Below are 72,089 nucleotides of genomic sequence, written 5' to 3'. Positions count from 1 at the left end.
GATGATGCATCTTTGCGGGCATGAATAGCGTAAGCTCTAGCAGGTACTCTGGCCTCAGATCTCATTGTAGAATCTTTCATTTTGCCATGATTACCACTTGCATTTCCCGTATTTCTTAGCAGCATCCATCGAGTAGTTATATTGCTTGATCTTGAATTCTAAGATTTATCTTTTTCATTTAACTCAAGATAATCTCGGATAAAATGATCTCGCGAACCATAACTGTAACAAGCTCTATTATTATTTTTCATCTAACAATCTCTAAAATGCGTCTTCTATACTGTTGATACTTAGGTTTCACATCTTTCACATTGCTAACACTCGATACTGATGTAGTTTGAGCCTTAAGGCTGGTGTATTGCTTTCCACGATCTCTATTGGAATATCCCACTGAAGCTGTAGCACCTCAAACCTAGCTAAAATGTTATGGTCGAATCTAGCGATGCCACATGAAATGGGGTTTGAAATCGAGATTGATAAGATAAAACCGTTCCAATTAATTAGCTTTTATTTAATTCGGAAAAACATGAACTTATTGATTTGCCTTAAAACATGTCTTTTAAGTATAAGCTTTTAAAACCAATTATCTACGAAACAAAAAATCTTAGTTTTTAGAAAAAAATCATGTTTTGGTGAGTTGCAGTTTAAAAATCCATAAAAACAGTATAAAATCCCAATTTAAAGCAAACAGTCCAAAGTCCTAACATTACAATAATAAATACCCAAAGATAATATAAAATCAAAAGCTGTAATAAAGCAGTTCAGTAGTGGTGGTCACCGTCGAGCCCTCCGCTACACCGATCCGCCTAAGTCTGGTGATTACCTGTACAGATTAAACAAAAAAATAGGTGAGTTTTCGCAAACTCAATGTGTAATCACAAAAAAATACATACAGATACACATCAGAAAATAATCAATTACAGTCTGGGGCCTGAGCCCATTATAGATTTAGTTTGGGCCTTGGCCTATTCAGATACAGTCACAGATATAATTTAGGGCCTTGGCCCATCTCAGATGCAATATGCAATAGCAGAAAATCAGAATCCTACCCACCAACCTCTACACACCATCTTCGTCCATCCTTACACACCATGTAGGGATTAAATCAACCCACCCATCCCTACACACCATGCTGTACCGAAATGTGGCACATAATAAAAAATTTGCAGTAGAGAGTGTCGTAAAGAGAAACTGTATCAGTAATAACATCTGGTGATGACACATCTTTGTGGGCGCGAATAGCGTAAGCTCTAGCAGGTACTCTGGCCTCAGATCTCATTGTAGAATCTTTCGTTTTGCCACGATTACCACTTGCATTTCCTGTATTTCTTAGCAGCATCCATCGAGTAGCTATATTGCTTGATCTTGAATTCTAAGATTTATCTTTTTCATTTAACTCAAGATAATCTCAGATAAAATAATCTCGCGAACCATAACTGTAAAAAGCTCTATTATTATTTTTCATTCAACAATCTCTAAAATGCGTCTTCTACACTGTTGATACTCAGGTTTCACATCTTTCACATTGCTAACACCCGATACTGATGTGGTTTGAGCCTTAAGGCTGGTGTATTGCTTTCCACGATCTCTATTGGAATATCCCACTGAAGCTGTAGCACCTCAAACCTGGCTTAAATGTTATGGTCGAATCTAGCGATGCCACATGAAATGGGGTTTGAAATCGAGATTGACAAGATAGAACCGTTCCAATTAATTAGCTTTTATTTAATTCGGAAAAACATGAACTTATTGATTTGCCTTAAAACATGTCTTTTAAGTATAAGCTTTTAAAACCAATTATCTACGAAACAAAAAATCTTAGTTTTTAGAAAAAATCGTGTTTTGGTGAGTTGCAGTTTAAAAATCCATAAAAACAGTATAAAATTTCAATTTAAAGCAAACAGTCCAAATTCCCAACATTACAATAATAAATACCCAAAGATAATATAAAATCAAAAGCGGTAATAAAGCAGTTCAGTAGTGGTGGTCACCATCGAGCCCTCCGCTGCACCGATCCGCCTAAGTCTGGTGATTACCTCTACAGATTAAACAAAAAAATAGGTGAGTTTTCGTAAACCCAATTTGTAATCACAAAAAAATACATACAGATACACATAAAAAAAATCAATTACAGTCTGGGGCCTGAGCCCATTATAGATTTAGTTTGGGCCTTAGCCTATTCAGATACAGTCACAGATATAATTTAGGGCCTTGGCCCATTTCAGATGCAATATGCAATAGCCGAAAATTAGAATCCTACCCACCAACCTCTACACACCATCTTCGTCCATCCTTACACACCATGTAGGGATTAAATCAACCCACCCATCCCTACACACCATGTTGTACCGAAATATAGCACATAATAAAAAATTTCCAGTAGAGCTGCCAGATAACAGGCTTAATAGCCTTTCAGACACTTCCTCCAGATAAAAATAAATCACCCTGATGCACTACAACATACAAAAAATGTCATGCTGTTATGCAATTATAGCACATACATTCAGATATCATAATTCATGCTCGGTACAGAAATCAGATAGACAGATCACACATATAAGGGTCTAAGTAGGGCTTACCGATAATTCAGTAGGTCCACAATCGACTTGGGCGACCCGTGCAACCTTAGACAACTTTTCAAAAAAAATAGGCTTATACGCCTGTGTGGCCCACACGGCCCAAATTAGCCTTGCCGTGCGATTCGTTTTTAATGTAACTCATGCTAGCTAAATATTCATATATATTTTCACTATTTACTTATATGTTCATTCAAAGTTGTCTACTTGAGTCATTGTCACTAAATTATTTATATCCTGAGCTACAGAATTCCAAATTAAGATCCGCTTGATGTTTTTGAAACTAGACTCAAATCCCTTTCTACATAAAATTTTCAGAATTTACAGTTTATCAAATAAGTACAGTAAAATCTTCAAATTTATCCCTATTCTGCTATTTGACTACTTCAACCTCTCCTTACTAAAAATTATTTATCTCTTAGTATGGAATTTGGATGATGTTTCCGTTTGTTTTTATTGAAAATAGACTCATTAAGGATTTAAACATATAAATTTAAGCTCCTAATTATTTTTTTACAATTTTTATGATTTTCCAAAGTCAGAATAGGGGAACCCAAAATCATTCTGACATTGTCTCACAAAATTTATTATATCTCATAATTTACAATTCCATTGCTTACACTATTTCTTCCATGAAAAACTAGACTCAATACTTTAATTTCATATTTTATTCAACCTTTAACTCAATTTTCACTATTTTTAATGATTTTTTAAAGTCAGACAATTGTTGCTATCCAAAACTATTTTAGTGCAAAATATTGATTTCCAAGTTTATAACACCCTTGTTTCTTGCATAAAAGTTTATAACACCCTTGTTTCTTGCATAACTTTCTCTTATTTCTCTTATTTCTCAATAGCAAGCATTTTCAGCTTTTCACTGAATCCCGTTTTCTGGGTTTCAAGTACACATTTGGTATCGATTCGCTGTGCAGAGTAATCTGAGCCTTCATAAACCTATATTTGACAAATATATCCCTTAATTAATCACTTGATTCGTCAATCAAACCAAATATCACCAACATAAAACTCGAGAAACTAAACCAACGATGATTCAAAAACTTACCCTGACTAATCCGATAACCAGTCCTCTCCACACACTAGAATATCTGCTTAAAACCTTTGAACAGCACCTAAACGAGAGTAAAACAAACCCTTTGTTAAATTCCTAATCAAAATACGATAACTAAGGGAAAAATTCCACTTATCAAAATAGATGAAGTCGAAATTTTCACCCAAAGAGATGACTCGCAAAAAAATACAGAAACGAAAAGAGTAGGGAAAAGAAAAGAGAATTTCAGCTATAGAGCAAGAGAAGAACTGATCAAGAAAACGAAAAGAGAGGGGAAAGAGAATAAATAAGATTCGGCCAACAAAAACCAAAAGTGAACAAGAAGGGAGAAGAAACGGCAAAGAAACAAAAGTCTAACATCAGAAAATTTGTGGGGAAAAAAGAAAATAAAAAACTGATAAGAAGAAAATCTTATTTTGATAACTTCTCCCCAATTATCTCCTAAAAACACTCCCTATTAACCCACTAAAACACAACTACCCAGCAATCCAGTTTAATTTGAACTCTACCATGCCACACGCCTCAAATAAAAATTAATATCCCTGCTTGCGATGGGACTCGAACATAGGACCTCCTACACACTAACACTCCGCTTAACCACCATATCAGCAAGCCTATTCTAATATATTTTTACCAACAATCAAATAAAAGCCTACTGAATAAGAGTAAGGCCTAATTCATTCAAAATACCAAAATTTTCCCAAGTGAAGGCTTGAACTTAGGACCTCCCAAACACTCTTAGAACACATAACCACTGCTGACAGATATTTGTGTCATAATTTCACAATAAGAAATTAGAAATTTTGGGGTGTTACAATTCTACCCCCTAAAAGAAAATTTCACCATCGAAATTTACCTGATCAGAAGAGGTGAGGGTACTGCTAACACATCACATCTTTAGGCTCCCACGTGGCCTCCTCGGTACAGTGATTACGCCACAGAACCTTTACCAGAGGAATAGGCTTTCTCCTCAGAACCTTTACGTCTCGATCCAGAATCTGAACCGGCTCCTCCTCAAAGGTCAAATCTAGCCTAACCTCAATCTCATCCACTGGAACAACATGTGTAGGACCAGAGCGGTAGCGCCTCAACATAGAGACGTGAAACACGTCATAAATTTGATCCAACTCTAGAGGCAGTTCGAACTGATAAGCGACTGATCCCACTCCCTTCAGAATCATGTATGATCCAATAAACCTAGGGCTCAACTTGCCCTTACGACCAAACCTCAAAATCTTATTCTATGGTAAGACCTTGAGGAACACGAAGTCCCTTACGGAATACTCAATCTCTTGATGCTTTAGATTTGCATAGGATTTTTGTCTGTCAGATGCCGCTTTTAGACGATCCCGAATCAGTCTAACCTTATCCTCAGTCTCTGATACTAACTTAGGACCCAAAACACATTGCTCACCCAACTCAATCCAATATAAAGAAGTGCGACACTTACGACCATACAGTGTCCTGCAAGGTGCCATCTGGATGCTAGACTAAAAACTGTTATTATAGGAGAACTCCACTAGTGGCAAATAATCCTCCTAACTGCCTCAGAAATCAATAGCACAACTCCTGAATCTGAGTCTTAAGCTCGACAAGCACCTTCGGTGCCATTCGATAGGGAGCGATGGATATTATAGCTATACTTAGAAGTAGCTCAATCCCAAATTCCAACTCGCTATTAGGAGGCAACCTCGATAGCTCCTTAGAAAAGACGTCTGAAAAATCCTTTACCGTTTTGACATCCTTAACTGTAGAATCCCCAGAATTTGAAACACTTACGTAAGCCAAAAATGCCTCACATCCCTTATGAACCATTTTCTTTGCCACCAGTGCAGAGATCACATTAGATAATTAATTCCAGTGTTCTTCAATCATGACTACCTCCTTATCCTCCTTAGTTCTTAGTACGACCCTCTTAGTCGCACAGTCCAAGCTAACACGATGCTTGACCAACCAATCCATCCCCAAAATCAGGTTGAACTCCCCAAATTGAAGCTCTATCAAATCAGCCATGAAGATTGCCCCTTTGTACCTCTAAAAAAACGTCCCTATACAGTTTGTTAACTCTAACAGATTGCCCTAACAGGCTCAGTACCGTAACCTCTCAACTGAAATCCCCAAGTTTCCAGATATGTTGCTAGCTATGTATGAGTGAGTAGACCCTATGTCTATCAAGGTAATATACAGTACATCAAGAATAAAGAACGTACCCGTGATAACGTCTGAAGCATCTCCATCCTCTCGGCGTTGAGCAGTACAAACTAGAGCCAACTGCCTCGCCTTAGCCTGTCCAATCCTCTACCCGGTACTCACTACTCATGACCCATACCATTACCACCTCTGACCTACCCACAGCCCCTCGGTGGCTGCTGCACTACCTTTTATGGTTGTGTCATACCAGTACCCAGAGCTTGCATCTGATCGGCCCTTAGCGGACACTTCCTAATACGGTACTCTAATGACCCACACCGCAAGCATGCCCCAGTCTTTCTCTAACACTCGCTCTAATAGCGTTTACCATAATCAGTACATGGCTGTAGTCCAGTAACAGTAACAGGGGGCTCAGCTCTAACCAGCCCATCAGCTTTGTCATTTTTCTTAGGCCTCTGTACAAAACTCGAAAGCTCTGAATCCTTCATGTTCTTACCCCTCTCGCGGTCACAGTTCTGGCGCTCAGCGTGCTTAACCTCATCGGTGATTTTCGTCTTCTCCACCAGTGCAGAAAAATCATGCTCCCTCTGCGGAGCTATCAGGACTCTTAAATTATTTCTAAGTCCATCCTCAAAACGAATACATCGCTCATACTCAGAGGCCACCATAACTCGCAAATAGCAGTTTAACCGTAGGAACTCGGCCTCATACTCAGACATTGATCAATCTCCCTGAGTCAGATTCAAGAATTCTCTCCTAAGGGCATCCACAGAGCTCCCCTACATATTTACCCTGAAAGGCGGTCTTAAACAACTCTCAGGTTAGACGTTTGAGCTGAGTGCCCTCCTTAACAGTAAGCCACCACTGATAAGCCTCATCCCTCAACAGTGAGACTGCACCCTTTAACTTCTACTCTAAGGTACAGTCTAAGTTTTCTATGATCCTCTCCATAGCTTCAATCCAGTACTTGGCTACATTAGGGGCAACTCTAGTGACACCCCTAAAGAGCTTAGCTCCATTGGACCGGAGTCATTCCGTAACTGACCCTCAGCCCTCAGATCCAGTATTGGGTCCAACGACCATCTTTAAAATCCTTAGCATAGCCTAGGACAATACGTCATCCCCAACAATACGATCTTGAGACCCAGTCTCAGTAGCAGGCAACACTAGTGTCTCACTTGTATCCAAATTCGGTATGCTACCCAGTGAAGAGGACTTAGCTCGAGCTCCTCTGCGGCCTCTACCTCGGCCTCTAGTACACCGTCCATGGATATCTCGTGCGTTGATTGTCTAATCACATTTATCTTTATTAACAGTTTTATGAACCAGTTACAGTTTCAGTGTTTATTAGCAAATATTTTATGTAAAACAGTATCAATTATTCAGAGTTTATTTTCGTAAATCGCAGTCTCACTACAATTTTCAATTTCTCTATAATTTTTAGTATACACTAACTAGAGTGTTTTCAGTACAGTTTACTACCTATAGTAGTTTCAGAATATACTATCCATAACAGTTTCAATTTAAAACAAATCACAGTTCAGAATACTTACAGGATCAACGCCGAAAACTCGGTGTGCCATTTACTCAGTAAAAACATTTCAAATCATTTGAAAATCAATTAATTTTTCGAAAGTCCAATTTTTATAAAACCTATAATCCACAGCTGAGTTTTGTAACCTGGCTCTGATACCACTAATTGTAGTACGCTAAACCCGGCCTAGACGTTATGGCTAAATCTAGCCATGTCACATGGAATGAGATTTGAAATCGAGATTTACAAGTTAAAACCATTCCAGTTAATTAGCTTTTATTTAATTTGGAAAAACATGAAGTAGCTGATTTACCTTAAAACATGTCTTTTAAGCAGAAGCTTTTGAAACCAATTATTTTACGAAATCAAAAATCTTAGCTAATAGAAAAAATCGTGTTTTGTTGAGTTACAGTTTCAAAATCCATGAAAACAGTATAAAATCTCAATTTAAACCAAACAGTCCAAAGTCCCAACATTATAATAATAAATACCTAAAGATAATAAAAAATCAAAAGCTGTAATAAAGCAGTTCAGTAATAGTGGTCACCGTCGAGCCCTCCGCTGCACCGATCTGCCTAAGTCTAGGATTACCTATACAGATTAAACAAAAAAATGGGTGATTTTTCTCAAACTCAGTGTGTAATCCCCACAGAAAACATACATACAGATACACATCAGAAAATAATCAATTACAGTCTGGGGCCTCAGCCCATTACAGATTCAATTTAGGCCTTGGCCCATTCGGATACAGTCTCAGATATAATTTAGGGGCTTGGCCCATCTCAGATACAATATGCAATAGCAGAAAATCAGAATCCTCCCCACCAACCTCTACACACTATCTCAGTCTATCCCTACACACCATGTGGGGATTAAATCAACCTACCCATCCCTACACATCATGTTGTACCGAAATACGAGACATAATCAGAAATTTGCAGCGGAGCTGCCAAATAACAAGCTTAATAGCCTTTCAAACACTTCCTCTAGATAACAATAACCCACCCCGATGTAACGCAACATACAAAAGATGTCATGCTATTATGCAATTACAGTACATACATTCAGATATCCTAATTCATGCTCGGTAATGAAATCAGACAGACAGATCACTCATATAAGGGTCTAAGTAGGGCTTACCGACCATTCAGTAGGTCTACAATTGACTTGGGCACCCGTGCAACCTTAGACAACTTTTTAAAAAAAGGCACACAGCCCAAATTGGTCTTGGCCGTATGATTCATTTTTAATGTAACCCATGCTAGCTAAATATATAAATTTAAGGATTTAAACATATAAATTTAAGCCCCTAATTATTTTTTTTACAATCTTGATGATTTTCCTAAGTCAGAATAGGGGAACCCAAAATCATTCTGACCTCGTCTCACAAAATTTATTATATCTGATAATTTACAATTCCATTGCTTACACTGTTTCTTCCATGAAAAACTAGACTCAATACTTTAATTTCATATTTTATTCAACCTCCAACTCAATTTCCACTATTTTTAATGATTTTTTAAAGTTAGACTGTTGTTGTTGTCCAAAACTATTTTAGTGCAAAATGTTGATTTCCAAGTTTATAACACCCTTATTTCCTTTCTCTACAATTTTTTGCATCATTTTCTCTTATTTCTCTTATTTCTCAAGAGCAAGCAATTTCGACTTTTCGCCGAATCCTATTTTCTGTTTTTCGAGTACACACTTGATATCGATTCGCTGTGCAAAGTAACCCGAGCTTTCAAAAACCTATATTTGACAAATATATCCCTTAGTTAATCACTTGATTCATTAATCAAACCAAATATCAGAACATAAAACTCGAGAAACTAAACCAACGACAATTCGAAAACTTACCGCGATGAATCTGATAACCAATCGTCTCCACAAACTAGAATATATGCTTAAAACCTTTGAACAGCACCTAAACGAGAGTAAAATTAACCCTTTGTTAATTGCCTGATCAAAATACGATAACTAAGGGGAAAATTTCCACTCACCGAAACAGATGAAGTCGAAAGTTGCACCTAAAGAGATGACTCGCAAAAAAGTACAGAAATAAAAGGAGTAGGGAAAAGAGAAAAGCATTTCGACTATAGAGTAAGAGATGAACCGATCAAGAAAATGAAAAGATAGGGGAAAGAGAAGAAACAAGATTCGACCAAAAGGGAACAAAAACCAAAAGTGAACAAGAAGGGAGAAGAAATGACAGAGAAACAAAAGTCTAATGTCAGAAAATTTGTTGGGAAAAAGAAAATAGAAAACTGATAAGAAGAAAATCTTATTTTGATAACTTCTCCCCAATTATCTCCTAAAAACACTCCCTATTAACCTACTAAAACACAACTACTCAGCGTCCGGTTTAATTTGAACTCCACCACGCCACACGCTTCAAACAAAAATTAATTCCCTGCTTGCGAATGGACTCGAACACAGGACCTGCTACATATTAACACTCCGCTTAACCACCAGACCAGCAAGCCCATTCTGATATATTTTTACCAACAATCAAATAAAAACCTACTGAACAAGAGTAAGGCCTAATTCATTCAAAATACCAAAATTTTCCCAAGCGAAGGCTTGAACTTGGGACCTCCCAAACACTCCCAGAACACATAACCACTAAAGCTGATAGATATTTGTGTCATATTTTCATAATAACGAAATTAAAAATTTTGGGGCATTACAGAAGCTTTCGATCGATTAAAGTAGTCTCTGGATTTCTTTGACGAGAATTGATAAGGTTTACTCATCGATCTCTTCTTCGAGTCTCTTTCCTCTGAATCAACCTTTCTCTTTTCTCGGCTAAAGTCTTAGGCTTTGCAAGCCCCGTCAACTAACACAACAAATTCTTTTAAATCTAAAATCCCAACCAAAAGTTTAATATCTTCATTCAACCCATCAGCAAATTGTTTGCACATTATCTCTTCAGTAGAAACATACTCTCGAGCGTACTTGTTTAACCGTATGAATTCTCTTTCATTTTCGATTACAGTCATGCGACCTTGTTTCAATTCTAAAAAGTCTTTATATTTTTTATCCAAAAATCGTTGGCTGATGTATTTCTTTCGAAACTCGATCTGAAAGAATTCCCAGGTGACTCTCTCCCTCGGCACTACCAATACTAATGTATTCCACCACTGATACGCAGTATCTCTCAAAAGGGATATAGCACACTTTAAACATTCAGTTGGCTTGCAAGAAAGCTCGTCAAACACTCTAATCGTATTTTCAAGCCAAAACTCGGCTTTCTCAGGGTCATCATCAACATTAACTATGAACTCTTCAGCCTCATATTTACGGATCTTATTAACTGGAGGCTTATTCAATCTTAAAAGCTCAATTCCTTGAGGAGCTACAAGAATTGGTTGGGGATTAGGAGGGGATGGAGGTTGTTGAGTAGCCGGGTTCATACGAATGTATTGAGTGAACCACTTGTTCATCATTTGGAAGAAGGCTTCTCTAGCCTCTCATCCCTGGCTACCCATTACGGGTTTAGAATCAAACGGTGTTATCCATTGAGCGGGATTGAGCGCATTACTCTCAACCTCATCAGTTATAGCTCGATTGAGATCCATTTTCTATATGAAAATAATTTTTTTTTAAAATGTCAAGAGTCATCACACTATCACAGTTTATATATGGCATGCATAGCTAGACTCTTACTGTAACAGCCTAATTTTCAGTGGTGTCGGAACAGTGATTCGAGATCACTAAATCCGACAAATGAGTAGGAAATATTATTAATTTAGTGAGTATAAATTAAATGTGAAGTTAGGAAAAAAAAATTTGAAAATAGTGAATAGTGTACTAAAAATAAATATTAAAATAATTAGAATCGAAAATGAGGTATCGAGACCTCGATAATTTTAAATCGAGCCATAAATATTTTTATAAATATTTATGGAGTGTTAATATGCTAGTATTAAAGTTTCGTCAAGAAATTTTAAAGTTCTGATACTTAATTGAACAAAAAGGACTAAATTGTATCAAATGCAAAATTGTGGGAAATGATTAAATAGCTTAATTGATAAAAGAAAGAGGGTTTAAAAGGAAAATAGACCCAAGGTCTATTTGGGCTGGACAGCAAGGGCATGAAATCATCAAGAAAATAAGGAGAATTAAGGGCAAAATTGGAAAATTGCAAAATTTACTTAATAAAGCTAGGACTAAAGTGGAATTCTCTAGATTTCTCTTTATTTTTCTGTATTCTCATCAGAAAAATGAAATGGAGGAGTTCTATTAAGCTGGTTTTTCATATTTTTACTCCAATTAAGTTCAATTCTTGATTATTTCTTAAAATTTTTGTGTTTTTGTGACTTTTACAACTAGGTCCACTTGTTGAATTCATTAGTTTTTGATTCTATGAAAGAAATTGAAAGTTTATATACATATGTGCTGAAAGTATATGATGATTTGGCATGGAATTAGAGTTTTAAATTGTTTATATGTTGATTTTATTGTAAGAATTGAATAGAAAGTGAATGTTTGGGACCTAATTGTAAAAGAGTTTGAAGTTAGAGTTTTATGTGGAAATTCCAAATTTAAATAGTTATGAAATAACTTATAATGTTTAAGAAAAGTATTAATTGAGAAAATTATCTTAATTGAGGGGTTAATTGAGCAAGGACTGAATTGTATGAATTGTGAAATTTGGGGCAAAATGGAAATCAACATTTTGCACTAAAACTGTTTTGGACAGCAGCAGTAGTCTAACTTTGAAAAATCACCAAAAATGTAGAAATGGAATTAGAGTATGAATAAAATATGAAATTAAAGCTTATTGAGTCTAGTTTCTTATAAAAGAAATTATGTAAGCAATGGAATTTTAAATCATGAGATACAATAACTTTTGTGAGACAATGTCAGAATGATTTCGGTTCCCCTGTTTTAAATTTGGAAAATCATAAAATATTGGATAAATATAATTAGAGGCTTAAATTTATATGTTTAGAATCTTGAATGAGTCTATTTTCAAGAGAAACAAACGAGGACATCATTCGAATCTTGTACGAGAAGATAATTAATTTTTAGTGAAGAAGGGTCGGAACTGTCAGACAGCAGAATAGGGGAGACTTCAATGAATAAACTGTATTAATTGGCCCAACCAAAAATTATGAAAATTTTATGGTAAGAAGATATGTGAATCTAGTTTCTGGGAAAATTTATGGATCTTAATTTGGAGTTCTGTAGCTCAAGATAAAAATAATTTAGTGACTATGACACAGATGGACAGCTTGAATATTCACATAAATAGATAGTGAAAATTATATATAATGTTACCTACAAGTGTGTTGTTTATACTAAGGATGTGGATGGAGAGGAGGAGGAGGAAAATATACAAAAATATATGAATGAATCGTGTATAAATTGATTACATGCCCGATTATAATCGATAAGTGTTGAATTAGAAACGATATAATGTTTTATTTAGAATATTTATTATGAAATTATGATTATCGCTATAATACAAAAATCAAACTTGTGAGTTTATATAACTAAATTTAGTGACCATTTGTTAATATTATTAAATTTCAATATTATTTTATGAATGGTGATTAATATTTATGTATGTTAATTATTGAAAATAAGTAAATTATGTACAAAAGTTATGAAATTAAACTGAGAATTTCGGAGGAAAGGAACGCAAGAAATAAGTACAATCTTTCAGTGAAAAAGATGAAATGACGGTAAATTACCCAAGTAAACCGAGATTCAGCATTTGTTACGAATTCTCGTGTTTGCTTTCTGTTTAGCTCTTACGAGCTTCCGTTAACTCATATGAGTTTTAGTTAACCCTTTTGGGGTTTCAGTTCAGCTCTGATGAGCTTCAGTTAGCCTCCGGGCTTCCGTTTAGCACTTATGTGCTTCAGTTAGCCTTCGGGCTGCCGTTTAGCACTTATGTGCTTCAGCTAGATTTCGGGCTTCAGATCACGATGTACTCAAATCCGTAAGCTGTTCCTTGGATGGACAAGTTGGTAAGTCGTAAATGTAACATGTGGAAAAAGAAATGTAAGTAATGTTATCATTATTATTATTGAGCTCAATTATGTGATTTTATCATTCAGAGATTGTGTTTGACAAGATATGTTAGTAAATTATGAGTATGTGAATCAAAGTGACAGAATTTAAACACCTAATGAGGTTGAGCTGATTCACACGAATTTGTCATTTGAAATTGTGATTGACAGGAAGAAATAGTGAATTACATGCTTATCAATGGTTACACATAATTATCTGAAAAATAAGAAAAATGACGGTTATTGATATATGGAAATGTAAGACATTGATATATGAATATGGAATATGTTTGATAAATGTGTTCATTATTAACAATGGAATTATGTACCTCATATGTGTTATTTTCATAAAGATGATATTTCAAATACTTTGGTGAGTAAAGCTTAAATATGAAATAGTATGAAATCGAGACAAGTTGTTATGAAAATATATTTAAATTATCTGTAAGTGTTTTTGTACTCCTCGGTAATGCCTTGTACTCTATTTCGGCGACAGATACGGGTAGGGGGTGTTACACTTACATACGCTACGTTTGTCCTAGAATCAACTAAACTGTAGCTCCGATACCAATGAATTCTCACCTGTATTCAATACCCGAATAGGGTTACAGAGTATTACCAGACTTTTGAAACAATTAAACAACCATTTAGCATACTTAACATCATTTCATACATTCATCATTCAAACTCAATCAATTTGTCCCTAATATGAGCCTACAAGGCCCTAAACATACATTAGGAGTGGTTTGGGACTAAACCGATAACTTAAGAAACTTTTACGAACTTGGAAAATTTTTCTCAAAATAAGGGACACACGTCTGTATGGCCAAGCCTTGTGTCTCACACAGCCACCAGACACACCTATGTCACAGGTCGTGTGGACATTCGAAATGGGAGCACATGGTCGTGTCCCAGTCCATGTCCTACCCCGTGTAACTCTTTGACTTAGGTTACACGGCCAACACACACGCCCATGTGGCTAGTCCGTGTGCCCTAAAAATGATCACACACGCCCGTATGCCAGGCTATGTGCTAGGCCGTGCCAAACCTGTAGGGTATACTGATTTATGTTATACGGCCAAGTCACATACCCGTGTGTGAGGCCGTGTGGAGCATACTAACTTGATTTAAATTTTAACACCAGAGGACATACGGTTGTTTAACATAACCGTGTCTCACACACGACTAAGACACAGGCCCATGTCTCTGCCCGTGTGGACAAAAATAGGCTATTTACTAAGCCAATTTGCCACCTACAATTTCATGTACCTAAACAACCCAAATGGCACTACAACATAGCATAATTAAACATATATTTAGCCACAACCAAGACAAATTTCATACCATTTCCAACACTAATAACCAACATGCTTATAACTTATGTTTTTCTTAATCAAACATACCTAAACACATATACCAATCAACTAGCTAAACATTTACCAAACACATATCATTTTGTACCAATTCACAAGCATGATACCAAATCCACAAACCTCATAATATAAGTCATGACATATTCATCCATTTACTCAAAATACTGTTACATGAATTCACAACATAAGCCATATATTTATATATACCAACATTTAGTTCAAACATACCAAAACAAGCCAAGTCTCATGGCTATATATATACAACCCAAAACATAATCATTCACAAGTCATTTCTAATGGCAAAACTCACCACCAAAATACATATCAATATGACCACAATCCTATACATGCCATATGACCAAACCATTAGCTCAAAAGTACCAAAATGATGGTTGGATAGTGTGACATAGTCTTCGATGATCCCCGAATCCGAGCTAGCTTTGAAATCACTATAGGACATGGAAAATAAACAAAGTAAACTTTATAGCTTAGTAAGCTTGTATGATATAAACTTAACTAATCACAAATACACCATGCATCAATTTAAACATGTTAACATGAAATTTATGATTACTAACAAACCTTTCACATGTTTCTTCATTGTAACAGCCAAATTTAGACCCTAATCGGAACGATGGTTTCGGGACCACGAATCTGAGTCAAAAAATATTTAAAAATTATTTTCTGTGTTTATTTTGTGTGAATTTATAACTGTGAAATTTTCGTGATTTAATTTTGTCGTTTAGGTATCCGATTAAATAAAAGGACTTAATCGCGTAAATTGAAAACTTGATAGTTTAAAACATAAGGGCCAAATTGTTAGTGGCTTTCTAAGTTGGAGCATTTATGTTGTAAATATCCCATTAATACATTATTAGGACGGTATAAGACATATATTACATGGTTTTATATTATATCATTAAGGGTATATAAGTAATTAAACATTAAGTTAATATATGTTATAATATAATATATATCATAAAAAATTAATAAGCCATGTTCATTCTATTATTTTGACCGAAACCAAAATAAGAAAGAAAAAAGGAAAAGAAAACCTAGTTCAGCCATAAACAAGCTTGATTGAGGTATGTGTTTAACTCGGTTTTTGATAATTTCTACGTTTTTGATATCGTTGCTTCGAGTACTACAAAACCCATGCTTGAATTTTTTATTTTGGTGAATATTTTGAGTTATGTCATTGTTGAGAGCTTGTGATTTTTGTTGTTTGATGATGAAATATGAAAGATATGTTTTAGATAAACATGTTTTGTATTGGAGTTTTTGATGATTTTGAGTAATTAGGACTAAATTGAAAAAATAATAATTTGAGGGACTAAAATGTGAAATAAATGAATTATATGGGTTTGTATAGACATGGGAAAAATTCAACCCAACATGGGTATTTTGAAATTTTGTATATTTTGTATTTTGTTTAATAGGGACTAAGTTGTAAAAATTATAAATGTTAAGGGTAAAATGGTAATTTTTCCATTTATGTGTTTTTGGACTAAATTGAATGAAAATATGTTTGAATGAGTTTAACTTGAATATGTTTAGATCAAGAACCAAAGAAATCGGATTTGGAATGGGGAAAAACAAAAGTGGTCGACTAGCAGCCCTGTCTTGTTTTATAAAGTCTAAGGTAAGTTTATAAGCAAATAGACGCGTTTAATTGTAGATAAATGCCAAATATATATGTTGATATGAAAAATATGAATTTATATATGCTATTGTCGAATGCGAATAAGCTTGGTAACCATGTTCAAGCATTCGTTTCGACCGAGTTACGACATCTGAAAGCCCCATATGAACCTTAGGAATAGTTAGGATACATATGTCATGACACAGGATTCCGATATATGTGTGCGAGTACCATGTATAATCGGCCTCATAGGTGATATATATATATGATGCTATGATAAGATTTTCGAGCTTATGTATAAAAGTATACGTAGTCATGAATTTTTTATATCTAGTTGTTTTTGGGAAGTTGATTATTAATATGTTTAAATGACCATGTGAGTATTCGGACTTACAAGCTCAAAGAGAAGTGACTGAATGTTCAAAGCCCTAACAATGGCTTTCTTCTTCTCCCAATTCAGTTGATGAAGATGAATGGAGAAAGAAATTTGTTTTGTTTTATTATAATTAACTTTAATTATCAAATTACCTATTTAACCTTAATGACAAAACATTAAAATCATCATATTAATATCCATCTTTGTCCACTCACAATTAAAATGGTCTAATTACAACATAAGGACCTTAACTTTAATAAACCATAGTTATTAGACACTTTTAGCTAATAGAACAGCACTTTGCGTTTTACGCAATTTAGTCCTTTTTATCAAATTAACTATTCAAACGATAAAATTTCTTTACAAAACTTTCACACATAAATACTATCATGCTGTAAACACTTAAAATAATATTAAAATAATTTTACGACCTTGAATTTGTGATCCCAAAACTACTATTCTAATTTGACTAAAAACGGGTTGTTACAGAAACACCACTTATAGGATGCCAAACATTCGCCAAAGTCGATTTCATAACCTGAAAATTGACAACACTAGATGTAAGAAAAGTGCCCAAATAACAATATTTATACGATAACTCCTGTTCAATCGCATCAGCCCCTACAAAAATGGTCTATTCTTCCTCATCATCAATGGAAAGATTTGCTTATGAGTCTGCCATATTCACCAAAAGAATCAACACAAAACAAAAAAAGAGGCAAAAAAAACCCCAAAAACGTGCTAGAACAGCAAAAGACATGCCAAAGAGCAAAGAGAAAAACATGTCATAAGACAAAAAAAAACCGTATTTTTCATATTCACATTTAAACTCAAATGTTAATATTCAATTATTATCATTCTAAACAACTAATAAATTGTATTCAAACATAAGATTTTATTATACTAAGCAAATACAACTTATTTTATTCTAAATTTAGTAACAAAATAAATAAACAAATAAATTAGAGGCATGTACCTAGTTGTACATTTTGTTCAAATAAAGATCTAATCGTATAAACAGCAAAAGTGAGGGACTCAAACTTAGAATTACCCATTATTCATTTCCGTTAAATGCTCACGACATTTCGCTCCATGGACTCTTTTAATATATAGATTTCTCCCAAAAAAAAAAAGGATGGAAAAGGAAAACTCAAATAAAAAGGCATGGGAAGCAGAAGAAATGAGTCCACGTGGTTAAAAATGAGTGGTCCATGAAAAGCTAAATTTTGAGAGATGATATTGATTAGTAAACAATATGATTTGACTACTCATATATCAATTCAATGCCTCTTTAGCCCTTATTTATTTAGAATTTTGCCGACATATGCGAAAATTAAAATAACAATATCATATTTAATATAATAACAAGTGTTTTATTTATTTTTAAATTTTTTTAATATATTTAAAAAGACACTTATGATGTTTTAACCTTATTTGTTGATTTTTTTCTTTGTTACAATGTATAATAAGGGAAGTAGTAGAAATGAATTTATAAGGAGAAGTATGTGATAGTGATAGGGAGGTCGGTTCATTTAGAGAGGTAAAAATGTGGAAATAGACAAGAAACCAGGTGAAGGGGACTTGATGACTTGAGTAGAAAAATTGATTTTAATGTCTTACTATGCTGATACGTGTCTAAGCGTTGAAAATATAACATTATTATTTTTAATATATCAAATGATATATTTTTTAACATACAAATGAATATTAATATTAACATAAATATGTAGATGGATAATAAAAAAAATACCAAAAAGCAATTAACTTTTAATCTTTAATTATTTAGGGTTACCACGAAAATTGGTATAAAAATATAAAAAAACACTTTAAAATTTTTCAAATATAAAAATATAAAAATACTTTAACCAATCATATTGGATGCTCTCTTTTTTGTCCCTTAAAAGAAATTGAATTTAAAAACTATATTATTATTCTATCTTTGTAAAAGCTTCTTTTAATGAAATGGAAGGTATCATTTCCAAGTAAAAATGGCAGAGGCATTGACAAAACAAGTGCTTCCTCAAAATAGACATATGCATCCCTTTTTAAAAGTAGCTTAAGCATGCCGAACGAATAACAGTACCATCTCCATTAACTACACTTCCAATTTTATACAAGGTTTTTGTATTAGGATTTTTTTTTCCCAACATAAAGCAAACTTGTGATGGAACGTATCAAAGCTATTATCATTTTCATTTCCACAGTTTTCTGGGTAAACTGATTGCTTAATAATGCCAGTTTGTTAAGTAAAGTAAGAGGGTTTAGCATTGGCTACTGTGGTTTCTTTCTTCTGATCCTTTCAGTGGCTCAGAAAACCCTAAAAAAAAAACAGAACTCTCCCTTTGTGTTTCACTTTAATGGAGAGTTCGTTATCCGGCATTCAGAAAAAGCCTGCTCCTCTCTTCTTTTTATTTTCGAAATAAAAACAGTAACCCATTGTTTGTTTCTCTCCAAACTGTTGATATTAAATATATTTCTGACAGTTTAATTGAACGGGAAAGTTCTTAGTTCTGTAGTTCGTATACTATAGTCTATGGAGTTATTGTTTCTTAGTGGAAATATTGTAGAGCTGATCTTTAAGGTCATGTTAATCGATGAAGATGAAATACAGGGAATGAAATGAAAAATAGTCCCTCGTGAATCCCTTTTGTCTTGTCTAATCACCATTTTTATTAGAGTCTCCTAATCTGGTAAAATAACTTTTTTGGTCCTCCATGTTTATAGTTTTTATCAATTTGATTCTCACTCTTTAAAGTACGTAAAAATTATAAAATTTAAAGTTTTTCCTTTTTTAAATAAAATTATAAATGTTAAAAAAATAAAAAATGATGAAAAGAATTTAAAAAATTATAAAAATATATAAAAAGATTCAAAAATTTTAAAAATATCTTATTTACTCCTTAAATGATAATTAAAGGAATTCATCGACCAAGCAACCCATTTGGCCCTATCAGCCCAACTCACTTTAAGTTGAGTTTGGACTTATATTTTTAACCTCGAATTTACTTAACACAGCCTGTTTTATTTTTAATAATAAATATTTTTTTATTAATTCTACTTTATTTTTATGAATAATTTTAAATAAAAAATTTGTAATTATTTTTAAACAATAAACTAGGCCATTTATGCAAAACGAGCTCGAGCTTGGAAAATTTGTTGACACAGGGCCTTTGCCCGACTTAACCTAATCCATAAACACTTCTAATGATAATAAAGTCTTTTTAAAGTTTGAGATGTTTGTTCAGTCAATATTAAATTGTATTTAAACAAGTTTTTTTAACTTAATTCAAATAATCTATATATATATATATCTTTTTAAATATATAAAGTATATGAAATATTAGAGTAAGAGAGTTTTTACAATTTTATATAAACTTTGAATTGGTTCAAATTAAATTTAAATATATTGTATAATGTTTTATTCAAAATACACCACAAGACTTATTTTGTCAAAATTGGATTCATTTTTATATAATATTTTTTATGTAGTGTACTTTGAAAAAAAAATTACTAAATTTAATTCGATTTGATTAAGTATTTTTATCATTATTTAAAAATTATTTTCACTAATATATTATATAATTTATTATTAAATTTAAATAAAAATATTTTTATATACAATTTATCTGAATGAAGTGTATGTTTATTTTTGTAACGATACATTTTTCATCGAGCCGAAAAATTCAGTTTTGAATCGGATTTGTTAAAATTGAGTTGCTCCTAGAATTGGTATATTGATAGGCTCAGACATTATTAGCGGTAATTAGTTTTTATTAGTTTTGAGGAGAGATTAAATTGGTACAGTTAGCAATTGAGACTTAAGGACTAATTTGTAAAATTAGAAAAATTAGTAGGGCCAATGTAGAATTTTTTAGAAGGTATAATTTTGATTAAATAATGTCTATGTGAAAATGGTAATATTATCAAGGGCGTCTAAGCAAAATTCTCTTTTACAAAAATAAATGTGAGGGAACGTTTCTTCTTCCCCTCTCGCGACAAAACTATCGTATTTTCCCTACATTTTTAAGAAATCATCATATGCCTCTCTATTTTTTTTAAATATAATTTAAAAACACATAGAAAATTTTTTAAATAACTATACTGATTCATCTATAAACATTAATCTAATTAAGAAACATATCATTAAGAATTAAATTGATTTAGATCATACAAATCGGATGGCCCGAATTACTTAAAAAGAATAATTTTATAGCATAGTGGATGAGTAAATTCAAATACTAATAAATGTAGGCATAATTGAGGAGTAATTGTATAGCATAATTTTTTATATGAAAAATATATTATTCAAATTATAATTGATTATTTTTTATATAAATGATATTTTTTGGGTTTTATTATTCTCAGAGTCAGCCTATTCTATAATTTTTTATTTATAATTAGATACTAAATTTTAAATATTTAACATGGAGGGAAAATATTTGATACAGTTTCAGTAGTAAAATTTTTAGATTCTATAACACTCCACAAGTAGGATTAAGAGATTAATAAGTATTCTATAGAGTTATAGTAAAATTTAACAAAAAATTAAAAATTAAAAAATATATATATATCAATTTTTTTTAAAACTGTTTGTGAAATAAAAAAAATACACTACCAATATGCCAAATATTAATCCAAATATTAAATCTCAAACTCTAATATTAAATATTAAATATTAAAGCTTAAATATTAAAGCTTAAACCCTATATATTATTAAAGCTCAAACATTAAATTTAAAATACCAAATCTCAAAAAAAAAAAAAAAGAGTTCGCGCGTTGGATTAATAAACAAAAAAGAGTGAAAGGTAGGGATGCGTTCGTGAATTTCCAATGAAACCACAAACATTTTTTTTTGGATGGAACCACAGACTATTAAAGAACTTTTATACATTCTTTAATGTTTTTTCATAAAATATTTTCTCAGTCATATAGTGGATATGATGAAATTTAGTATAATCAATGTAGATATATTGTCCGAACATAAGTGTTGCATAATTTACATTTCGTATAATTTATAGTTTTATAATTAATAAAAATTAAATTAAATTAAAAAAAATTTAAAGTAATTTTGATTAAAAATTTATTGGAAGTAAGAAATCAAATATTTGTTATAAAAACTTATCTAAATGCAATTTAAAAAATATAAATCATTTTTGGTTAAATTTTAATTCGATTGGCACTAACATTATTATCAATACAAAAGAGCGTAAGTTCGAGTGCATTGAAATGTATTATCTTCTTATTTATGGGTTAAAAGATTCTATAAGTAATTCTAGGATTTGTGTCAAAAAGATCAAATGCTAGTGGTTGTACTCATGTTGCAGAAGGTGACACCTTTGACTAACATATTCTTGGTAACTAATTAAGCATCGGTAAAACTTAAAATTTTCTTTGGAAACATTGGAAATTGATAAAAATCTGGTCAATGAGGAAAAAGTATGAATTGTTTTGTGTATATAATGTACAATGTACATTCCGGATATCATGGGATAATATTCCCTTTACACATATAAGCTTTTGTTCTTACTTCACCCAAACTGGAGTCAAACTGAGGTTACCTTACTATTCATGGAAATGGAAAATCAAACCCCAAACAGAATGTTTTCATAAGTCAATTCTGGTTTTTACCCATTTCAATTTGGGTCATTTGAGTTTTGAATTCGATCGAGTTCTAACCATTTTGAATGTAATATATATGTTGCGCACAGGCTTTGATGAATACCTACTCATACTGAAATTTCAGGGTTTGCTATTAGCGGTTCTCAGATTTGTCTAAGATCTTAAAAGAATAACAAAGGATAAAAAAAAAAAAACTGAAGAAATGGGTGTGATTGTTGGAGCCATCAACAGCACATTTGGGGAGGCATTTCTGTCGTCATTTATGATCTTTTCTGTCTCTATCCAGAACCTGTCATGTACTTGGAATCACCAGGCACTAAAAGTTTGAATCCATGCGTCATTGTGACGATGCTCATAAATTCAGGCTCACATATGATCATCAATTCATATATTGGTCCACTGACTTCCATATTTTATTATCTCATTTTCACATTAAATCTGCTTGAAATATGATTCTTTTTTTTTTTAGATAATCTTACCTGTCTGTGCCTCACAAACAGCACTTGTAAGTCACTGAACAAATTTTCGGCACCTCAAATTGCAGCTTAAGGGAGGGTCGCCACCAGGTTCTGATAAAAGTGATGAACCATGTGTCCAACTATATACATATACACACACATTGATCTGAGTTTCATCATTCATGTTATGGATTCTTGATAATATGTTGGCCTGGGGATGGGCTGATGAACCGGCATGTGTTACTCGGTCTCGTATAACATTGGCATTGTCGGCCAGAGAGGTTCTCTTGTTTTGGCACATGTTCATATATATCGTATGGCTGAGAGCAACTGTATAAGTTCCCATTAGCCAATCCCTACAAGGAAGTTGTTATCACCTTTGATGAACAATGATGACCTAGCTGGCTGGAATCTACATTGACTTGTGCGAATCCTTTGGCAAAAACATAATACAAAATACATTAAATTGCATAAAAGTGGTTCCAATATCTATCCTGAGGCAACAATTATTAGGCAGGCCCTCCACCATTAAATGGACTTGTTTCCAGGACCATTATATGCTTATGTATATGTATAATTGCTCTGCCAATGGTATTGAAATGTTATAATGTGATGTCGTCACCATGGATTACATGTATCATATAGGTATTTAATTCAATGCTGAACTACTTGCCATTATACGTACATTGAAGTTGATGGTGAAGACTGACAAGACATACCCTTCGACATAGCTAACCCTAAACCATAATATGCTTTTTAGAATATGAACTATCATCTAATAGCTCAATGAACCACAAAAGGTTGATAAAACAGTTCTTTTCTTTTTTCCTTTGCAGTAGTAGGTCTTGGAACTTACCCCTTGTCTAAAGAACCAAACCTGCCATGGACCTGATGGAACAATGTTTGAAACTTTCAGTCAATAACGGTTCTTCTGCAATGTCAAGTTGACAACTACAGAATTGGTCGATCAAACCATGTTTTACACCAAGTGATTTCCTTTTAACTACACAGTCCCCCACTTGAAAACATTATGGTGGGCAGTGGAACAAAAGTAGAAGTGCTTCCTTTGTTGTTGGCCACTTGAGGTGAGCAATGGAACACTGTTGGTGATAATGATCCAATATCTATTCAATAATTATTTCATTGATTCATGTGATATTAAGAGAATAGCCACTTGAGGTGCCTGAATCTGTGAAGCCCCAAGAAATTTTATGAGACAATGAAATCTCTGTTGCTTTCTTGGGTACTTCAATAAAGAATTAAAGACACCTGAATGGGTCCCAAGGGACTACATGTATGAAGTAAAGACAGTGTTTGTGGGCTTTCTAAATTCCTTTTTTATGACTGGTTTGGAGAGCATTTGGCCCATATCATGTGTTCGGCTATTATAGAAGTTATTTCCAAACCAATTTGGGCTTGGATTTGTTTTATTATCTTTTTGTTTTTAGGTTAAAATATGTTGTTAGTCTCTGCATTTTGACAATATTTAAGAATTAGTTCTTATATTTAAAAGGTTAAAAATCAAATCCTCTTACTTTTTTATTTAGAAATCTCAGTTCAGTCAATAAATTTGCAAATCTTTTTTGTCAGAATTTGTTAACTTGAAATTTTAATTAGGTTGTCTTTGTATGATGTGACAGATGATTGACAGAAAATAAACATGAAAACAAATATAGTAAATTGAAAATTTTTGACAAAAACTACCATTAAGGATAATTTGGACTAGTATTTTTATTTTAAAAAGTTAAAGGACTGAATTCTTACTTTTAAAGTACAGTGATCAAATTTTAATTTGTATACAAGTATAAGGACTAATAGCATATTTTAACTAAAAATGATTATTTTTCATAAAAGATATAAACCTAAGCTCAATTAACTTTGTTGCTATTATAACATATCGAAATACGTAGATTTCAATATGCTTAAACGTGGAATTTCCTCCACTTAAGGAATTGAGGAAGTTATAGGTAGGTCGAAAATTGTATAAAATTAATTTCAAATATAAACAATAATTAGAATATTATAATTTAAACCTTGTGTCAAATTAATTATTAATATGTAAAAAAAAAGTGAAACTTTGAAATATTCATATAGTTTTACTATTAAATAAAAACACATAATGATGTCAAATATTTTCAAACTTAAATTATTTACGTCCAACTATAAATTTTGGCTAAAATAGGTAATAGATGCTTTTTTTTTGTTAATTGGCCTCGTTTTTAAGGATTTTTAGGGCTAGGGCTGATTTTAAGGTTAGGGTTTTGGGGTTTAAGTTTTAAGGTTTTTATTGGGTTTAAGGTTTCGAAGGTGAAACCGTGAAAGTTTATAAGTAGATTTGAAGGGCTGAGGATGTGATAACGCGTCTCAGAACATATACATTTCATATGTCATGCCGAGATAGAACCATTACCTCAGACACTCATTCTATGAAAATGGGGTTCCGAGAAGATAGTGCTTGATACGGTCACGAGTCAAAGTCCCAGTCGACGGTCGTTATGCGGTCATGGGTTTTAGTATAACTGAGGGTCAATTGACGGTCGTTATGTAGTCATGAGTTCAAGCTTTTTGGATACTTGTAAATGATGCCTTATATATATCACACATAAGATTGAGGTCATAATCATAGGGAAAAACGAAAGGCTTTTCAGTGTAATCAACATAAATTTTTTCTCTATTTCCAGGCAATTGGTATCTTTTACCTTTTATTCTTATTCAAAAGTTGACACTAAGGTGGACACAAGATGACTCTCAAGTGGAGAGAGGATGTTCTAGTGGAGTAAAGGTCAAACTTGGATCATTGTTGCAGTGATTGTAGTTATTAATAAGTTGTTTAATAATGACAACTATTGTCGCCCCGAAAGAAGAATCACCTTTACTCCAACATAATAGTCGTTGCCTATCTGAGAGTCCTTCTACGTCCATGACAGTGCTGGCCTTCGAATAGAAATAAAGGTTAAAGATATCAACTGCGTGAAAATGGAGAAAAATTTACACTGATTATAGTGAAAAGCCCCTCAGTTTTTTTCTATTATTATGCCCTCAAAATTCTGTATGGTATTTATAAGGCCACATCTCTAGGTATCCAAAAAGTTTGAACTCGTGTCTACATAACGATTTTAAACTGGCTCCCAATTTAGACTTCAATACATGACCTCAAACGATCTTTGACCGAGATATCTATATAGATTGTCACCCATGATTATATAAAGCACCATCACCCTGGAACACGTATTCTACAGGATATGTTTTAAGGTAATGGTCCCATCTCGAGACGATATATGAAATATGTGTCTCAGAGTGATATTGCATCACCGACAACTCAAGAATACCTCAAACAGGAATAAATATTATCGATGAAAATTTTGAACACTGAAACGAAGAAGAAAACCAAGAAAGAAATATTGTAAAGTACAGGGATAATGGTCGAGAAAGATGATGGGTTTATGGATGATAGAGTATGGAGGGAGAGCCCCCTTTCTATAGCATGGGAGAGGGTAAGATTGAAAATAAAAAATAACATGTGGTTGAAAACGTGTCATAAAAGAGACGTTTTCATTGAATATTTGAAAGAGGTGCCTCAAATCTTACCAGGGATTCTCGGGCTCAAGGCACATTGGCAGGTTTTGAATGGTGGTGGAAAGAAATCACGTCCAGCTGGATGAGCTTTCTTGCTTACATGTTAGGGAAAGCGTGACTAGCTAGATACGTTTTTTTTTAGTGGAAAGCGCGTCTAACTAGGTGTGCTTTCCCTGACATGTCAGCAGGAAATCTCGTCCAACTAGACGCGTATTCTGTCACCACCTTTCAAAGTCTGCCAAGGTGCCCTGCCCCTAAGAATCCCAGGCACTTTTCAAGTACACTGAAGGCCCCTTCAAGCATGCATCTACTAAAATTGATTTTGCTGAAATGCATTTTCAAGCACAAAAGACCTTTTCATTATTATTCGATGAAAACACATCTGTTGAAACACATTTTCAAGCATGCATTCCCTCCCAACGCGTTCTTTTTTTCCATTAAACTACCAAAGTACTTAATACTAAAACACAAGCAAGTCTATTCATTTTTGAAGTGTTGCATTGTGAGCGTCGTTTCCTTTTTTTCTTTTTAGCCAACCATCTGTGGATTTTTTGTTCTAAATATTTATTTTATTTTTAATTGAAACAAGTCAACAAGTGAAATCTGTAATTTATTACTAAGGTCAAATTTGCAATACAGATTTCGGGTCGTATTTGCAGGAGCACAGTCTATGGACTTGACTTTTAATCATACTATTCAATTCTGTGAGCTACGACCAAGGATTAAAGAAAAGCTGGGGGTTTAAGTCGGGGAAGAATTTTGAGCTTGAAATGTAGATATCTGGCATTATTGGACCTTTGCAAGTATGAGTTATTTGATGTGAAAGGTGAGCTGGAGCTAGAGGCGGTCATAGATTCGCACTGCTCAAGTGGAAATGCTATAATGGAGTTATATGTCGAGTTTTCTTAAATTGATAGAGTTGGTCCATCTTCAACCAATGTAGCGGCTAATGCAGGAACCAAAGTAGAAGCAGAAAGTCCTATGACATGGTTGTGTGGTGGGTTCACTATTTTATTACAAAGCTCTCATTATGATGTCCCCGAATCATTAATCATAAGACATTCTTCGACTTCAAGCACAGATTTTAACTTCAATGGCCATTCCGTCTATCAGTCAAGGTATGAGCATAACCCAAACCTTGACACCTGGGCATGACATTCAGTCAATGCATTCAATTTCAACTTCGGCGGTTTAATGTCCTAGGATAGAAGCACTTATACCGGTATGCCATCAACCTACATCGGTTGGTAATTCGATGTAGATTTTAACTATAACATGGGGTATAGAATAACTGAGGATTTACTTCCTACGTTCGGGTTCGGAGAGGGTACATTGAACCCTTTAGTTGAAGATGACAATGAAGATGCAGATAAGGAAAAAGATGCATGCGCGGACAAAGGGGCAGTGAATGTTGTTCACGAATCTAAATCTAATCTGATCCAATTCGGTAGTTTCAGCCAGATGGTTCAGAAGTAGCACTTTTTTCTAAACCAGAACAGGTTCTAACTGAGCCAAAACCTTGCGGTTTTGACGATGACAGTTCGAATAATGCTCTAAATCCAGATCTGTGGTTCAGGGCATATAAACCTCCACCTCATATGCATAATGTTGACCTCTCCATTGAGGGTGGTTTAAAGTTCCCGCAACTCTTGCGCAGAAGACTTGACCCTGCAAGTTCTTCATCAAATGTCTGGGCATTAGAAGTTGGAATGGAGTATCCCTCAAAAGATGCTTTTCTAGCTGCACTGAAATGGTACAACTTAAAGAACAGCGTGAACTATCATGTCATAAAATCTCATTCGAAGAAATTTGAAGGAAAGTGCGCAATGCTTGACCAAAGGTGCCAATGGAAAATCATGGCATCTTTTTAGAAAAAGACGACTTGTGGATAATAAAAAATATAGAGGTCCACATACTTGTGTTGCAGCAGGTGCGCGATGAGATCACTCGATATTTCTATGTAGCTTGACTAGGGTCTTCATTTTTGTCAGTAACATAACTTTGACTCCTCTTTTCTAAGTATAAGTCAAGATCATCCGAGGCTATACTCAGACATAATAGTTGAGATAATTCTACCAATGGTGAAAGTGAATTCCAGTATTCCCGTGCCGGTGTTGATTGCCAACATCTGTAGTTAGTACAATTACACGTTATCATACTATAAGGCATGGGCTACAAAACAAAAGGCTCTGGATAAGTTGCATCATGGGTGGGATATGTCATATAATGATTTGTGGCATTGGTATCAAGTACTAGATCGGACCTTTGATCAATATAGGGAAGCTTTTCAGCACTGCAAGCCTTTAGTACTAATTGACAGAACCTAGTTGTACGAGATGAATAAACATCGATTGTTGATGATCATCGCCTAGGATAGTAATCAGAAGATTTTGTTGATAGCGTTTGCAATAACTCTGAGAGAAAAGGCAGACAATTGAGATTTCTTCCTTAGTCAATTGTGTTGTCAAGTTTGCCTTCATCTTGACATATGTGTCATCTTCGATAAGAGACCCATAATCTTGGCCGCTATCGAACGACATGGTAGCCTTTGGGATCTCACACACCTTAGGTATTGTATACGACATGTCAGCTCCAACTACCACTCAAAATGACCTTAAAAAAGCAAGATCAAGTCATTAACATGGGTATGTAGTTGCTATTATTTCTATAATCATGTTATACCATAGTTTTTTCATTGTTTGCATTCATGGGTATACTTTTCTCGATATGGTATGAGCTCGTCCAACATCGTTTCTGTGAAATGTTAGATAACTTGCGCGCCATCAATAGCTACGGTGTGGCGTACCTCGCTAACATACCTTTTGAACAGTGGATACAATCATATAACGGGGGTCTACAATAAAGGCCAATGACAACAAACTTAGCAGAATACATCAATTTCATACTGCAGGGGATGTGTCATTTGTCGATAACCTCGGTTGCCAAAGAAACATAGTTTTTCTTGGTAGCCTTATTTTCAAAGTAAGTTGAGACATATGCTGGACAGATAGCAGGCGGTCATGTTTGGTACGATGATGTTGTGAAAGAAATTAGACGAAATGCAAAGAGAGCAAACACTATGTATGTGCTGTGTCATTCGCATCCAAACCTGAAATTTCGGGCCGCAAAGTATGCTAGACTCGACCAAGATATGTTAGGGACAGCATACTATGTTGCCCTAACAGAAGGGATATGCGATTATGATAGATTCTAGGCACTTCAATTCTCATGTGCACATGCAATTGTTGCATATGTGAGTGCCCGAATACAATACACATCTTATATTAATGATATGTACAAATTGGAATTCATGCACAATGTAAGGAGATCTAAATTCCTACCCGTCCTAGATGAGAGAATGTGGTCGCCAGTGTCCAACGCTCCATTCGAGTTAAAATCGGATATCAACTTGTGTCTCCTCCCAAAAGATCATCTGAATTCTACTCGAATATGCACCAATATAAATGTTCGGGAGAGGGACAATCAATAAAGGTTATGTGACTATTGTAGAAACTCAGGGCATACGAAGGCAACATGTCAACATTTGAGGGATGTATTAAGGACAACACATCGCTAACATATTTTATTGTACAGAAATTGATTATAATGCTTTTTTTATACAAAATCTATTCTGTAACACCTTTTACCCGATCTGGTCGCAAAACCCGAGTAATAGAATGCTACGAATAAATTTTAAACAATTACATGCAATTTATTTATCAAAATCTCAAATAAATATGTATTCATCACATACGAGCAAGTATATCATGCTATTCAATCTATTTCAGGTTTATGTCGAGCATACAAAAGCTTAAAAATAATTTGGTATTAAACAAGGATAAACTTGAATAAAAAATAAAAAATTAAGAAAAATCTAAAAAAAAAGGTGAGACGATCATGTCTCCTGACCGTGTGAAATAGTCGAGGCCGTGTGGGTTAAAAGTGTGAATATTCAAAAATACGCCACATGACCATGTCTCTGGGCCATGTAACAAATTGTGGCCGTGTGCACCAAAAATCAACCAAAATCTATAGGCCACACGATCGTGTCTTAAGCCATGTAGGGCACACAGTCGTATGACAGGCCGTGTGTTCCTGAAAAATACCTTACTATTCAATCCATTCAACCTACATTCACTTAAGCAACAAACAACCATTTAATCACATCCAAACCAATTCAAAAGTATCAAATTAAAACCAAAATCACCATTTATAACAACCAACCTATGTGCCTAACCAATATGTCACAATTGGCACATCAATCAATAATCCAAAATAAACTAAAATATTATGTGCATACCATTTCAATATGCCTTCCAAGGCACCTCAAACTATAATTTAATTAACACCAAACTAACCTTTTGAAACAATCTCAAATTGACTCCTATTCAACTTCATTCCATATACACCAAAACTACCAAATCATTTCAAGCATAATATAGGCATAAGAGTCACTTTTTTGCACATCTATACCTAATAGATTGTTTGGTCACATTACACTTTTTACTTTCAGCTTTTCATAGAAATTGTGTGATAGATAATAAAATTACCTCATTCACTATTTTGTTTGTCATGGTGAAATAATGAATAAGGCTAAACCACGTGTAATAATTTACCTCTCAATATTTATAAAATTATTATTAAATGTTTCATATTTAATATTATATATTGAAAATTCTATGCAATATAGATTAGAATTTAACAAAGAGAATTATGAATTGCAACACAAATATAAAAAAAATTATCATATTTTATTGATATCGATTATATTTGCATCACAAAAAGTAAATGAAAAATAAATCATCGACGTCGTTAGGCCTAATATGTGCTACAAGGTGGTGGCTAACGGTTGCAAGTAGGATTTCTACATACAACTTAAGGTGTAAACTCCTCCTATTGGTCGTAATCATTATCTTCGTCTTCTTCATCTTCACCTCGACCCTCTTCTTCATCTTTATCTCCACCCCCGTCTTCATCTTCATCTCCATCTCTTTCTTCTGTGGTTAAGTGTGATGTCATCCTAGGCTCCCACCGTGTGTTTTCCATTCTATGAGAAATGTGGTTGCGATGATGAGCCACATTGACAAAACAATGACGTGGTCTGTGTTTGTGACACTATTGGTAAATAATCGTACGATGTTACAAAACCCGGTTGCGCATAATATTCAAGAATCCTTATTGTTGACAAATACGTTAGCATTGATGTCAACATTGATATTGTCATTTTTTTCGGCATTGGTGTTGGCATTTGTGTCAGCATCGTGGCGTAATATGTTGGGGATGGAGGTGCCACGGAATACACACCTGTAAGAGGTGTAGATGCAAGATGCTGCAGTGATGCATAGTATGGTGTATAATGTGGTGTTTGTGTAAACACATATGGTTAGTGAAAAGGACATGAATCTATGGAGGGAACCAATTGGGATGTAATGCAGACATCGGTGCCCCTTATTGGGTTAGGGCCAATGACGAACCCTTACAACACTTACTCTGAACCAACGATGTTGGGATGGTCTTCGTGGTATCTTTAGACGAATTTGCCTACTCCTCGCCTCCACCAACAATAGATATGGCTTGTCGATGAGTCTAAATCATGGCATGTACTCCATAGAGGTCATCGTGTCTGGTAAGAAAAAAGGTTCGCAAATAAGTATCAAATTTATCCTATGTTCTCAAATGTTGATATACTCATTGTGAAATTCTCACCAATTTTCGTCGGTTTTTGCCCGCAAATCAAGCTTGTACAGTGTTTTGATGTCTTGCGGTACCGACGAAATATTTTACCTTCACCCGAGTTGTCGCATCACTCGATCTAATTGGTACATCTCTACCATTGTGTAAACTATCATTGGCACCTTCACGTCCCACATACTCTGAATGGCCAAAAATTCGGGCTGAATGCATTTTATGATATCCAGATCAGCATGTGGCATCCATTCAAAATGTAGTACACAATTATAAATTTTATTATCTACAAAATTTTAAATTCGAAATTATTGCATAATTATTATAGGTTTCAAAAATTCAATAACTAACATCTGTTTCCGTGTGTTGAGCTAATAACAGTCGGATATCTTCGAGTTGTTCCGGTAGTCTCATATAACTCAGCTCATGGTTTTACTTACTCAAATAATATGTTAATTCAAACATATAATAAATAAACATTTACCTTGTCAAATGAATTTACCTTGTCACTAATGGGAATGTATATAGGTCGTCCACTCGGGGACGTAAAAATAATAGTCGCCACCACGTCCATGCTTGCAGTAGGAGCAGGCAACCATCGATTGACATCTTATCCGATTTCGTCGCCCGACACAACTCCTTGTACAACATGGCCAACATGACTGATCCCCAATTCAATCGACCACATTTCTTAAAGTCTATGAGTTGTATTAGTCACCTTATGTGTACATCTGTGAGTTGTATTAGTCACCTTATGTGTACCAAATTATGAGATTTATCAAGCATTAGAGCCCCCGATTAACCTCAAGATGAATGCTCGAGGGTATTGTTCTTTGACGATGTTAGTCGCTTTTGAAGGAATTTTTTTGAAATTATCTTGCAACCATCTCATCTCTATCCGACCACCTTGAAACTTATTCGATATCTTCCTTAAAAATGCCTCGCAAAGGTCTTCTTTACCAGGAATGACTAGTGGCCCCGTAATAATTGGTCCATCCACAAGTATATCAAGTTGTAAAGCTACGTCCTCAAGTGTAATTGTACATTCACTGCATAAAAGATGAAATGTGTGTATCTCGAGTCTCCATCATTCTACTGACGCGTTGATAAGTGTAGAATCCAATTTACAGCCCGAGCATACGAGACGCATGTAAGACTTTTGCATCTTGCAAATAACCACGAATTTCACTTGGTAGGCTTTTTGATAAATTGTGTATAAACCCTTCCAAAACACGACCATCTGCCTATTTATATCAACAAAATAAAATAATTGTAAAAATTTAAAAACTTTAAAATTAACTTAATTGAAAATAACGAAATTTAAAATTTTCCTTACCATTATCGATTTTGAGTGGCAGAAATATGCTTGTCGCCGAAACGAATAAGAGAACTTGCCATCGTGAAAATTTAATCGAAACAAATAATTTACAAAAAATAAAATAAAATAATAATATTTTTATACAAATGTATTGAAAAATTTCAAACAAATCTTGAGAGAATAGAGAGAGTTGGACTTGTGTGAAAAAAAATGAAAAATGACTTGATGTTTATAGGAAATTAAAGTTACCGTTGGGCTGTTTAAAAATTTTACCGTTGGGACCGTTGGAGGACAGTGTGCCTAGCTAGACGCGCTTTCATACTTTCTCTATAAAATCGATTTATTTCCTTAAATTTTTAAAAAAAAAACCTATTTGACCAATTAATTTTTTTTACATATATTACCTATTTAGCCATAAATTTTCATACATTCGAGGAAAATGTTGGAAGTCATATTTCAATAAAAAAAATTGGTTGAATTTGCTAAAATTGATATTTTCACAATGCAACTACATAAAAAAATTATTTTGATGAAAATCTCTTTTAGAAGACAAAAGAATTATGTTTAAAACTGACCATAGGTCGAGCCGGATTGAGATTGAGTCAATGCAAATTTTTAAATCTTCTTTTTATGTCTAGGCTCGACTCAAAAAATAAACTTTAATTTTTGCCCAAACCCATCTCATATTAAAAATACCAAATTCGAACCCAACCCCACTAGATCGTAATAAATTTTTTAGATTATTGTTTTTATATAAAAACATATTTAAGAAATACAATAGATCAAATATACTAAAAATATTAAATAAATGTTTCCAAAAAAATTGAAAATACAAAAAAAAATGCATGTGATTCAGGCCAAGTTAGACTAAACTCGAGCCAAAAACCTTCTACCCAAGGATTGTCCGTTTAAAAAATGAACCTTACTTTTTTTTCTAATTCTAACGTAGACAAGTGACTCGACCCATGATCATATCTAATTATGTTATCAAAATTTTAAAAATTTTGATATTTTAAATTGTTTGAATGATTTTATATAAAAAAAATACTTTTTATCAATAAGTATTGAATGTGGTGGTAAATAAACATGATCATGGACCGGACCAAGCTAAGTAAATATTCACTATCTTAGCACTTTATACAACAAGTGAATTCAAGCTCTAACACATGATCATGGATCGAGCTAAGCCAAGTTCGGGTTGATACAAAATTTTAGGTCCATTTTTTAAGCTCGAGCCCAATCCAAAAAATAGGCCTAAAATTTTGTCCAAGCCTAGTCAATATTAAAAATGCTAAACCCAAACCTAACTCGACTCAACCATAATAAATTTTTTATATAAAAACAAATTAAAAAATTAAAATATCAAATACATTAAAAATATTAAAATAAATGTTTCCTAACAAATTGAAAATACAAAAAAAAATATAGCATGTGATTTGCGCTGGGCTCAGGCCGAAAAGAAATTTGTCCAATTCCTTACCCTTTTTTAGGTTTATATTTTTACCTAAACCCTCCCAATTTTCAGCTAACCTTATTAAAATAAATATTTCCCAACAAATTGAAAATACAAAAAAAAAATATAACATGTGATTTGGGCTGGGCCCAGGCCGAAAAGAAATTTGTCCAATTCCTTGCCCATTTTTAGGTCTATATTTTTGCCTAAACCCTCCCAATTTTCAGCTAACCTTTGAGTCTAGACAAGTGACCCGGTCCATGATCAGGTCTAATGATAAACCACATTGCATTCCAAAAGAAAAAACTTCAAACCTTGGATACAAAACCAACCACAAACCCTAAAAGGGTCTTCATAGACCATCAAAACCAATATGGAAAATACCTTAATTATATCAAAAATGAAAAATCAATCCTTTTACTTTATATCAGTATGAACATCCCCCAAAGCAATTATTTGCCTCCTAGATCAGAATCGAAGTGATATATAAGCAAATCATGCCTCAAGCACCAAAGCGGATATGATAAACCACAGCTAGATTAGACACCACCATTAAACCTCAAAAGGATACCAACATTTATCACCAAGAAATGCAGTAAGAATATGATATAGCACACATTAACATGCTTCAGATACCTACATTTGATCAATCACAATGTCCTTTCAGCAGTCCCCTTATCATTCTTCATGTATTTTGTCAAATTTTAACAGAGTTTCAAGTTATGGTGTAGCTTACTTTTCTAGTTAAGAACTATTGAAAACCACTAGGAAAGTAAGATTGTTACAAGTTTTCACTTGTCTGCTTCTATTTCAGTTTAGGAAATAGACTTCTTTCACAACAATCTCTGCTAGTCATCAAACAGGCAGGTCTTATCAAGCCAGAGGAAGGGATATCCAACAGGCGGTATAGGGTGGATTGCAAATAACTTAAAACAAACCTAACAGGATACTAGTGACTATGCACTCAAGGCAAATACATCTCTGTTTTTGCCACACTCAACAAATACAAATTCAATCAAAGGCAAGTTGTAAGTTGCATTTGGTTCTCAAAATGATTAAGAAGAAGAAATACACCTAAGAAATAATGAACTTTCAGTTGTTTTTCTTTTTCTTAGCAATATACTCAAAGTCTGGAAGCCTTTGCAAAATCCTCGATAAACCTAAGAATCTACACCACATGACATTGAGAAACTAGTAAGATACTTATCCTAACCATTCATTACCTTTACATATGCCTCTGATTCTCAGGATAGCCTACTAGACCTTGAAATGAAATACAAAAGGCTGCCAACATCAATTACACCACAAATGAGATAGCAAGAGTAAAATTTTAGTCAACCTTCTGGAGCACATGATCAAACAATAAGCTAAAGAGTTCTCAAATCATTCACCTGTGTTCTGCATAGTGTGAATTTGGAATTGCAAAGTAATCATCAAACTAATATACCATATGTCAAGCAGTTATAAGTTAAAGCAACATCAACTTCAACACTACCAGAACTACCAGCACATGGAACTCCATGAACATCAAGGAGCAACAGTAAGATTCTGAGATACCTAAACAACAAAAACACATGCCATTCAGCGATTACAATTCCCAAGCATTGAAACATTTATTCCTAGTAAAGCGATTTTATCGACAGCATTTTCAACTATAATAATATGAGTACAATATACCCCCTAAAAAGCATGCATTAAAGCTAGTTCCTGCTTTGTTAATAACCATGGATAGATTTCATTCATTATAAATTAGAAACATACTTCCTTCAATTACAAATAGCATCCAAAAAGCCCAAAACCCACCTTCAATCGGTCATCTAAAACAACAAAATTGCTAAAATGCCGCAAAATCAATCACTTATCAACTTCATTTTTAACCTTCTTCTTCTTCCGTCGCTCTGATGAAGCATTATTTTCAATTCCCTCCTCAATATCTCTACTCTTCCTTTTCTTCTTTTTCTTCTCCCCTTCCCTCTCTTCCTCATCCATCATTTCACCTTTCTCAACGTTAACCCCATTTTCCTCCAAAGTTTCAACCTTTCTGCCACTTTTCTCCTTCTTATGGTTCTTTACCGTTTTGTCCTCATCTTCCCCAAAGTTACTCTCACTATTTTCCTTCCCCCTCTTGCTTTCTCCGTCTTCAATTACAATTTTCCCCCCAACATCAATATTCTCGCCCTTCGCTTTCTTCTTCTTGCTCTTCTGTTTTTTCCTCTCACCGTCTCTGTACCCGTGACCCGCCTCCTGACTCACCTCCACATCTTCACGAGCCGAGTTGAATTCACTCGGTTCTAGGCTCGACTCACGAGCACCGTCCACTGTGGTCTCGGACTTTGACTTCTTGTGCTTGTGGTCTGATCTCGACGGTTTTCGGAGCTCTTTGTGCAATTGTTTGAGCTCACTGAATGAAGCGGAGGCGCGTCGAAGGTATGCTCTGATTGCTTGCGACGCGCCGTTGTCTGTGGCGGAGAAGTTGGCGATGATTTTGGCCGCCTTGGAAACGGAAACCGGAGTTGAAGAGAGGATCTTGCCGGTTACCGTCTTCATTAGGATTAGGGATTTTCGGAGAACTGAAATCCCTAGGGTTTTAACGATCAATCTATTTTAAGCTCTAGGGTTTTTCGTTCGCGGGTTAATAACATTATTAACAAACGTGACTAAACTACAAATTTAGTCATTTATGTTTGTCTAAAATTACATTTTGGTCACTAATTTTTTAAAAGTTAATAGATTGCTCTTAACGTTATCGATTTGTTACCTTATGGTTATTGATCATTAAATGCATTAACGATCTAAGTTGGTGCCAAACATTAATATAATCATTTCAGGTAAAAAAAATTAGGGTAAATTAATTAGGGTAAATTGTACAACTAATCGTAATATTTTTTCTTATTGAGTAATTTATTTTTTTGACTTTTTTAATCACCAACATCTCATTTGTGAAAGGAAAAATTTTAAACATTGTTGACATTACTAGATATTATAAAGGAGGAAGAAAGAAAAAAAAAATAAAGAGAGAAATGATGTAAAAGATAGATAAAATAATTTTGAAAAACATTTTTTAAATTTATGTGATATGGTGGTTTATTGTTTACTATAATTTTTTTAACGGATATGAATATAATATTTTGATATAAAATAAATACCAATTGAATAGTTTATTAACTACTCGTGATAAAAAAAGTTTAGGTACTAAGGCAAAAATAAATAACTTATATGCTAATTTGTGGGTTGACCTTTTTTAAAATAGATTAACAATTTAACTAAAGGTTTCATTGACAAAGTTACTTGAAAAAAAAAATTTAGATATCACTTGTGATAACAAAAAGTTTAAGTGCCAAAATAGAAAAAATAGTACAATTTAAGTACCAATTTGTTAATTAAACCAAATAATTAGTATTTTTATATTTTTATTGAAATATTATAAAATTAATTACTTTAAAATAATTTAAATGCATGTATTTTACTTTACCTTTATTTTTAATTAGACATTTAATTTTTCAAAAAATACATATTTCTATTTTTTAGAAAAATACTAAATACTCTAATATTAACTTTAACTTTTCAAAAAATAATTGAGCGATTCTTAATTTGATTGGTTTTTGAGAAAAATACTACATACTCTAATATTAAATTTTCGAGCGATACCCTAATTTTCCGAAACAGTTTGACAAATCAATTTATTAACAAATAAATTAAAAAAAAAAACTAAATAAAGGCCGTTCCTTTCCCTCTTCCACTCCCCCGGTACTTAGTGTAAAACCCACCCTTTTTCCGTCCTCTAAAACCCCTTTGTTTCACTTTTTATTTATTTATTTGTTGTTGATTGAAGAAGATGCAGCAAAGATCACAAGATATTGTGTTTACAAAACGGCCGTACATCGAAGATGTCGGGCCACGAAGAATGTGAGACCCTCGGTTTTTTTTTTCTATTGTTTTTTCGTTTTGTGCTTAATTATATTTTGAATTTACTCATGCCTTTTTTACTATTTATAATTCCATTGATATGTATGCAGTAAAAGCATCAAATTCTCTATGTTTTCGGATTCAGAGATAGCCAAAGCTGCCGAAGTTCAAGTATATAAGGGTGTTTACTATGATCCTCAAAGCCGCCCCATTGAAGGCGGCTTATTGGATCCTCGAATGGTACTCAAAACGTACTTTTGTTATATCAATTTATTATTTCTTTTACGTGATTTAGTTTTTTTTTTAGTGAAGTTTGTGATTTTACTTTTTTGCTTTATGGGTGTTTTAAGGGTCCTCCAAATAAGTCCGGCAAATGCGCAACCTGCGATGGAAGTTTCGGGGACTGTCCAGGGCATTACGGATACTTACCTCTTGTCCTCCCTGTTTATAATGTTGGGTATTTAAGTACAATTTTAGACATTTTAAAGTGCATTTGTAAGGTAATTAATAAACATGACCTGAATTTTTTTTTTAAATTTTGATTTAATTGAACTGAATTACAGTCTTGATCCATGTTTCTTTTTTTATTCCCGGTTTTCTGTTTACAGTCTTGTTCTCGTATTCTTTTGGATGATAAATTAGCCAAAGATTATCTGAAAAAGATGAGAGCTCCAAAGACTGAACCATTAAAGAAGGCTGAAATAATGAAAAGTGTAGTAAAGAAATGTACTGCTATGGCTGGTGGTAAAGCTGTGAAGTGCTCGAGATGTGGATATCTAAATGGTTTGGATTCTATATTTTTCTTGTACTTAAATATAATTTTTTGACATGATGCGTGCATCATCTTTTTGAGTAAAAAACAAAAAAAGGCTCGTGTTGGTTACAGTAATTGCTAGGTAGGGTTTTCTTGAGGTTATTTTGTTTGTCTAGTTCGTTTTCTGCTGTTCTCATTGATTGTGTCTTTCTGCACTGTGTGATAATTGATGTGAGATTCTAAGCTAGGTATGCTAATTGTTTGTCTAGTTCGGTAATTGCTAGATAGGGTTTTATGATTGTATGAAATGAAACCAGGTAGGAATTACTTTTCCTTTTATTGGTTTTTAGGCACAGTGAAGAAGGCTCCGAAGATGATAGGGGTTTTTCATGATCGTTCAAAAGTTAATGACAACAGTTCGGAAGAATTGAAATCTGCAATTTCACACACAAAAGAGTCCAAGTCGTCCATCAACACTTCTTCTGTTCTGAACCCCGTCAAAGTCCTTTCACTTTTTAAGAGGATGACTGATGTGGTAAATCGTATGCCTTCTTTTTTGCATTGCACTTATCACATGTTGGAGCAAGCATGTTAAACAAACAAATAAATAAATAGATAAAGAAAATTTTCTTTTCTGTTCTTTTATAAATTTTCTTCACTCGGCTTTTTCAATAACACGAGATGTTCTGTATTTCATTGTCCACAGGACTGTGAATTGCTTTATCTTTCTGATAGACCTGAGAAGTTCATTATTACGAATATTGCTGTGCCACCTACAGCTATCCGACCTTCAGTCCCTGTGGATGGGTCACAGAGGTTCCAATAGAAAAGATCTCACTTTATTTTATACTATGCATTCTCCATTTTGTTTAGTGGATATTAGGTTTATCTCTGCTAGTTGCTAATAGTAGAGGTTATAAAAGTATAATAATTTTTACAATTCTCCTCTTTCCATGTTGCAGCAATGAAAATGACATTACTGAGAGGTTGAAAAGAATTATTCAGGCAAATAGTAGCCTTCGTCAGCAATTAGTAGATTCAAATGCTGCATTTCATTGTCTGGTATGAAAATACATCCTGGCACCTAATATGTACCTGCAGGAATTTAGGTCATTGTTGAATCTGTTATTACTATATTATTTGTATTTATGGAGGTTGATTGGGTCTTGGGATACACAACATGAGGGAGTTCTATTCACCTACCATCTCACCTTGAAGAGGAAAGCCCCGAGCTTTAAATATTGAAGTGTCTATTTCTTGATTGTTTGAATGATTAAAGTTGTTTTAGAAAAATGCAAGACTGTTTGGATACCACCATGATTAAAGCTATCTAAGTTAGAGAGTGCTGATGCTACCACAATCACTAGTAAATTCTTTAGCTTCAGTTTTTGTTGGTGAGAGTATGAGGTTGCTTTTAACTGAAGCCTGGAGAGATACTTTAATGATCAATAATAAAAAGGCCATATAGGACTAGAAGAAGTATGTTCTCAAGTCTCTTGTTAGAGTAGGAATGCTGAATGCCAGAGTTGATGTGGTAAAATTGCATGTGGCTGTTGCAGATATTTTTTCTTTCTCTTTGAATATCATTTACATTGTCTCATGTTGAAGATTTTACTTTAGAATGGCTGGGATTTGCTTCAAGTAGATGTTGCACAATACATCAATAGTGATGTTCGTGGTGTTCCTACTGAAATGCAACCATCAAGACCACTGAGTGGCTTTCTTCAGCGCCTAAAAGGGAAGCAGGGACGGTTTCGTGGGAACTTATCTGGAAAACGTGTTGAATTTACTGGTCGGACTGTTATATCACCTGACCCCAATCTGAAAATCACTGAGGTCTGGTTCCTAGTAAGGTTTAAGCAAGTTTTAGGATTTTGAGATCTTGGTTCCCTGATGGTGTACTTGTTCAGGTGGCTATTCCAATCCATATGGCTCGGATTTTAAGTTATCCAGAACGTGTTTCCAGTCACAATATAGAGAAGCTAAGACAGTGTGTTCGTAATGGCCCATCCAAATACCCTGGTGCAGTGAAGGTCAGATATCCCGATGGTTCTGCAAGGTGCATCACTCTTGCATCTTCTTACTTTTATCCTTATTTTGATATTCAGAATGTTTCTTTGCCAATGATGTGGGATTACCGTTTAATTTTACAGGCTCTTGATAGGTGATTATAGAAAGCGTCTTGCTGATGAACTAAAGTTTGGTTGTATTGTTGACCGCCATTTAGAAGATGGAGATATTGTTCTTTTCAATAGACAGCCAAGCTTGCATAGAATGTCTATCATGTGCCATAGGGTAATTACTAGTTGGGGACATACTAAATTGCAGTATGCAGTTGTACTTTTTTCTCTTTATCCAAGCTGTTGCTTGATCATATTTTTCATGCCATGAGTGCAGGCAAGAATAATGCCGTGGAGAACGTTACGATTCAATGAATCTGTTTGTAACCCATATAATGCTGATTTTGATGGTGATGAAATGAACATGCATGTCCCACAAACAGAAGAGGCTCGGACAGAGGCACTCATGTTGATGGGGGTAAATTCTTTAATGTTATACCATCGTTAAAATTGTACCTGTGGGTTTGTCATGTGCACTTTGTGTTTATAATTCCCACAACTTTTCAAATGGGTGTGAATTTTTTATCTTTAACATTTTCCCTAAATGTTGAACCACAATATAGGAGTAATGCTAATGGTTTGATATGAAATGTATTGAGATATAAACCCCTAAACCCTGGAACTGCTACTTAACACTTTTTCCTGTTGTTTTAGATAAATCTGGAAATTTCTTCATCTGACATATTGTGCTTGTATCTAGGTGCAAAATAATTTGTGCACGCCAAAAAATGGAGAAGTTTTGGTTGCTTCCACTCAAGATTTTTTAACATCTTCCTTCCTTATTACTAGGAGAGATACTTTTTATGACCGTGCAACTTTTTCTCTGATATGTTCCTACATGAGTGATGCAATGGATCTTATAGATTTGCCCACTCCAACATTACTTAAGGTAAAATCTAATGTCCTTTTTAGTACTTTGTTGCCTATATGTTCTTCTATTTATTTTTGACTTTAGTCTTTGTGACATAGCCTGTAGAGCTTTGGACCGGTAAGCAATTGTTCAATGTTCTATTACGCCCACATGCAAGTGTGAGAGTTTACTTGAATCTTACCGTTAAGGAGAGAAACTACTCAAGGAAGATCGCCAAAAGGATTGGTGACAAAGAAATAGAAGTAGAAACAATGTGTCCTAATGATGGATTTGTCTATATTCGGAATAGTGAACTTATATGTGGGCAATTGGGGAAGGCTACTTTAGGTGAGTCTTGCTTTATTTCTTAATTTTTACCATGTATACTGTTTTTTTTTTAATTTTTTCAAATCAATTGTTGTGTTGTTTTATGTATGATTCTTATTTGTTTGGTTCTCCATTGATTCATGGAAAAGTGTATTGTTGAAACACCTTTTAGATTAATTTAATAATGATGGGACTTGATGAGTTCCAACTGCATCTAGTCTTTTTAGGGTGAGACAAGATCTGTTGTGTGGTAATTTGATTTGGTATGTTGATAGGATTTGTGATAAAAGTTTAGACCTACTTTTTGTAGGGTAAAATGAGGAGAATATACTTCTTGTTAGTCATTCTTTACAGCATATTTTCATTTGGACTTTGCACTTTATGAGCTATTATTACTCCCCATTTGCCACAATTTCATTGTTCCTAAACCTTAAGGAAGCCTTTTGCACACACTAGTAGCTGCCCATTGGTGTTGCAGAGCTAGTTCTAATCTACCCTTTTTTACTTTCTTCTGCTGTTTCTTGGTTTCCTGTGATTACCTTCTGTATGAAATATTTAAAATAAGTGTCATTGGTTTACAGCATTAATTAATGGGGCCAACTTAGGTTTATAACAAATTGCTTTAGGCTAGACATGGTATTAACCTGTTTATGAGTCCCCTTCCTATTATGGGTTTATATTAGGTTGCAAAATTCACGGTAAGTTGAAGTCTTCTCTGATGAACTAAATACAGGTGAAACCCAATAGAGTGGTGTCCTGCATCAATTCTAAGAGCTGAACATATCTTATCTGTTTTCATAGTTTCCGATGCTAATAGTTGATGTAAGACATTAATTTTTGTTTTTGAAGTTTGCTATCTATTTATTTATTTACTTATTTTTTAACATCCTGGAGTCTCTTTGGCTTTAGTTATGTTATTCTCAATTTCTTATATCCTCCAACATGAATCCAGGAAATGGAAACAAGGATGGACTTTATTCTATTCTTCTCAGAGACTACAATGCCCATGCTGCTGCTACCTGCATGAATCGGCTAGCTAAGATGAGGTAACCATATCCCAAGATTTTAAGTGCGAAATTTTTTCTGTCATTGGTTCTCAGGTTCAAATGTGAAGATTTTGGTTGTTTGTATGACTCCAAGTGCTTTGTGTTTTTGTGAGAGCAAGTTCATGACTTGCCATTCTTTTCTGTAAACATTTCTTTCAACTCTTTGTCTAGAATATTATATCATGGATTTCATATTGTTTATAGTAGTCTCATTAATAATACATGTTATTGTTTCTGAAGAATCTCTCTTTCCCCTTTTCGATTTATTCCAATGTGTTTAAAGTAATTATAGCTCATATGTGACTTGTGCTCTCTTTCTCTCCTCTTCATGTGCTTCTATGCAGTGCTCGTTGGATAGGGAATCATGGCTTTTCGATTGGAATTGATGATGTCCAACCAGGAAAACGTTTGAATGATGCAAAAGGAGTAACACTTTCAGGGAATTATAAAAAATGTGATGAACAGATACAGATGTTTAATGAAGGGAAGCTACAGCTTAAACCGGGTTGTGATGCTGCTCAAACACTAGAAGCTAATATAACTGAAGTATTGAATAAAATTCGGGATGAAACAGGGAAGGTAAGGATTGGAGCTATGTTGTAGCATTTCTGTTTGAATGTAATAATTAGGTGCTACTAGAATACTTTCATTTCCTTAAATCTTTCAAGTTCATATCATGTTCCATATGGTTGGAACCGTGTATTTGTTTCCGGAATGATGATATTATCTGAGGACTATTTTGTTTATGGCTTATGAGAATTGCTTTGAAACAGGTATGCATGAGAGAACTACATTGGAGAAACAGTCCACTGATCATGTCGCAATGTGGTTCCAAGGGTTCTGCTATAAATATAAGTCAAATGATTGCATGTGTTGGTCAGCAGTCAGTTGGGGGACGTCGTGCTCCTAATGGATTTATAGATCGTAGCCTTCCTCATTTTCATAGAGGATCAAAAACACCAGCGGTGAGTTTATTTTATATTTATTTAGCTCTTGACATCTAAATACTTTATTTTATTGGTGCTAAAACCTAAGCTTTTATATTTTAGTTATCTGTCAAATAAACAAGGAAGGAGATTTTATACTTTCAGCAAGTATTATTTTTTGTGCAATCTTTGATGGTATGAACAAGTCCTATCATAGTGATTTACACTTTGAAGTAAATCCTGTCTATCTATGTTTAGAGAGCTATCATACCATTTGACACTAGTGTAGAGAAACAAGTATCTCATGTAATTTTATTTTAGAAATTGAGTCTTGTATGTTGTGCCTAGTTTCTAGTTTTCTGCAATACTTTATAGTTATTTTCTAACTTTCTAAGTAGAATTGATTTTATAGGAGTTGACTATTTTTGTTCTCTCTAAGTTAGTAGGCTAGTAAATTGTTACTTTATGAATCTTGGTAAGGAATAGTATATGAGTTGCTGAAGGAATTGTTAAGGCTTTAATTAATGAAAGTAAGCTAGTTGAGGTAGCTAGGGCTTCAGGCATTGTTGTTGAGGGGCAAGTATTTCTTATAGTTGTTTTCTATCATATAAAATGTTCAAAATGTTCACAGGATTGCATGGTAGCGGAATCTGTTAGTTGGAAGATGATCCCTTATCATGTTATGGTCTTTTTTATCAGAGATGGTTATTTCTTTATGAGGTGCATGTTTTATTTGCCATAGATTACATACTACTGCTTTTTTCTGGCTCTGAACATTAAAGGTATACTGAGTTGCTAAAATTTGAAAGAATAGGTAAAAATGCTAGAAATAACATTTTCCATTAACAGGTAAGCATTCTAATTTTCTTTCATCACTTCATATGGAAAATTTTGATGACAACTGAAAAATCTTTTATTCATGATATGGTCTGTCTTGCACCTTTTTGAAAAAAGTACAGGGGATTTGATGGAATCTGATGAAGTTCTGGCCGTACAATTTTGTGATTTTTGCAGGCTAAAGGCTTTGTTGCAAATTCATTCTACAGCGGTTTGACAGCTACAGAGTTTTTCTTTCACACGATGGGTGGGCGAGAGGGCCTTGTGGATACAGCTGTATGAATGATCTCATTTTTTATTTTGTTGTCCTTTGAAGTTGTGTTGGAATCTGTTTTACTGTAGTTACAGATAGTAGACTGTTAGTACACATGGGTGTTTGCTTGTTTATGTTTCATCTGGCGTGGTCATATTTGCTACCTTTGCAACCTGATGTTGTGCTTTGCTTCCTCTATCCCCAAAATTTTGATCCGCTGCTAGAAGTAGACAATCACTTATGATGTCTTTTAGGCTGAGATATTAAAAATGCTCCTGGATTATTCCACTTTTTCCTAGGAAGCACTATATTTTTATCGTCTCCAAATAAGCCCATGTCTCTTGATTTGTGCCCAATAATTATGTCAATTGAAAGATTGATTAATGATAAGGGATTATTTAGGTATACATTAAAGGTGAAGGGCTTATTTGGGTGCAAATCAGTGGTTCACGGCCTTTTTGGATGGAAATAGTAAAATGTTAAAGTTAACGTTTTGTTGTTGTTGTTGTTGTGTTTGTCAGTTTTCTTTTATAAATTGACCTTTGTTGTAATGTAAAGTAATAAAAAATATATATCTCTCTTAAATTTTGGTATCGCGATTTCAGCATGGACTGATAATGTGGACAGTCACTCGTTGGGACTACTAGACTGATTTATTACCAATAAAAGAGAACCTTTTGCTATTATGTATTTAAGAGAACCTTTTGCTATTACGTATTTACAGTTTTGGGACTTGTACTTGCTTTAAATTGATTGGATCTGTCTTTCTTTTTGGCATTTGTTGACCCTGTTAAGAAAGTTTATCTTATCACTGTTACAAGTAATAAAGTGCAGCAACTTTTGAATTGTTCTATTCTGCATCATATCTACTGCAAGTCTGTTTTAATTTCCATTCGATACATATGTTGGGGGCACGCAGAATTTTTTATGGAATTGTTGCGGTACATTACTGTTATGATATGCATACATGTGAAGGGCTGAACTAGATTCAAGTTGATTGAAAGAAAAATGGTTGGGACTCAAATAAACATTGCTGTTGGTACCTTTTGCCTATTGTAGGTAAAAACAGCTGAGACAGGATACATGTCTCGCAGACTGATCAAAGCATTGGAGGACTTGAGCATTCATTATGATAACACTTGTCGCAATGCAAGTGGATGCATAGTGCAATTTATTTATGGGGATGATGGCATGGATCCTGCATCTATGGAGGGAAAAAGTGGATTTCCTTTGAATTTTGATAGATTATTAATGAAAGTAAAGGTGTAGAACCCTGTCCCTCTCAGCAGGTTTTGTAAATTTTGTAATAGGTAGGATAGATGAACTTGACATTATGTTGTTGATGTCCACCTACAGGCTACCTGTCCTCCAGTTGATCAGAAATACTTACCTGCTGATGCTATACCACAAATGTTAGAAGAGCAGGTAGTCAAACATGATCCAGATGGGGTTTGCTCCGAAGCCTTCAAAAAATCTCTGAAAGGGTTCCTTGAAGGTCAGAAGAATGAACTAAAGAGAGTGCTGCAGTTGGTTAGCAATTCTGCACAGAAGAATGAGATACTTGAGGATGTTAGCCATAAAATATGTGGTATCACTGACAGGCAGTTGGAGGTAACTGTTGCCATTACGTAATAAGTGCCTCATACATCTTCCTTTTTCTGTTGCTTGAGTTTCCTTATGCCAAAGTGTACAAATACATGTATGCATTACATGATTTTAAAAAATTTGCATGGACTTAAGAGACTTGGGAAAATTGGTAGAGTAATTTATGCATGCATGAGCATGAATATTTTGACAGTTCACATGTTCATACATGTGTCTGTGGCCCGTGACACATGCATGTACTTCCTGTACCGGTACGAATGAGCACTTTTTCATATTTAAATGTCCCAAAATCAATATTCTGATATCTAGAATTATTTTATTTTCCCGAATTACCCTTCAAAAGCTTCATGGCAATTAGCACCTTTAACACTTCATCTTTAAAAGGAGTTAGAAAAGGGTTATAATCATCTGATGGAGAGTGATATCCTGTGTATCATGTGTTCTTTTATCTAAATGCTTCTATACGCCAGCCTTCTTTACATGCTTAAAAAAAGCAGTTGCCTCTGATGATAGTCTTTTACAATACTTTAGGTTTTCATCAGAATTTGCATTGGTCGTTATCGATCGAAAGTAATTGAAGCTGGAACCGCCATTGGAGCTATTGGAGCTCAGAGTATTGGTGAACCTGGAACACAGATGACATTGAAGACATTTCACTTTGCTGGAGTTGCAAGCATGAGTATCCTTTAAAGGATTTCATTAATTTCATTAACCTGAAATCCCAATTATTAGTTACTATGTCCTTGAACACTTTTTCAGTATGATTCCTCAGCTCTGTTTTAGATATTACACAAGGAGTTCCTCGTATCAAAGAAATCATTAATGCAGCCAAAAAAATTAGCACTCCTATAATTACTGCAGAACTTGAGTTTGATAGTAATGTGAACATTGCACGGATGGTAAAAGGTCGAATTGAGAAAACTGTTTTAGGACAGGTATGAAATAATCTGTTGAAACTGTAGTTATCTCATTTTCCATCTTTCTTGTTTTTATAGCTTCTTAATATTTATTAATCAGTTGGATCTATGTTGTCTGATCTTGTAACAGCCGCTTTAACTTAATTTACTCTTCTCAGAGCCTCAGGCATATTTAATTATACGTTTATGGAAGTCTCAGTTCTTGGACTTTAGCTGTTGCCTGTTGGATTTGGTTTCTTATGCTCTCATAAAAAAAATGCTATTTGTTTTGTCTACTTGTTCTCCTATGGGTTGATTGTTTCTGTAGTTGACTTTCTTTTTATCATGCAGGTTGCTAAGAGCATCAAGATTGTAATGACTTCAAGATTAGCATCAGTTGTAATCTCCCTTGACATGGAAAGAATCCAAGATGCGCAATTGCATATAGATGCAAATGTTGTGAAAGAATCAATTTTGCAAACACCGAAGCTGAAACTAAAGGAGCAGGTCAGATTTCCTATTTATGGCCTTGACACTGACACTCTGGATTGTTAACTTCTCCTGTTATGTTACTCTGCAGCATGTGAAGGTTTTGGATGTTAAAAAGTTGGAAGTAGTTCCTCCAGCTGATAGAAGTAGAATTCATTTTGAACTTCATTCTCTTAAAAATCTGCTTCCACTGGTTGTGGTAAAGGTGAGGCTACAGATTATCTTCGTGATTGGAAAAGTTCAGAGTATATGTGTGCTTATTTCAGTGTTTTCAATGTTTCATGGATGATAGGGCATAAAAAATGTTGAACGTGTTGTTATTGCTGAGAAGAAAAAAGACAATAAAAGTCAGAACAAAGAAGCGAAAAAGCTTTACCAGTTGTTTGTAGAAGGGTTAGTTTGATTTAAAACTTATGTACCTGTTTTTCTCTTCGAAGTGGTTTCAGATGTGCCTTAAATCTGCAACTTGTGTTGTAAAATAGTATATTTTGGAGAAAGTGGAGAGAAATAAATTCTAACTTATTTTGATGATTATGTCTAAGTTTTATTTCTTTCCTAATTGCAACCTTATCTATCTTCTACCCATCGGGAAGGGTGGGGATTAGTTTTTTTCCTTCTCAAAAAAGTGGACAAGTCTGCCGGAAAAACTAGATTACGAAAAAGTGAAGTTGCTTGATTACTAGGACAAGGGCACTGAGGGAAGAAAAGAATGCAGCTCAAAAGCTTGTCGAACGACAATGAAGAAAATCACATTTCTTCTGGTTGGAAGACAGGCTGTAACAGTGAGCTGCTACATGTGGAATACTTTATAATTACCTGATGGAGCTGAATTCCACTAGCAAAATGAAGTGAATATCATTTGAATCTGGTGATGTACCAACTTAGAAATAGAATGCCATTCTGGTCATGTTATAGAGGCTTTATAATCTGAGTTCAGGGCAGGAACAATAGATTCCTGTAGCAAAATGAAAGAGCGTGGAAGGAGATGACGGCAGAAAAATGGAATTTAGCATGTTGATGAATAATTCTTCAAACATGTCTTGCTTGTAATGCATACTGTTTTCTCAAAAATTATTGCATCATTTCCTACCTTGTAAGAGGTCCTTCCTAACTGTTACAAATGCCATGTACATTTTCAGCATGGGACTCCAAACTGTTATGGGTGTTGAAGGAATTGATGGGCGGAAGACAATGAGTAACCATGTTATGGAAATGCTGCAGATATTGGGAATTGAAGCTGCAAGATCATGCATAATCAATGAGATAGCAGCAACTATGGCAAGTCACGGAATGAGCATAGACATACGCCATATGATGCTTCTAGCAGACGTGATGACATTTAGGGTTGGTTTTTTTGCTTACACAGATTGCCTCCTACTTAGCAATTAAAGAACAGTAGTGTTTCTTTTCCATTATTCTTTCTATAAATGAATATTTAGATGACATTCAAATTTACAGGACAATGTATAACGGCATTTAGATTATTATTGCATCAGGGGGAAGTTCTTGGCATCACAAGATTTGGAATCCAAAAAATGGACAAAAGTATATTGATGCTGGCTTCATTTGAGAAGACAGGTGATCACCTTTTTAATGCTTCTGTTAATGGGAGGGATGACAAGATTGAGGGGGTTACCGAGTGCATCATCATGGGCATCCCGATGCAATTAGGCACTGGAATACTCAAAGTTATGCAGAGGTAAGCAAGCAACGCATTTTCTAATATTCTGTTTTATTGCACTATTATTTTTTTACGGTATTCTCTGGGCAACCATCAACAAATTAGATTCTCTAGTGAAGTAGTAAGGCAATTTGAGGAAGAAAACAGCAGAAATCAAAAGAATTAGAACTGTAAAATGTGTTAGATAAAAGTTGGAACGTTAGAGAACCTATAATAGACTTTCTTGCATGGACTTTCTAGCATATGAAGTTTTACTTTTAACCCTAGACTTAACCCTCAAGAAAATTAATAATCTTAGCTGTCCAAGATATATTTAATACTTAAACTAAATATAATAAAATAAGCTGAAATAATAAAATTAATGCCCATTGTATTCCAAAAGTTTTAGTTAACCATTTGCGTTTCCTTAATTGCAGAGTTGATCCCCTTCCTCTGCTTCAATACGGAGCGGATCCTGTTTTATCTTGAAGAGGTCATCATCAGCACACCTCGTTGTGGTACTTTCCGTATGCTGTTCAGGATTGATTTTTTTATTTTCTTTTCTCCGAGCTATGTATTTAGTAATTCACTGTAGTTTTATAGATATTTCCTTCACAAATTTGAATTTGCACAATGTTAAATAGGAACACTCTTATAAAGATTCATTCATTTAACTATATTAATCTGACCTTTTTCTATCCTGCTGCTCTCAACTTCATGTCTTTGATTAAAATTGGATTTGTTGATTCAAAAGTCAAATACAAATGTTATGACAGTTTCACAGTTCCCAAGTCATTTTTCAATCTTCTAATCATGATACTGATGACTAGTTATAATCGGCTCATTTGATTAAGTTTGTGTCGGTCAGATTGTTGGTTGACAAAATACATAATTAAATTGGATTTAACTGACTTTTTTATTTATTTGTTTTAACCGAATTTATCGAATCTGTCAACATTAAGTTGGTTAAATCCAAATTGGTAAACGTCGGAGGCTGTCAATTAAATCTGGTTGATAATTATACTTAACTCGAAAAACTTGACTCTTAAATCAAATAATTCAAACCAAAAATAAATTGAACTTTGAAAATTTAAACCTAAATTGAATAACCCCAAAATTAATCAACCTGCTCAATTGACAGGTGTATCTACAAGTAGAGGACCTCAGCTGGAGCTCCTTCCCCATCAATAGAAGATAAACGTTGTTTCAGTAAGAACAAAAACTCTCATTTGGTCCAAAAGGAAAACAAAACAAAAACAAAAATAAAAATGTGGAGATAAAAGGAAAGGCTGACAAATTACAAAAAAAGAATATCAGTTGATATGGGGATACACCATTCGGCTTTGTTTTAACTTGGGTAGCTGCAGACGGTTATTTGCAACTGGGAACTGTCCTCCGCATCAGTGTATTGTCTAATGAAAGCCCTTCTCCACCAAACTTCAAATGCTCTCTGGATATTGGGACAATCATCCCCTTTATTCAGAAATCGGTCGAACCACTTCAGCAAAATAGCCTGTTGTTGCCTCATAGATAGCGTAAGAATTGTGTGGCTCAATCCATCTTCTACTAGTTTCTTGTCTACCGATTTAGATGCTCTTCTCATCCACCCAAAATCATCATAAAGTGCTTCCAACCATGTCGCCAGCAGCGAGAACCGGCTTTCTTTACCTACCAAGATGTTTCCTCTACCTATTGCAATACATAGTTGAGCGGTGATCCTACTGATTTCGTGCCGGTACATGGTAGGGATCTTTGAATGAAGCTCTGCAAGTTCCCTTTGATCTGCCCACAATTTCACAAAGTCGTTTGCCATTCTCTTTTCTATTAGAATATCAACGATCCACTGCAAATTGTCAGCTTCTCGAGCTATTTCAGCCATTAAAACTCCTCGATCTCGCCTACTACCGTCAATTGCTGTAGCTTCAGATAAGCAGAGAACGAGAGAACTGAGACATCTATGACAGAGATGATAAAGGGTGTCTTTCGAGACATCAAACCGATTGTCATCATCAAATGAATCTTCTCTAAGTAACCGTGAAAAAAGGGTCTTCATTTCTCGACGAGCTTTATCATCCTTGGCTTGAAGAACACCACTAAGAAGGTTCAAGAGGATGCCATCCGATCTTGCAGAAGTAGATGGTTCAGATGATACTCTCTGAAGAACTTCAGTCATCGACCCATCAAGCTCAAGTTGGCTGAGATGAGATACAACTTTTTCCTCTTCATCCTCAGACCACGGAACAGCTTCCAAATACTCCAAGCAAGAACTAATCCCTGCATCAAACATAATGGCTGCAGAAACCTACAAAACAACAAACACTAACATTACAAATGCCTTCACTTCAACACAAATAAGAACGAATGCAAACTTGTATATATATATATATCATAAATGGCAATAATATAAGCAACGAGGTAGATATAGCCAAAGAAAAGATCCTCTTGTGGTTGATATTTGATTCATCAAAGAACCTAAACATGCCTTAGCCATAGTTAAGTGGTTCGGCACATGACAAACACATGAAATATACAAATTACAGGGCTTTTCTTTTGTACTCTCTCTCTCTATGTATGTACGCATATGTGTGTGTATATATATTGCAGATATAACAACCCAAGCAAAGATCCTTTTGTGGTTAATATTTGGTAGATCAAAGAACCTAAATATGCCTTAGACATAGTTAAGAAGTGGTCAGGCACGTGATATATATATCTATGTATGTATATATAAATTTCTTTTCTTTTGTACTATACAATTCACTTTTGCTTCAATTTCAAGGAAAAGTTTGGCCAAGAAAACAGACATCCATTTTAAACCTGTCTATAATAAAATTTTTCCATAGATTCAAAAAAACTTAAGCAGCAAGCAAACGCTCAAAGGATTTTGCATGAACTAAAATCAAACTAAATAGATTTTTTTTACACATTAAAGAAACCCCAAAATTCCTAATTGGCTAAACATTGCATGAAGATATGAACTAAAAAAAGAAAAACTTGCAGTGAAAGAAAAAAAATTAATTAGAATTTAGGATTAAAAAAAGGAAGTAACTATATACCTTAAGCAAAGCCAAGACTTTGGTAACATTTTCACCAATCAACCTCTTCTTTAGATCATCACAATACATCAAAACAACAGTTTCAACATAAACCTCAACATCATCACATTCACTGATTTCCACTGTGTGAGACACTCCTTTCTCTCTCCTTTGACTCAACTTTTCAGCAAAGAACCTGCTTTTCTCAGACAAAACCCTCCTGTGCACATCCATTGCCACCCTATAACCATCTCTTGACACTACGGTCAGCTTAACATCACTTAATCCTAGCCCCCCGTTCTTGAAGTTATAGGCTTTGAGCTCAGTTAGGAACTTAGCAACTCGGCGTTGGGTCTTTTTCCGAGATTCTTCAATGGTTTTGGACCCACAGAGGGCTTCCTCTGACATCATCTCGAAGAGCGTCGGGTTGTTGTGACTCGGCCGAGCTGACTCTGTTGGAGGAGGAGGAGATGAGGAAGGAGAATAGGGTCTTGATGAGAGAGTTGTTCTTGATGGAGAGAAAGATAAAGAGAGTGTTGGGTCTGAAATAAACCCTTGTTTTATCATTGTTGATACTTCTCTTGAAGCCATTGAATTAACCCCTCCAGAAAAAAAAACTTTTCAATAAATAATATATTATAAAAAAACTGGGTTTTTCTTGAATTCAAGGGAGAAAGAAAAAAAAGGAACTATTTTGATACCATTGATTGTTAAAAAGAAAAAAGAAGCTTGTTGAAAAGTGTATAAAAAAAACTGAGTTTTCTTAGAATCAAGAAAAGACGATTGATTTCTTGCCAAGAAGGCAATCCTGGGAATGAAGGGCGGGGGGGGTTTCTTGCAAAGAAGAGGGATTTTTATTTTCCTGGGAAGTTGAATTTTCTCGGGAAAGTAGAGAGAGAGAGAAAGAATCCAAGAAGTGGAAAGCTTTGGATCTGTGATTTAAGAGTGTGTGCCACTCACTGTAAAGTAGCAAAGCATTGGCAAAAGAGTGTTCTAATTAAGGGGAAATGCAGAAGCTTAATTAACCTTTTTTCTGTCTAATTATAGTTTTAGTCCCTATACTATATTGAAAATTTAAACTTAATCCCTATATTTTAATTTGATATAATTTAGCTTTTTATTTTCATCCAAATTCAAACTATTATGACTTGTTGCCATTAAACTGATGATATATTTATTAAAAATAAATATAAATTTATTATTGATTAAATATGATTAATTAAATTTTCATATAATCCTAATTGATCTAATAATAATAAAATCTATATATCATCATTTTAATAATAACAACTAAAATACTATCAATTTTGACCTACTAATATCTGACAAAGGTATTAAAATATAAAGTTGAGGATGATAAAAGGAGACCTTTTCTTTTTCCCATTGCATAAAACCTAATGTAGGGAAAAAGAAAGGAAGGAAAATGAAGAGAGAGAGAAGATTGGAGATTACTTGGGTACACGTGTGAACACGTGACTTCTGTGATTGATAATGGGACCTCCTTCACTTCATTCATTCATTTGCCTTAACTAAGACATCACACTTGTCTTTCTTGAAACTTCAATCTTCTCGTTACCTTCTATCATTGCCTTTTATCTATTCTTTTTACTATTACTAAACTACGACACTTGAATTTTGTGTTAATTTCCACGATTGATTTTTATGGAATTAAATATACAGTGATAAAAGCAAACCTTGGTTTTATGCAATGAAAGGGTATTGTTGCAGTCCAACCGTAACAAATGGCTTTTTAAAATATCGAATTTACCTTACAAACTTTATGTCATCTTTATTTAGGTCACTGTGTCATATGTATGATTGCCCCTCTGCCTTGCTGCTTCTTCTCTTTTTGCAGAGAATGGGTTGCACACTTGTCTTTACAACATCCTCCTTTTCCTGCAATTTTCACATATAATCCAATCCAATCTAAGACAAAATATTTATATATATACATGCATACATGGTAATTCTTAAATGGCCTCATTTAATATACCACGTCAAAGTGAAAAACGAAAAACAAAACAAAACAGGGTGAATGAGGTTGTCGGCCATTATTTCACTTGAGACATCTAATCAAAGATGAGTCTCCACCTAAAATTAATCGGAATGGATTTACGGTTAATTCGATTTATAATTTTTAATAATTATTATTGGATCAATGGTAAAATCATTTAATCCCGAATTAATAGTTGAAGCATTGAAATTTAACCATAAAATTTGATTGAAACATTGGATTGTTTGAGTAGAAGAAATAATTCATTGTTTCCCGGTGGATTTGATTGCGATTCTCTTTCACAATAAAGATCATTGTTAGGGATATAAGGGGACATGAAGGACAGGGATGTAGGGCAAAGAAGGGGGCACAATGTGTTCAAAACAGTACACTCAAAGAAAATTATGGTGCTTTTAAGAATCTAAAGAATAACCCCCAAATCTCCTTACCTGTACTGATGATATAAAGAAATTAAAAGGAACAAAATGATTTTTATTTACCAATCAACAGGAAAATTACATTTTAATCCCAAAAAAGGAAAAAGAAGAATACAACATAATGCTAGCATGAGAGAAACACACAACATCTATAAAACCAGAAGCCTCTAATGGTGAAGTGATAAAGCATTCCAAGCTTCTCAGAAAATATTAGTTTGTAAGTCCTGTAATTGAGGGTCCATTGCTTTATCTTCTTCCTTCGTAGTTAATTCAGTTGCAGAGATGGGAACTTCAAGCTCAGGTGGAGTCTGGGAGGGCATTCAACAAATGTCAACACAGTTAAGAATCTAATGATAATATGGAAAGTGGATTGGGGCAATTAAACATCAAAAACAAGAAATAAACATGATAGCTATACTTCACACTGTGTGTCAATTGGGCAGGTAGTACTATAGTTTTTAGATCGGTTTTGGGTAGTTTTGAATTCAGATCATTTGGGTTTGTCAGTCTTTAGTTACTTGTTAGTGTCATTTAAGGTTTAATCATTTCGGGTTCACAACATTATTTATTCAAGTTATTTTTAAGTTTAGATTGAACCAATTTAAGTCGTTGGTGAATAATGGTCAAATCAGATTGAATTAAATTCATATTCGAATTAATCGAGTTAAATTTATAAATTCAAATCATGATTGTCAAATATTTAGATTATACCCTCGAGTTTAACTTATTTCATAGTCTACGTGATGCAACCCTTCTTTTAAACATCTTTCAATATTAGCAGAGCTATACTTGCACATACTAACATAACTCACCCAAGTTTATGAATCGAATAATGTTAGATTATGCTATAAAAAGTTCATTTAAATGCAAGGATAACGAAATTACCATCCAGCGAACGAGAGCCCAATTTACACCTTTAAAGAATGGATGTCGCTTGATTTCATTGGCCCCTTCACGTGCACCTAATCTGTTCTTTGGATCTCTATGCAATAAGCGGTACATTAACTGCTTTGCATGCAGACTCACCTGTTTTCACTCAACCAAAAAAAAAAAAAAATACTTAACCCTAGCCATAGCAATACTTGCTTCAACTCCAAATTAGAGCACATAAGTTGTGGGAGTTCTATATATAGTCATCTCCCTTGCTGAAACACCAGATTTCTGAAAATTAATTACTTTTTTTTCCTATATATTGGATTATATATAACGGTAAGGGGTAGGGGTTGTCCAAAGATTGAAGTGAGACTGACGTCAACTGAAGACTTGAATATAACTCTTTTGTCAGTCCACTTGTATTTGAAGAGGGAGTAATAAAAGAGAGATTTGAAGACACAGGATTTTACTTGTATACTTTTGGGGAATTTAAGGTCTTTTTGAAGAACATTGGCAAATGTCTTCTGTCGTGTCTTTCCCCTGAATGGTGTATATCCATACAGCATTTCATATAGAAGAATGCCTGAAATAGAACAATAAAAATCAATATGAGCAACTGAAAAGAGAAGTAGAATTTTCATTTAATTATAAACTACAAAATTTTTTATTAGCTGAAGGCATGGTTTCTTCGTGTTGGTGTGTTTTGTTATGTCATAATCATGCTTTAAGGTATTTATTAAGTTCATAATATCGATAAAGTTTGAAATATTCATACATTAGTATTTCGTGTTTTAATTACACTTTTCGTGTTAGTGTATGTTCTAACCATGATCTGAGTAGGAAACTTCCTTCTAAAAACATGCAAATTCGGATTGTGACTAGCTTTATAAGAAAACAAAATTACCTAGAGCCCACCAGTCTACTGCACTGGTATGGCCTGCCCCAGTGATAATTTCCTGCAATAATCAACAGTTCAAGAATGAGCATTCAATAAGGAAGAAAACAACTCCATAAGAACTATAAATATTGATGTGAAATGACAAGAAACAAACCGGAGCAATATACTCTTCGGTTCCCACAAAAGAGTTCGATGCACGCATTGGTTCGGCCATAAAGATCGGATTCTGTTGGCTTTTCTGCCGTTTCTTCTTTTCATCTGTAGCTGGAATCAGCAGCTATAAAACACAGCTCAAGTTCATAGGATTTTTCTATCATAACTTCGAAAACATGGTTAACACAGTGTTCTTGAAGACCCCGAAGCTTAGAATTAGATACCTGAGGTTTGCAAGACGTCAAGCAAGATAAATCAAAATCGGTCAAGGCTACATGCCCATTGTCCTGGAGTAGAACATTTTCAGGCTTCAAATCTCTGTATATAATCCCTGTAAGAAGAGAAACATAATCACTGTAAGAATTGATCGATCACTTAATTAATGCTATCAGATTTGTTGGTATATTTGAGTTTAACCAACCTTGACAGTGAAGATACTCCAATGCAACAACCACCTCTGCAGCATAAAATCTACAGTCATAAAGAACTTTCAAGTTAGTTCCATTCCAACACAAACTTGGCAATAAACTGGAAACCCCAGAAATGTTTATGTTATATGAGTCTATGAGACAATCAGAGATTTTCAAAACAAGGTTAAGGTAGTGTTTGTTATGGTGAAAAGATAATTACCTTACTGCATCTTCCTTCATGACCTTCGTTGGTTGTCTATCCAAAAGCATGAAAAGTTCACCACCAGGACAGTAATCCGTAATCAAACAAATATGTGTTTTGGTCTGAAAAGTATCTGAGAGTTTTAGAATTTTTATGTCATCATATAAAGAAATCATGTCAAGAAATGATGAAAGACCAGCTATAAAAGCAAAAGCTCAAGAAATTAGACAGTAAAGTTTCTTCATATTGAAAAAAGCATCTAATATTTATATCAATAAATTATATTTCAAACTATTTATTTGACTAACCTGAAATGATGCATATAATGCTGGAAGAAAAGGGTGGTCCAACATATCAAGAATTTCTCTTTCTGCACAAGCTCTATGCACCTATAGCAATGGAAGGCAAGTGCATCACGTAAGCAAAAATGAAGGATGTCCATTGTACTTGGACCATGGAGGGCATTGAAACTTGGGAAATTACAGCTAACATTGAACATTTAAACTATCAGGCTTATCATTAGATAGCAAACAAATGAAAATCTTGGTATTTTTTTCAAGCTTAATACTCATAATAATGCAATTTTAGATACCTTGTTTCGATTCAGCATAACACCTTTATCCATAGCTTTCATCGCAAAGTACAGGCCAGTGCCACACAGTTCCACCAAATGAACACTGCCAAGAAAATATAAAAACAATAGCTGATATTAAGAATTTGTATGACAGACCATACATTCGTTATCCTGCAGAATTTAAGTATAAAAGAAGAGCGGAGTAATTAGACAAACCTGCCAGTGTCCCCTGATCCCAATGGTTTTACGGGCCTAAAATGTTTTAGACCTATCTTTTCTCCACTATCAAGTACCTATAAATTACAACAGATTAAGGCAAATCGAGCTTTAGGGTCCCGGAAAAGAGATCATTTTGAACGATACTTCGGGTGTGCATATATGAAAGAATAATAATACCTTTTGAATAGCTTTCCAAGAGGGACTATCCTTTCTGTGAGGTTTAGGGTGAACCACCTTGGAATGACTCATCCATAAATCTTCTGGATTCTGCAGGTAGTGAAATATCAAATATTTTGTAAGGTTCTTGTAACACAAAAGAGGTTTTCATCTGAAAACGATCAATTTTTGAACCTTACCATGTTGGCGTCCGGAAGTTCCCTCACTGCTTCATCAACATTTTCTGCAGTTTGTTTCACCTGCAAGCAGGGATTATACTAATTTGTCATAACAAACCAACAAATCTATAAATATTTGATAGAACACTCAAGAAAATTCAGCTATTCACCTAAAGAGAAATACAGACTTTGGTGATAAAAGAGGAAGATTAGCATCAATAAGCACATCATAAGTTGTGGTAATAATGGAACCAAGTTAGAACATAAGGATCTAGAAAGCAAGAAGAAACGAGTAAGAGTTCAGACCAGTTGTTGACCCTCTTGTGCAGCAGTATCAGGAATACTATTATGAAGTGGATCGACTTTGGCACTGCCGTCTAGCTGCACTCCGATAAAATACTGAACTTCTCCCTGTTAACAGAGGCCAAAAAGGAAACAAGAAAATCAATGAGAATTTTGTTCATTAGTCCAGAAAGTCATATATAGCTGAAATTTGATCATCTGCACATTAAAGGAGTTATATAGCAACATGAAACATGTACATTCCACTCCGAAATATTCGAGGATTTTACCTTCTGATCACGCATAGGCTGTAGATGGAACAGATTCCAGAACTTCTTCCCTGAAATGTGTACAAAAATCTTAAAATAATTATAGGACTTGGAAGATAAACTCCTTAAATACAGAAAACAACTTTATATGCATGACATGAATCTGGAATATTGAAGATTAGGCATCATATTTAAAAATGTTCAAGCATACCACTCTTAGTGTAGTTGATTAGCTGCACAGTTACTTCTGTCTGGTTATCGATTGCCTCTCGAATCTTCCTTACAGTAGCTGGATCAGTTTCAGGGCCTTGTAGAAACCTATAAGGATTTAACCATCACACAAAGTTAACCCCATTTTAGTTGAAACTCATATATATATGTTCAGCTTGACTTCAAAAAGAATATGATTTAAGTTCATTCTTTACCAGCTTTTCAAACGATTTAAGCTATCATCTTCCATACACTTTAAATTACCAGCTTGTTCAGAGACATACCTGCAGTTTCTGCCCAGTATTTCTTCACGACTGTACTCTGTCAGCTCCAAGAAGCTATCAGATGCAAAGATCTGAACATAAAGATCAAGTTGAAACATTAGTTTCTAATCTGCATGCTCAACCATTAAAACATATATATAGGGTAGAGTTGAAAGGCTTACAATGGGATTATCAGGCAACCTTGGATCAGTAATGACAAAGTTTTTCTCTATACGTTCAAGTGTGGTGGCCAAATCAATACCCTTCCTCATTTCCTTTTGTCTAACTTTGTCATCAACACTGTCAGGACTCTCATCATCATCATCATAATCACTTTCATCCTCATCAGCATCCACCAATAGACTATTATCAAAGCTGTCAGCCGTATTCTGGCTTTTCCTCATAAGCCTGGAATGCATGTAACCAAGTGATTTTTTTTAAAAGCTACCACTAAAAAAAAAAAAGTACAGATAGGTTTTTTTTCTATAATACCCCATGAAAGAAAGACGGCTAGATTTTCTGGGTTTCTTTTCTGGGACTTCACTGATACGTTCCATTGACATTCGAATACCCCCATTGGAGTTCCTTCTATGTGGAGGTACGTTTTCTGAGTTTCGCCTTCCCATGGATACTGCTCCTTCACCATCATCATCACCGCCTGATTTTCTAGTGAAAGGACCATTTGATGATTCACTGAGTGAACGAGGTTTCCTCACTGCTTCCACCAGCTCAGTGACTGACCCGGCAGCTATGTCCTTTTGCCGGGCTGCAATAACATCATTGTACTAGCTCATATCTTGGTAAGTGAAAAAATGCCATTACGTTGTCATGCATGAATTATTATCTGAAATCTTCCGAGTATTAATCAAAAGTATTTGTATTACTGATAGTGTACATTGAAAATGCAATAAATATAAATATTGTCACTCCTAATGTTTTCAAGTTTCAAACCATTGATGGTAAAATAATTCATAATGTGTTAAATTATTTTTTGAGGTTTAAATTTAATAATTATTTACACATTTGAGCTGAACTTTCTTTTTTATCTAAGTTAGTTATCAATATTTTCTTGAAATCTATAAAATTTATGTTTCGAACAATTGTTAAGTAAAAATTTAATATGAGAAAATTACCAAATTCATAGATTAACTTAAAAAAGAATTTCAAGTCTCAATATATAAATAATTGTCTAATTTAAAATTAATATAAAAATAATTACTAAATTTAAAAATTAACATACACTCGTTGTATAAATTTATTTATAAACTATCAAAAGCCGCCAACTCATCAAAATTTTTAAAATAAATTATATGAACTTAAACATTTTAATAATCTAAAAGAAAAAGAGAAAGATATGGCAAAATATATATACCATCGTATCGAATCAAAGACTCAGGCAATCCATTGGGTCGCGTCATCTTTTCCTTGGCCCCTTCCGTATGCTTGCTCACCTCCACTTGCATTCTGCCACATCACCAATATCATATATTAAAAACAACAAAATCAACCATATCATCACCAATCAGACAGCTGAGAATAGAAGCCCCACTTTTTGATCACCATAAAAGAATATGAATCTTGTGGGTGATTATTGATAACGAATGCATGTGATCCAGCCCCCACCAAAATTACTTTAGCAATTATATGATGCGACATTGGGACACAAGACACATGTAACGACAATGCCCCCAGTTCCGTTTTCTTCTCTTTGTTCTTTCGAATTTTCATGTGCCCATGTCCTTACAGCAAACATTATCCTAGGCCTAGTTACCACCTATTCTATATAATTCTATTTTAGTTAATATCACGTGTCATCTAGATGTCAAATTTAATTAAAAATTATTAAAATATTCTTTTATTTAAATAATTCTTGTTGGAATGTAAAATTCTTAAAAAGATTTGTAACTTTAAATGATTTATTGAGAAGAAATGAGGATCTAAATTAGAAACAATAATATTTAAAATAGAAAGTAATTTATACTCAGATAATTACAAAGGTTAAGCATAATATCTTATAATAGTAATGAATTCATTTTATTTAGACTTATTTAAGAATTAAGGTACCCATCCAAATTAGAAAAATCACTTAGACTTACGAAAATAAATTGTATTTTTTTAGAATATGAGTTAAAGCTCGTGTTTTAATATTCAAAGCATTATCTAACTCAATTTGATTCACTTTCAAATTTATAATATATTGTTCTTTTCTTTTATATATTATACAATTTATATTATATAAAAATAAATATGTTATATTATAACATAAATAATAAAAAAATATATATTAAATTGTCTTTAGTAACTTAATAAAAGGAAAAAAAATAAAGTTGGTAAAAGTTAGGAAAGTGAATTTTTTATTTTATAAATGTAAGTTAAAAATTGAAAATTAATAATTAATTTAAAAAAAATAGTTACGAAAAATGTATAAAAATTAAATTTAGTTTTTATGTTGTGTAAATGTATCCTTCCCATATATACGTTTGCAGCTTTTCTAGAAAAAGCAAATGACAATTAGAAAGCGAAATCTTTTATTTAGGCATCTTTTTAGAATTATGGACGGTAAATATATGTTAAATCTTATGATTTATGTAAACTAAAAACAAAGTGAAATATTCAATATAAAGTTTTAAAATTAAATATAATAAAATAAATTGTAACTTCCAATTTATAAAAAAATGATTTTAATATATTTGTAATTTGAAATTATTATAGAAAATCATTAAAACTAAATAATTGTGTAAGATATGGACATCATTAAAATACAAATCAAGGATTATTTGTAAATTTTTTTATAATTAAGAGAGGGAAATAGAATTAATTAAAATCAAGTCCAAATTTTCATGTCAATTATATAAATCAGATAGTAAATAAACACACATAAAAGTAATAAATGAAAAACTAACCCAATGAACTTTAATACTTTTCCATTTTCGTCCTTGATGGGTGCAATTGTAAGAAGATTCCAAAAAGGCTTCCCATCTTTCTTGTAATTCAACAATCTCCCACAATAATTTCTCCCTGCCTGCAATGCTTCCCTAATCTTCGCCACATCTTCAGGGTCCGTACCCGCTCCCTGTAAAAACCGACTGGATCCTCGACCCACCCAACAACAACATTAAAATGTCAATTTTACCCTCCCATGGCTGTTATTACAGTTAAAAGAAATCATGTAAAAGCAGAAAGTTACTACATCAAAATTTAGGATTTAGTTTTTTTTTTTTAATTTTACATATTTAGGTCCTCTTATCTCATAAATGTGAACAATAAATCCAAATTGTTAACTTCTGTTAATTGCGTTAAGATGCACATTAATAAGAGTAAGAGAATCAAAATATATCGAATTAAAATGAAAGGATTAAATTTTGAGTTGGTTTGCAATAGAGGGACTAAAATTATAATTAAAAAGTAAATTCACATAAAAAGGGTAATTTACCAATTCCTGCCTATGACCTCCTTAGAAGTGTATCCAGTCATCCTGAAAAACCCGGCACTTGCATAAAGAATCGGGTAATCGGGTTTGGTAGCATCCGAAACAACAAACGTTTGTTGAAACGTTGATAATGCATCCTTTAAGTCCTCCGATACTCTAGGGAACCCTCTCTCCTTGCTGTGTTCATTATCCGATTCTTCGGAGCTCCGAACCGAATTATTCGAGTTCCTACGAGAAGTACCCGGTTTGGAGTTCGGCTCATCCCCGCCCGAATTCCTAACAACAACTCCCTGCGGTTTACCCGTTTCGTTATCCGTTTTCAGTACCAGCCCCCATTCCGCAGCTCTCTTTGCAGCCACCCCGGCTTCATCCGAAGGTTTCGGGCTCGCAGTGATGTTACAAACGAGCGGTGATGATGCTAATGAAGACAGGGCGGGCGACAGAGCAGGAGCGTTCGGTTCCTTGAGTGCCATCCATGATGTTATTATTTCTTCGGCCCGACCCGACTTGGATTCAAGCTCGGAAGTGCGAGTGTCAGCTTCTTCCGCGGTACTATCACGTTGCTCTATCAAGTTTTCCCAAATGGGTTGAGGGCGAAATGCTGGGTTAACGGGTCGGGTCGAGAAAGTTGATGGATTAAACACTTCTAGTGATCCCCTTGAGTCCCTTGGCAATGGTGGGATCAAATTTGATTGCTTGGATGATTTTTCCGTTGATTCCATTTCTGCATAAAATTTCAAAGTTAATACAAACTATACTGAAAAAATAAAAATAATGAAAAAATCTAAGTCTCATTGTGATTTTGGTCCCTTTATTTTAATTTGACATAATTTGATCCTTATCTTTTATTAATATTATTAATAAATCTAAATTGACAAGAAATTCACATCAGTAGCTAACAAACTTATCAATTTAGATATAGTAAAAACATTATAAAATTAAAAGCTAAAAAAATACAAATTAAATCTCAAATTTGAATATAGTAAAATATTAATATTATAATTTAATCCAAAAATATATATACCTACATAGTTTCTTTTCTATCATGCATTGAAGAGGAAGGAAAACCCATTATAATTGATAGCCATGCAAATATTATAAATTTCCAGCTGGAAATACATTAAAAAATAGTTGATTTTTGGCTCCTTCCATGTCTTTTATGCCAATGTTTCAATTTCAATATCAGTGGTGGGGGCATTGAAATGAACTGGACTATGAGATGTTTTTGGAACTGAATTATGAGGGTGATAAAAAGTAGTCTCATTTCATAAGTTCTCATTTTTCAAACTATATATATTATAGGGGATTTTCAGTTCATTTCAAGTAGCTTCCAATTATTAAATTTCACGATTTTTGAAAGACTTAATCATCATATAAATAGAAATTTCCTGAAAAGAAAGAAAAAAACATTTCAGTAAAACTTTAGGAGCAGATAAGAAAGATTTTCAGGCAAATTGATTTAAAAGATGATATGCATATATTTTAGAGCCTTACTCTTGGATTCAGATCATAAAATAAACATTTTGAAGTGGAAGATTTCAAGAGAAAATCAATGCAACTTACAAAATAATAAAATGTGTAAATTAAGTAAACAAAGAGCTTACCTGAAGTGAACTGAGCTGATGACAAGTTGAAGTCTGCACAACAAATAGCTTAGGAGAAGATCGTGGAAGAGAAACTACTTTTTAACGCCAACCAAAAGGGAAAAAAAATGATATCCCATACCTCTGGGCATAAAATTCACATGGCTTTTGCCATTAAGCTCGAATCCCTATAACTCAATCATGAATCCCTATAATATAAGGGGGGTGTGTGTGTTTGTTTTCTTGTATCTAAAATATTTTCCCCAGAAAAAGAAAATCAATCACTCACTCACTCTCACTTTCCTCACTGATTGAGTATTTGAGTGATGCTTTGTGTTTGGAATTTACAGTCTGGAAATGGGTTGTCAAAAAAAACAAAAAAGAAAAAACAACAATAGAGCAAAACCGGAATCAGCAGAAAAAAACAGAAGCAAATTTCTGAAACATGTCCTAATTTCAGGACTTTCTTTGTTTTCTTGGGGTGTCTCAGTCTCACCAATAAGCACCCAAAAGCTTCTTTTTTTTTTTTTTAAGGATAATTCGTATAGTTCCATGATTTATCATCATCATAAAAGCGATCAAGACTTTTTTTTCTTTTTTGTAAATAAGAATAAAAAAATATAGGTACGTCCTTCAACTTAATTGCAATTTCTTGGAATATGTTAATTTGGGTTTTAAAATTTTTAGATTATTTTAAATTTGTCACTTAGATTTTTTATTATTAAGAGGATATAAAACTCAAGATTAAAATTATTTATAGACATTTCAAGAACAATTTCTAATTATTCGAGGTCTAAATTAAAAATTATACTTCAAATATTTTCTCTTGCTAATTTCTCCTCGACATTTATTTAAGTCATTTCGGAAATTTTTAAAATTGAATATTTTTAATTTTGTTTTTTCTATGATTACTTAAATTAAATCAAATTCAAATTCAGGAAAATTTGGTATAAAATTTAGAAAATTATTGGCCAACATAGAGGGACATGTGGCATAATTGGGTTGGTGTTTGGGATTTTCAGCTTGAAAGTTAAAGGAATGTGAGTATGAAATATGAAGGGTCCTTTTAGCCTATCAGAATCTAATTTTCTTATCTTTTGTTTTCTTTGTTTATCCATTTTAACTTTTTGTTTTCAACTATAAAAGTACATTAATTAATTAATTAATTATAAAAACCAAATTGCCTACAGTTGCTTCAAATATTGATTTTGATTGAAAGGGAATGGTTATTTTGTGGGTGGAATGCATGCATATCTTTTTGAAGCCATGATTAATTTATGAAACTCTTTTCCTAGAAAGTATACAGTTTTACTTTTAATTTTTAAATTAATTTTACCGATTGAGTTTTATCTCAGTTGATATTGATATTATTGTTAATATAGGAGAACATAGTTATTGGTAGTTCTAAACATTGCATCAAAAAATATAGACTAAGAATCGTGATGCTACACTTATATGAAAGGAAGTAGATAAAAAAAATACAATAAGAAATAAAATGTATGATTCGAAACTAATTAATAATAACTAGAAACCCTATCACACGCGTATGCGTGTGTAAACCACAAATATAGAATATGAATGTTTGTTTAAAAATAACATACAATAAATTATAAAACGTATGCATTCAAACTAATTAACAATAACACATTAAATATGTATGATATTAAAATTTAAAAAAAAAGTTTAAATTGTTTATTATTAATATATACAATTTGATGGAAGTAATAAAGTGTGCATAATAAAATTAAAATGGATAAAAATATGAAAATAATGATTTAGTCCTGTTGTAAATTAAAAGTTTTATTAATGCAATTGGTTTGAGTTTGAATCTCATCATATGCATGTTTTTATTGATTTTTTTCAAAATAAAAGGCTTAAGTACGTTTAAATAATATTACTTATTTTGAATACGGAAGGACATTCCTGTAATTTTCTAACTAAGTTAGTGTTCGATTGACTCGTGACACTGACTCAACCAAGACTTTAAATAACAATATAGATATACAACTAATAGAGGTAATAAAGTGTCCATAATAAAATTAAAATGTATAAAAATATCCAAATAAAATTTTAGCTAAATGGTAAATTAAAGAGTTTAATAATGCAATTGAATAAAACTTATCATATGCATATTTTTATTTTTTAAGTGAAAAGACTAAAATACCCTTAAATAATATTATTTATTTTAATTACTAAAGGGTGTTCCCTTAACTTTCTAACAATTGGTAGTTCAATTTAAGGTGACACCAATTCAATTAAAAGCTTAAATAATAATAATAAGATTCTTACAAAATTAAAACATTTAATTAAGTCTTTTCTAATATTTGATTAAAAAATATTTTTTTATTTTTTTTAAATAGTAACTTAATTTAAATCAGTTTAACTCAACATGTTTAATTTTACCTCCAAAATTTATAATTTTATCTTAAATTCCTTAAACAAATTTATTGACTTCTCTTTGTGAATCAATATATCCAGAAACATATTTTTTTAAAAAAAAAAATACAAAGCGAATTAGGTCACAAATATCTCTTATAATATATATTTTAAATAATTAAATTAATTAGGTTAAATTATGGTACTGGTCTTTTTTATCAGATTTAAATTTAATATTTAATTTTATGTAATTTGAACTTCTAATTTTTATAACGTCATTAATTAGTTCAAATAGTTACCGTTAACCATTTGAATTAAATAATGATATTATAAAAATAAAAAAATTAAATTATACGAAATTAAATTACAAAAACTAAAAATCTACATATAAAAAAAATCAAAACCGAAACTTGAGCAATCAATTAGTATTTGTTAATATGACTTGCATATTACTAATAGACCCTTGAAGATAGTAAATTCGAGAAAGTTTGGATGCATAATATTCTACTCCAAGAAGTTAATTAAATAACATCTACTAATACTATATTTAAGTTTTTGATTAAATTAGTGTCATAAGTCAATCGGATGCCAATTCTTTTAGTAAATAAAAAATATTACTACGAAAGTTTTTTTGTATTTATATATAAAATGTATAAAAATGATATATGATAAGACTTTTTGTTAGAGGATGACAATTACAATTATAGTACAAAGATATGTCTGACCAACTATAATGTGGAATCAACCCAATATAAAGCACAATGGACAGAAACCAAAAACAACTAAACCAAACCCACACATGGTATGCACCAATGGCACATCTATGGCGACTAGCAGGGCCCTACCGTCAAAAAATTAAATTAATAATAGTAAAATTGTACTTTATCTCCTTAAAAAGATATAATTTTGATTTAATCATTAATATATAAGGTATTAAAATGATAAAATTATATTTTTACTATCGTTAAAATATATAATTTAATTCTGCCTCAAAATTTTTTTTAACTTTATCTCTGATGTACGCACAAAATGAGATAAAAAATCACAATATAATCGTACATGATAATACTTGAATCTAATATTAAAATCCTCCCTTGACACATATGATAAAACACATGAACTAACTTCACCATTTTAAGCAAAAAGTTGTAAATGTTTTTATATCAATTGTGATTAGTTTTATTCATATCGTAATTCTGCCGTAATCTAATTCTAGCAAAATCCCTCTTAGATTACAGAACGAAAGAGGTCAGGATGTCACTTCCTTCTCAAATAAGTTAATTGAATATAGGTTTTAAGTTATGGGTGTACATCAAGACGGAATGTATCCACATCATAATCAATTATTTTTAAAATTATCAAACTCTTTTCTCAAAAATAAAGCAGTAAATTATACAGATAATCATTTAATTAATAAAAAAATTCAATTTAACTATTTAAAATAAAAAAATTACAATTTAAACACAGGTAAAATATCAATATAATAATAAATTTAGTCATCAACTTTTATATATCATATTAATTTAATTATAATTTTAAAAAATTAACCTTCAAAATTTATAAATATTCTAAATTTATTTTCAATTCTAAAAAATTCAAAGAAATATATAAAAATACATAAATATTTTTTAAAAAATTAATAATAAATTTAAATTTTATATTAATATTAATATTAAATAAAAAATCCTAGCACCCCTACCCCACCACTGTCCTTCTCCCTCTTCTTTTAACGCATTTGAAATGGTGAGTTCAGTACACACTTCTTTCCTACCTTCAGACATGCCTTCTCCTAAGAGGAGCTTGGCAAATCTCTCCTTCATCATCTTAACTTCTACATAACATTAATAGAATCAATGAAAAAAAAAACAACCAATTCAAGGGAAAAAAATGATGAATAACACTAAATCAAGCAGACTACTTATTGGAAAAAAGGACCCTAAAGATAAAAAAAAAAACAACAAATGGAGCTCAAACAAAGAAAATTATTGAAGAAAGAAGTCAGAATTCCATAATTAAATACTTAAATTTTCTAAAATTCCTAAAGAGAGAAAAGAAAAAGATTTCATTTCACATGAACAAAAATGATGAAGTCAAAAGAAGAGGGAGAGGGATGGTTGTCGGGGGAGGAAGGGGGAAAGGGACGGGGGTGGAGGTGGTGGGAGGGGTATGGGTATGGGGCATGGGAGACAGGGATAGTGGTGGGTGGGGGGAGAGGACCGATTTGTTGGGGGGGGGGATTTTAATTTTATTTAATATTAATATAAAATTTAAATTTATTATTATATATTTTTTGAAAATATTTATCTATTTTGATATATGTTTAAATTTTATATATTATTTCATTTCAATAATATTTTTTATTTTTATAATTTTCTTTTAAATTTTTTAGAATTGAGATTAAATTGAGAATATTTGTAAATTTTGAAGGTTATTTTTAAAAAATTATGACTAAATCGTTATAATATATAAAAATTGAGGGCTAAATTTGTTATTATATCGATTTTTTTAATTGCCACATCAACTTGCCATTTGAGATTTTAACGGGAGTGACCAAAATGATCGAACTATGTAATGTGAGTGCTTAAATTGTAAACCTTTTATTTTGGATGCCTAAAATGAAAATTTTTTATAGTTAGGTGACTATCTATGTAGTTTTACCCTTTTACTTTAAATTTTTAAATAAGAAAATAATCGATTAAGCATTAATTAAGTTAATATCATTATTATGGCAACAACTATGAAGACGAGGTTGAAGTGTGTTTATATGCGTATTTTTTATTTAACGGTCTGCAAGAACTATAAATAGTAATAGGAATTTTATCAAAAAAATCTTTAAATAAAAAATTAATTGTAATTTATTCTCTTGATGAGACTTACAGTGAAATTGTAAGGTTAAGATAATAAGATTTTAGGCATACAAGTTTAAGTCACGTTTATGTTAATCATATTTGGACAACACTTTAATAACACTTCCTATGTCAACCAAAATCCTCTTTACTTTGGAACATGCAATAAGAGCTGAAACAATCAATTGATCATTACCCTTGGTATTAAGCAACTCCACTTCATCACACTCGGAAAAACCTAATCTCCATGCTTATGTCGAACAAGGTTTCTTAGCCGAAATTGATACAAACATAACACTATGCAAGTATGCCTTCCTCTTTGTGTTAGATCTAATCCCACTCTTCATTTGGCCCAACTATAGCATAAATTACTCATTTAACAACCTATTTTCCTTTATCTCTATCGTCATTACATGATCTTGAAGAATTGTTAGCCTTGTCAGAACCTGTATACCTTGATGCTTGTGCCAGATAGGCCACAAACTGCTTCAATTGTCCTTGGCACATTGTTGATTCAATAGCCTACTTTAAGTGAACACACTTTTCTGTCCTATGACCAAGTACATGAAAAAAATCCACATCTTTCATTGAAATTTTCTTTGTGAACACTAGGTCTCAATGGAGGTGGAGATTGAAGTACTCATTGGTGCTCGATCAGACTAAGAATTTTTGTTGGAAAAGTTGTCAAGTCATTATGTGAATGAAATTTGTTGTCAGAAGCCTTATGTTGTTGCTTTTTTTGTTGTTGATGGGGTCTAACATCTCTTGCAATTCTATGCAATTTGGTGGAGTGATTAGGACTATAAGCTTATTGCTCCCCTGAGTGTAATTGGCTAAAATAGTCTTTCTTGGTCCCTAAATATATAAACTCACCACAACACCTTAGAGAGGCCAAGATAGAAAAAAAATCCTCCATACGTATTCTCCTTCTAACTGAGCATACAACCAAAAATACCTTTACTCAACTTACTAGTAACACCCCTCACCCAGCCCAGTCGTTGGACTCGAGTTACAGGATGCTACTTCCATTATCGGAGCAAATCTCATTTAATTCTCAATAACAAATCATTAAATTATTGATATTTATCTTAAATGCATGCATATTGTAGTAAACAATCAAAACCGAAACTCGTTCGAGCTTACGAAAGCTCTTAAGTTGACCCAAGCATGAATAAGGACCAA

The 72,089-nt window shown here is 33.3% G+C and overlaps 4 protein-coding genes across 7 annotated transcripts; 1 reads left to right on the top strand and 3 right to left on the bottom strand.

Annotated features, from left to right (window-relative positions):
* Positions 1-35,879: 35,879 nt before the first annotated feature.
* Positions 35,880-37,536, bottom strand: LOC107885963 (nucleolar protein 58). 2 transcript variants are annotated; one of them, XM_016809735.2, is made up of 3 exons: positions 36,654-37,536; positions 36,242-36,407; positions 35,880-36,134 (listed from the first exon to the last, which is right to left on the bottom strand). In XM_016809735.2, exon 1 carries the CDS (start codon positions 37,395-37,397, stop codon positions 36,705-36,707), a length of 693 nt encoding a protein of 230 aa, XP_016665224.1. In that variant the 5' UTR covers positions 37,398-37,536; the 3' UTR covers positions 35,880-36,134; positions 36,242-36,407; positions 36,654-36,704. The 2 variants fall into 2 exon arrangements, with proteins under 2 accessions (XP_016665224.1, XP_016665222.1); XM_016809733.2 differs by having other exon boundaries at positions 35,880-36,407.
* Positions 37,537-38,553: 1,017 nt separating this feature from the next.
* LOC107885964 (DNA-directed RNA polymerase III subunit 1) lies at positions 38,554-51,217 on the top strand. Of its 2 annotated transcripts, XM_016809736.2 has the most exons (27): positions 38,559-38,756; positions 38,867-38,996; positions 39,107-39,256; positions 39,365-39,539; positions 39,861-40,045; positions 40,217-40,326; positions 40,473-40,572; positions 41,131-41,346; positions 41,421-41,569; positions 41,664-41,805; positions 41,908-42,048; positions 42,331-42,519; positions 42,600-42,828; positions 43,760-43,853; positions 44,198-44,432; positions 44,627-44,818; positions 45,794-45,892; positions 46,929-47,132; positions 47,226-47,480; positions 48,006-48,153; positions 48,258-48,409; positions 48,722-48,877; positions 48,951-49,064; positions 49,152-49,252; positions 49,999-50,203; positions 50,356-50,558; positions 50,957-51,217. In XM_016809736.2, exons 1-27 carry the CDS (start codon positions 38,686-38,688, stop codon positions 51,006-51,008), a joined length of 4,197 nt encoding a protein of 1,398 aa, XP_016665225.1. In that variant the 5' UTR covers positions 38,559-38,685; the 3' UTR covers positions 51,009-51,217. The 2 variants fall into 2 exon arrangements, with proteins under 2 accessions (XP_040963087.1, XP_016665225.1); XM_041107153.1 differs by lacking the exons at positions 49,152-49,252; positions 50,356-50,558; positions 50,957-51,217 and having other exon boundaries at positions 38,554-38,756; positions 49,999-50,198.
* Positions 51,218-51,594: 377 nt separating this feature from the next.
* LOC107885965 (BTB/POZ domain-containing protein At5g60050) lies at positions 51,595-54,528 on the bottom strand. Its single transcript, XM_016809738.2, has 2 exons — positions 53,576-54,528; positions 51,595-52,821 (listed from the first exon to the last, which is right to left on the bottom strand). Exons 1-2 carry the CDS (start codon positions 54,143-54,145, stop codon positions 51,868-51,870), a joined length of 1,524 nt encoding a protein of 507 aa, XP_016665227.1. The 5' UTR covers positions 54,146-54,528; the 3' UTR covers positions 51,595-51,867.
* A 1,490-nt stretch (positions 54,529-56,018) lies between these two features.
* On the bottom strand, positions 56,019-66,222 carry LOC107885966 (phototropin-1). 2 transcript variants are annotated; one of them, XM_016809740.2, is made up of 24 exons: positions 65,828-66,222; positions 65,707-65,739; positions 64,106-64,826; positions 63,576-63,758; positions 62,045-62,136; positions 61,165-61,438; positions 60,855-61,080; positions 60,694-60,764; positions 60,411-60,517; positions 60,221-60,270; positions 59,955-60,059; positions 59,670-59,729; positions 59,491-59,580; positions 59,311-59,387; positions 59,113-59,197; positions 58,829-58,909; positions 58,539-58,642; positions 58,330-58,379; positions 58,133-58,239; positions 57,910-58,032; positions 57,762-57,813; positions 57,328-57,440; positions 56,870-57,010; positions 56,019-56,292 (listed from the first exon to the last, which is right to left on the bottom strand). In XM_016809740.2, the coding sequence occupies exons 1-24, from the start codon at positions 65,835-65,837 to the stop codon at positions 56,185-56,187; spliced, it is 3,063 nt and encodes a 1,020-aa protein (XP_016665229.1). In that variant the 5' UTR covers positions 65,838-66,222; the 3' UTR covers positions 56,019-56,184. The 2 variants fall into 2 exon arrangements, with proteins under 2 accessions (XP_016665229.1, XP_040963080.1); XM_041107146.1 differs by lacking the exon at positions 56,019-56,292 and having other exon boundaries at positions 57,336-57,440.
* Positions 66,223-72,089: the final 5,867 nt, after the last annotated feature.

The sequence above is a fragment of the Gossypium hirsutum genome, chromosome A03, assembly GCF_007990345.1.
Source record: "Gossypium hirsutum isolate 1008001.06 chromosome A03, Gossypium_hirsutum_v2.1, whole genome shotgun sequence".
In the NCBI taxonomy this organism is placed as follows: domain Eukaryota; kingdom Viridiplantae; phylum Streptophyta; class Magnoliopsida; order Malvales; family Malvaceae; genus Gossypium; species Gossypium hirsutum.
This window is presented reverse-complemented; position numbering and strand designations above follow the sequence as displayed.

Excerpts from the sequence above, each read along its gene's own strand:
- LOC107885963 (XM_016809733.2), bottom strand. The coding sequence starts at position 37,397 with ATGAAGACGGTAACCGGCAAGATCCTCTCTTCAACTCCGGTTTCCGTT.
- LOC107885964 (XM_016809736.2), top strand. The coding sequence starts at position 38,686 with ATGCAGCAAAGATCACAAGATATTGTGTTTACAAAACGGCCGTACATC. Across the intron at positions 42,829-43,759 it reads ATTGGGGAAGGCTACTTTAG|GAAATGGAAACAAGGATGGA; the intron begins GTGAGTCTTGCT and ends ACATGAATCCAG. Across the intron at positions 49,253-49,998 it reads TACCAGTTGTTTGTAGAAGG|CATGGGACTCCAAACTGTTA; the intron begins GTTAGTTTGATT and ends GTACATTTTCAG.
- LOC107885965 (XM_016809738.2), bottom strand. The coding sequence starts at position 54,145 with ATGGCTTCAAGAGAAGTATCAACAATGATAAAACAAGGGTTTATTTCA. Across the intron at positions 52,822-53,575 it reads AAGTCTTGGCTTTGCTTAAG|GTTTCTGCAGCCATTATGTT; the intron begins GTATATAGTTAC and ends GTTGTTTTGTAG.
- LOC107885966 (XM_016809740.2), bottom strand. Across the intron at positions 64,827-65,706 it reads ATCAGCTCAGTTCACTTCAG|AAATGGAATCAACGGAAAAA; the intron begins GTAAGCTCTTTG and ends AATTTTATGCAG. Across the intron at positions 61,081-61,164 it reads AGCCGTCTTTCTTTCATGGG|GCTTATGAGGAAAAGCCAGA; the intron begins GTATTATAGAAA and ends CATGCATTCCAG.